This window comes from Stenella coeruleoalba (genome assembly GCF_951394435.1).
Source record: "Stenella coeruleoalba genome assembly, chromosome: 2".
NCBI lineage: Eukaryota > Metazoa > Chordata > Mammalia > Artiodactyla > Delphinidae > Stenella > Stenella coeruleoalba.
The window spans coordinates 16,057,947-16,130,035 of record NC_137147.1 but is presented as its reverse complement, the minus strand read 5'-3'; the positions used below and the strand labels follow the sequence as shown (position 1 = coordinate 16,130,035).

The following is a 72,089-nucleotide window of genomic DNA, read 5'->3' as shown; positions in this document are numbered from 1 at the left end:
ATCTAACAAAGTAGTGTTATTATCCTTATTTTAGAAAAAATGAAGTTCAGGGATTTTAAGCATTTGGTACATTTTAATACACGTGACATCTCCAACATATGTACATGCTCTCAGCCACAATATACTACTCCTCTGGGAAAGACTGATGTCACTTACCCATCGAAGATGCAGATTATTTTTCTTACTCTGTGCCAAAGCTATGCAGACATAATAAACCATATTGGATACCTAGAAATTGGGAAAATCCTCCATTTCCTTTAAATATGACCTAGGCTTTCCAAAATTTTATGAATAACAAGACTTATCTGTAGGGAGGTGGAAACTGGGTCTGCCTAGGGCTTCACAAACTGATGGAAATCTCCTTGTTACTTTATTATCACATAGGGAAAGTTTATATTGCTCAGCATTCCTGTTTCTACTTTCCTTACCAACCTGATTGAGGCTCATTGAATTAGACATACTGGCTTGCAAGCTTTTTAAAAAAGAAGCTCATTTACAGGAAGGCAGGGGCTAAAATAAAGGATATAGTATAGGCTTTTCTTCAAACCTTTCTACCTCTCTTCTACCCAGGGATAAAGACTTCACTCTGATATGGATTTGTAAGCATATGGAACCCTCTGAAGTAGAAATAGTGAATGTGATGGAATGAGTCCCTTCTGCCTTTGGCTACGAATGATTCACCAGTTATTTACCTTAGGAAAGCAGAGAATAAAAGGGACAAGATTCTGTCGCTTTAGAAGACTCAATTTTTCTAACTCTAGGCTATTTGACACAGAAGAGGATTGGATGGTGTTTCTCTTAGTGTATACTCCCCGAAATGGAAGACAGTGATATTGTTCTGTTCTAAATTTACTTACGTTTCTGTTGTGTTTTAAATTATCTCCTTTTAAATGTTTTTGTTCTATTCCAAGTTTTCTTTACAAATTCTCCTTTATACTCTAATACATTCTTTGGCTGATATGTAAATGGTGGACATAATAATTAGTACAAGATATTGCAGAGCATGTATTAGGCTAGTTTCAATAACAATTCCTAAAAGAAGTTTATACATAAGTTGTCTTATAAGTTCACATAACCTAAGACTACAGTGTAGAAAATAATACCATCATGAGGTTGTACCATGGGTGTAAGCAACAGATGATGACCCTGACTTCTAAAATTATTTTATCTCAAGAGATTTAGTCAATTCATCTCAACCAATGTATATTAAACACTGACTAAAAACTGAGAAGTGTTTCTGGAAGTCTGGGAGCCATTGGTGAAAAATATGTCTGTCCAACTGCCGGGAAGGCCATAGTGCATGCTATGCCAGCTACAGCCTGTGGAGGATAAATAGGCACATTCTTAACTAATTATGTGTCTAGAACCTGAAATCTCCAAGAGCATTCTTAAAGTTCTAGAATTCCAAGCTGAGATATTTAGAAGCACTACAACATCTTAATTTTGCAAATGTATCATTTTTCAGAGAAACTTAGTATGACCTTTCACTACTCATCTTTAAAGGATTCCTTGCACTCAAATAAATTGTCTATTTTGACAAGCACAATAGCCTAGTCAAAAAGTTATTAACACTCAGTAACCTTATGCCTACAGAAAAAGTGAACATCCAAATTTAATGGCACATAAAAATTATGAAAACAGTGTTTGCTTAACAGGTCACAACATCACTTTCTTCTTGGAACCAATTTAGAATATGACTTAAAGAACATAAAATCTACTTGAAAATAGTTTTTTCTTACTTTTCTTGTAAGATGTTATTTTTGAGTATATTTTTATTTTATTTTTATTATTTCCCAGTTTTGTTTTTAAGTCTGCTAGATTGAAGTATGATTAAGATATTGAACCAAATAGAGTATGAGTTGGTCCTTGGTTGAGAAAAGACTGAAGATAGTATTTAGGAAATTTTTAATATTTATTGTAATTTTCTGCTGAATTAACTTGCAAACTATCTTTAAAATCTCAGGATGATATGATGACTCTATCTCTCTATTTATCTTCTATCTATCTATCATCTATCTATATTTATCTATCTATCATCTATCTATCTATCTATCTATAGATCTATCTATCTATCATCTTTCTATCTATCATCTATCTATCTATCTATCTATCTATCTATCTATCTACCTCTTGCAAACATTTAAGTTTAATCTGGTTCTCATTGCCAGTTTGAAATATTATTGACTCTTTTTCTGAAAAATGGTGCAGATACTGAGATGGGAAAGCAACAAGAGAAATGTAATTTTTTTTTTTTTTTAGACTTTGTTAGCAGTATAAAGTCTCCTGCTAAAATCTTGCCTGGAGGCAGTCTCAGTCACAGTACTTCAGGAACTACATAATTGCTGTCAAAGAAGTTTAGCCTATTTCAACCAAAACTAAGTCAGGTTTCAAAGTCATACTATGGAAAAAAAAAGTGGGAGAACTTAGCTTATTCTCACTGGATAAGTGATGAATCCATAATGATCTAACCTCAGATTAAAACGTTGCACCTGAGTTGATGAACATTTATTCAAGCAACATCTCGCACATAAAGTTATAGATCCACAAAAAAGAGAACACAACCTTGAAATGAGGACTTTAGTCAGTTAAACAAAAATAAATAGTAAATTCTCCACTCCAAAACCCTGTGAATGGGAAGGGGAGATGTTGAGGTGAGAGCTCTTAAGATAGGATTTATAGAGCAAATAGGGAGATTAAGGGAAGAATAACTTTTGGAAGCTGTAGCAGCAGTATTAGGAATAACTTTTTGGTTAATCCTTGGAGATTATAACTTACATGCATCTGTCCACAACACCTGCCTAACTGGACAGTTACCTTTACTGAGGAGAACCTACCTTATATGACAGTGAACTTCCAAGCTTCCATGTAATCTTTTGTATCAAGAACATGCTTGCTAGTGTGTATTTATTGATGAATGGGCTTAGCTTTAAATGTATCAAAAGACAACATTTAGCATTCATATGTGTGTGAAATTTCTAATAATACGTGCATTAAGATGCTTCATGAGGATCATTCTAATAAAATATTTGATTAGCTGTGTAAAAGTGCTATATTCTCCTGTATTGCTTCATTTGAACCCACTATTGCCTTGTAAAGTAGGCAAGGTAGATATTTTTCATTCTGTTACACAGAAGGGAAAAATATTGAGATTTGAGGTCTTAAATAACTACCCCAGTTTACATAGCTAGTAAAGGGATAATGAGTAGCTTTGTAATGGAAGAGAAAGTAGACAACTGCACACTGGTTATCAGTCTCTAAGTAGTGGGTTTACTGCTGGAAATCTACAGGACACCTGGTCTTCATAAAACTGATGAAGGAAGTCCTTAGAGAGCTGATTTTAGTATACAGATAAAACAAGCAATTTCAGGGTTTTATCTTCATTCATTCAGTTGGTCATTTATTTACTTTCAATAGTACAGTAAATTATAGTGGAATTACCATCCAAGCCTAAAACTGGAATATTCCCAATCACATATTGTGCTCTTTCTGTATCTCACACCCTCATGTTATCACCTTTCCTAAAAGTCACAACTACATTGAATTTTGTGTGATATATAAACATATATATCATACATTTATATATATGTGTATTTCAATATGTATTTACCATACACATGTGCATATACACACATAAATCAAAACTGAGTACAATTTTATAAAAATAAAATTAATTTGCTTTTCTTTAGTTTGTTTTTAAATTCTATATTATTCCAAATTTTGCTACTACAATTTTTCACTTTTTGTTTAGTCACAGTTCATTTATTTTCACTGCTGTATAATATTCCATTGTGGGGATATGTCACATTTTTTAGTTTTCCCATTGAAAGTATTTTAGTTATTCATTGTCTATTATGAATAGAAATGTTTTGAACATTTCTGGGAATAAATCTATGCACATAAGCTAAAATTCATCTTGAGTGTATACTTAGCTCTGGACTTGGCAAGTCACAAGTCATGTGAATATTCAACTTTATAAGACAATGCTAATTTATTTTCTGAAGCTGCTGTACTTATTTACACTTTGACCAACAATGTGTAGCACAGCACTTTGACACTGGATATTATCAGGCTTCTTAGCTCTTTCTAATCAAATGATTGTAGAAAGGTTTCCATTATGTCCTTAATGTACATTGTCCTGGTTAGTAGTGAGATTGATATCTAGTTATATAGTTATTAAATACATGTTCAAGTCTACTACTGTTGACATTTCCTTTATTGATATGTTGTAATCCTTTGTTGATTAAATGTGCTGCAATTATTTTTCTAGGTTTTTAGGTTATCCTTTCACATTTTTAAAGGTGCCTTTTGATGAACTGAACTATTTAATTTTAATTTAGTCATTGTAGGTATGGCCCAGACTTTGTGTTTGCTTAAGAGATCTTTCTATATCTTGAGGTGAGAAAGATATTCATCTATTATTTTTATAATTTCAAATTTTTCTTTAGGTATTTAAAAGTTTAATACATCTGGATCTTGGTTTTGTGCATAACATTAGCTAGAGATTTGATTTTTAACATAGGCATAATACATTTTTCATCTACATTTGTTGAACAACACATTCTTTCCTCAATAATTTGCTATGTTATCTCTTTATATATATAATTCTTACTATGAGTCTGCTTCTGAGTTCTCCATTCTATTCAATTGGTCAATGTTTCCTTCCCTGTGTAAACACCATATCATCGTAATTACTGATACTTTGTCATATGTCTTTGCATCTTCCCCTCCTAAATGGGCTTTTTCAAAAATATCTTTGATCTTCTTCCCAATTTGCACGTCTGTACACATTTTCTAAAACATTATTTTACTGTGAAATACGACACACAGAAGAGTGCATAAAATATAAATGAGCAGCTGCATAAAATACTATAATGCTAACACTAAGAAATGGAACATGGCCTTCTCCCCAGAAGTCCCTCATATACCTCGTATCAATTACAATCTCCTTCTTTTCCTTGAACGTAAACAGTCTGCTATTTTCATTGATAATCACTTACCTGCTGTGCTTTATATTTGTATTATCTGAGGATGCACACCTTACCAATACAGATTAATTTTGATTGTTTTTACGTATTGTATCAGTGGAAAAATACAGTAAGTATTATTTTCCATCTTGCTTCTTTTGAACAAATTTATGTTTTGAAAATTCATCCATGTTGTGACATACCTGTATTGTTCATTCATTTTTATTTCTAAATAGTATTCCATGGCATGAATATATACCACACAATTAATTTATCTTATGGAAATGTGAGTTGTTTCCAGTTCGAAACTATTAAGAATAAAAGCAAAAATAAACAAGTGGGACCCAATGAAACTTAAAATCATTTGCACAGCAAAGGAAACCATAAACAAGATGAAAAGACAACACTCAAGATGGGAGAAAGTATTTGCAAATGAATCAACGGACAAAAGATTAATCTCCAAAATATATAAACAGCTCATGTAGCTCAATATCAAAAAAACAAACAACCCAATCAAAAAATGGGTGGAAGACCTAAATAGACATTTCTCTGAAGAAGACATATGGATGACCAAGAGGCACATGAAAAGATGCTAGATATCACTAATTATTGGAGAAATGCAAATCAAAACCACAATGAGGTGTCACCTCACACCAGTCAGAATGGCCATCATCAAAAAATCTACAAACAATCAATGCTGGAGAGGATGTGGAGAAAAGGGAACCCTCTTGCACTGTTGGTGGGGATGTAAATTGATACAGCCACCATGGAGAACAGTATGGAGGTTCCTTAAAAAACTAAAAATAGAATTACCATATGACCCAGCATTCCCACTACTGGGCATATACCATGAGAAAACCATAATTCAAAAAAAGTCATGTACCACAATGTTCATTGCAACACTGTTTACAATATCCAGGTCATGCAAGCAACCTAAATGCCCATCAACAGATGAATGGATAAAGAAGATGTGGTACATATATACAATGGAATATTACTCAACCATAAAAAGGAAAGAAGTTGGGTCATTTGTAGAGACGTGGATGGACCTAGAGACTGTCATACAGAGTGAAGTAAGTCAGAAAAAGAAAAACAAATGCCGTATATTAACCCAAATATGTGGAATCTGGAAAAATCTCACAGATGAACCTGTTTGCAAGGCAGAAATATAGACACAGACATAGAGAACAAACTTATGGATACCAAGGGGGGAAAGGGGAGGTGGGACGAATTGGGAGATTGCGATTAACATATATACACTAACATGTATAAAATAGATAACTAATGAGAACCTGCTGTATAATACAGGGAACTCCACTTCACTGTACAGTAGAAACTAACACAACATTGTAAAACAACTATACCCCAATTAAAAAAAAAGAATTGCATCTCTATGGATTATTGTAAATATCTTCTTGGATACACACACATATTTCTCTAAAGTAATGCTGAAACTGAAATTTTTGGGTCTTAAGGGATACGTAACTCAAAGTTTAATAGATAAATGCTGAACTGAAGACCAATTTGAACATCCGTACGAAGTATATGAAAGTTCTTGCTACAGTATATTTTCACCAACATCTGATAGTCAACTTTTTGTTTTGTTTTTGTTAATGTTTTGCTATTCTAGTGGATGGGTAGTGGTAGATCATGATTTAAATTTGCATTTTTGTGATTACTAATAATATTGAGTTATTTCCATATGATTATACGATTATTGGTCATATATTATTCCCATTGTAAATGTCCACTTTTTATCCTATTTGATCTCTCTTTAGCTTATTGAGTTTAAATTTTTTTTAATGTTTTAGATATCATTTTTCTGGTTAAATTTATAGTAAACGTCTTCTTTAACTGTACTGTTTGCCTTTCTTTTTTTTTTTTTTTTTTGATTCTCTTAATGGTGGTCTCTTTCTCCCACCTCTGCCTGCTGTCCTTTTTATTACACAAACAAGAGCTCTAAATATATAGTCAAATTCATTAATTTTTTTCCTTTGTGATTGGTGCATTTTTGTACTGTTTATATAATCTTTCCCTATCCCAAAACATGAAGAGATTTTTCTGTATTACACTCTAAAGTTGTACATAGTTTTTATATTATATATTTGGTGCTTTTTTATAATTGGATGTGTAATCTACATGGAATTGATTTTGGGGGTTAGGTGTAAGGTTGTGGTCAATATTCTTTACCATCCCTGACTCTGGATACCAATTTGTTCCCAAATGTTGACTGAAAAAACTGCTTTCTCTCTGTTATTCTGAAATGTCATCTTTCCCTCAAATAAGTGTCAAAGTTGGCTTGGTTCTATTTGTATCTTATGTCTTTTGTTTGTGTGTATATGTTTACCCTTGTGCAATAATCTACTAGTTGAATTATTTCAACTAGTAGATTGAAATAATCTACCAGAGGACAGATTTTAAAAGTCGTCTTACCATGTTTTTTTATCTTCTAGAGCATCTCAGCTACTAGCTCTTTGCATTTCCATATAATATTTTAAGTGACTTGTCACTTTTACACATACACACACATACACCTATATATGACTAATGGATTTTCATTACAACTGCATTAAAACTATGAACATCTGGGGGAAATATGAATCTCTACATTGTTTATTCTTTTACTCCATGAATATAGTATAGTTGTTTTATTAATTATTCCTAGTATTTTTGATAGTCTCCTATGTAGTGATCTTTGAATCACTTTATAGCAATTTAATTTTACATATAAATAGTCTAAAGATTTATTCCTAGACACTTTTAATTTGAAAAGCTATTCATTGTAAATGATATTTTTTAAATTTTATATTTGGTTTGTGTCACAAATTTATAAATAAAGGAGATTTTTTGGAATAATGAATTCATATTAATAGTTTAATAAATATATCCTCTGTTGATTTTGATTAGGATTATATTAAATCTTTATAGCAAAGAGGTGTGAATTTTTTTTTAAAATTTTTACACGTATCTTACATAGTTTGTATAGATTTTGGTCCAAAAATGTTATACTTTTGTAAATGTTGAAATTGATCTCTTTTTACAAATTTCATTCTTCATTTTTTTGTGGATGGAGTATGGATATGTGATTGACTTTTGTATGTTAAGCTTAAATCCATGCAGATTTATAGACTTATGGCTAAGATATATATAAAATATCCTTGTATTTCTAAGATAGGACAAATGTGTTTTTTATTCTCTGTTGAGTTTGAGCTGCCTGTATTTTTAGTTTTTATTTTTATTGCCTCGATCTTAAATGTGAAGAAATAGGACCTTAAATTTGTCCTTCTTATACTATTCCTCATTGAATGGGTATTAAAGTATATTACTCACATAAAATGAACTGGAAAACACTCCATCTTTTTCTCTTCTCAAAGAATTTTTATGTTTATTTATTCAACCTCATTTATTAATTTATCTGTGCTACGTGGGATGATTTTTACAACTTCTCCAATTTCTGAGGTTACTTGTGATTTCCATTTCTTCTTGAGTTGGTCTTAGCAAGATATAAGCATTCCATTTTATTGGCAGAAAATTTGAGAGAATTCTCTCCTGCTTCTAAAAATATCTGTATTATCTGCTGTGACAGCCCCTTATAATTCATAATACTTGGCTTTTGTGTGTGTGTGTGTGTGTCTTTTTTTTGCTCAACTGTGTTAGGGCATTGCCTATTTTACTAGGCATTTCCAAAACCCATTTTTTTGACTATGGATTCTTTGTTTCTTGCTTGATTTTGCTTTTATTTTTATTTTCTTCTTTGTACTAATTATTCTGTTGTTACTTTTCTAACTTTTTAAACTGAAAAACCAATTTGTATTTTTCCCCTCTCTTTTTTTTAACTTTTTATTTTATATCGGAGTATAATTGATTAACAATGTTGTGACAGTTTCTGGTGTACAGCAAAGTGATTCAGTTACACATATACATGTATCTATTCTTTTTCAAATTCTTTTCCCACATAATATTGAGCAGAGTTACCTGTGCTATACAGTAGGTCCTTATTCCCCCTCTTATTTTCTCATGTAAACATTTAAGACTGAAAATTGCTCTCAGGTACACCTTTAGCTATACCCTTTCAGTTTTGATATGTACTTAATTTCCACATATTAAAATAAAAGTTCCATTGGTTTCTTTCTTGGACCCATGCATTATTTATTAACGTCATTTCCAAGTTACAAAGATGGATAGATAGATAGATAGATAGATAGATAGGTAGATAGATAGATTTTTTTTAATTTTTTTATTTAAATTAATTGCATTGAGGTCAGATAAAATTCATTAAAATTTCTTGAGAATTGCTTTATATCCTAGTTCGTAGTCAATGTAAGTAAATGTTCAATGTTCCTGTATCTGTCAGCTTTTGTTATAATAACAAATATTCCTCTTTTCCGTGGTTTTCCACAACAACAGCAAAACCTTTTTCTCTTAACTCACATTACACGAGAGCTGAGCATCAGCTCCAATTGTGTTCAATTCTACTGGGCTCCTCTGATCTCCACATGTCTTCTCTTTCCAGTACCTGTGGTGAAGGAGGAGCACCTGCTTGGGACATACTGTCCTCATGGCAAATAATAGAAACATTTGAGACTAAACATACCACACAAGCAAATTATTACTCCTTCTCAGCTGTATTGTACCTGATTTGCTCACACTCTCTTGGACAGAGCAAGTCATTGACTAGTTCTGACATTGAGGCAGGCGTACACATTCAGTCTATCTGGAGACATGACACAGTTGGGAATAATGATACTCTAACAGGTAAGGGATCATATAATTGGAAATAATGGTAAAATCTGCCATAATGTTTGAAAAGAGTGTTTGTTCTAGTTTTTCTTTGCAGAATTGGTATATGCCCATTAGACCATGCTTTCTCATTGTGTTGTTAAATCTCTGTGCATTATTGATCTGTCTGATTGATGTAGAAATAACTGAGAGAAGTTTACCAGGAAGATAAAATGCATATACTTGTTAAAATATCCTCATATGTATGAAACAAAAATTACTAGATCTATTGAAGAATTACATAAATCCAGCATCACAATGGGACATTGTGAAACACTTTATCTCTGGCTAAAAAGGGAAAATCTTGCCTGTTCAATTACTTGTTTGAGAAGTTTATTTTTGGGTAAATTTCTGCAAGTAGTTTTTTGCTTTTCTTAAGACAAAATAATGGAAGAATAAAGAGAATATGTAATTTCCGAACCTACTTCTATATAGTTTAGTTCTCCAGACTATTGAAAATCTTGCCTGTTCAATTACTTGTTTGAGCAGTTTATTTTTGGGTAAATTTCTGCAAGTAGTTTTTTGCTTTTCTTAAGACAAAATAATGGAAGAATAAAGAGAATATGTAATTTCTGAACCTACTTCTATATAGTTTAGTTCTCCAGACTATTTTCAGTGAAGTGGTTTGAAAGAGAAAAGACAAGTTACTTAAGTTCCAAAAAAGATTTAAGTTTTTACATTTAGAGGGGATTAATGAGTCTTAGATTGTTAAAATAGATTTTAATTTACATTATTATTTTGTCACTTGTGGCTCAGTTGCATACAAATATGTAGAGTCTCTTCCAACGGCCAAAATTCAATTATGCATGTGAGCCAAAAGTAAATATAAGGGAGTTAAGAGAGACTTAGCTTTTGCCTGTGATAAGACTCAAAGTTCAGGTTATATGAGTGATAAGTTTGAATGTCAAGTAAAAGATGACCTGTAAATTGACAAAAAAAATAGTTTATTGGAAAGATTGGTGTTTCCTACACAAATTGCATCAATAGATGGTTTCTAGTTAAAGGAAAAAATGCTACTGTTAGTAACAGCTGATATGTATATAGCAAGGCAATGCTATCCCAAAATAATTTTTTTTTAAAAATTAGGAATTCTGTGTGTGAATGTGTATGTATGTGTGTTTATAATTTTGTCAATTTAGATAAACTATTCTGTGGTCCAATTGTAATTTTTTATAAATACCTATCAGAATTTTTCAGCCAGATTCTCCAAAATGTTTTAATTTTGATAGATTTTGCTAAAATGTGCAGCTTCAGCATTTGGAACATGACAAGTCATAGACAAAGATGAGACTTTGTCTTTCTCCAATGAACTTTACAGTTTCTCTGTTGATAAGGTTCAAATTAGACTAGGAAAGAAGTAATTCCTTGAGTCCTTTATAAACCATGGCATACCACCTTGAACAATGTGGAAAAATAATGGGTTTCAATTTACAGAAAATTTCAGTCCACATACTGTCTCCCCAGGCATGAACACAGGAGCTTCCCTGTATCAATCAGAATATTTTGCACTCAGTCACATCCTGAACTATACAACAAGACAAATGACTCCAAACAAGTCCACTACACTGTTCTTTAATTCATTCTGGGTATTGCCTAGATATTGTCTTCCCACAAATTATCTATTGACAATAAAACTATGCTCAGCCTCCCAGTTATTCTACTTAAGCAAGAATATTTTTATTCATTCATTCATTCAGTAAGTTGTACTGTGAACACCTAATGCCTGCCAGGGACTATGTTGGGCCCCTGAGATACATCCTGTGACACAAGGTGTAAAACAGTCACCATACCTGTTCTTGTGGAGATCTTTGAGTATGTTTTATCTCCTTTGAGAGTTTAGGGGGAAGAGTTAATTCCACCCTAAATTCCACTGCATGGTATACTATAATGCAAGACTTTATAAAGAAATACCTAATGGCTGAGGGCTAGTGTTTCTATTTGACTTCCTCTATCAAAAAGGGGTGATCTATGGAAAAATTGGAGAGATTTTGGACACTGGCCAAAGGTTGCTTCACACGATTGTACTAGCACTGTTTTCTTTTTATTCTTACCTCAGAATTCAACAGCTCTTGCAGGAGTCAGTTAGTCATTAGCCTTATCCCAATCCATCTTTCACTGGTTCCTGGTACAGAACTTCATGACATGCCACTTCATGACATCATTCCTCACATAAAGAACTTACAGTTGCCACCTCTGCCATTGTTTCTCAACTTAAATTCAGGACCCTTTCACCTGTCCTTCCCCCAATCTCTTCTAATCAGGCAGTTTGTCACTCAGCAATGTCATCACTTTGCTACAGCCAGCTAAAGCTCTTCTCACGCTCTTGCATCATCCCATGAACTTTTGACTTTCTATGAGCTCACTTCAATTCCAACAGAGCAAGTTTCTTTTTTCTTTTTTCTTTTTTTGACCAAATGAATCTCAGAAAACGTACAGTGCAATATCTCACTCTGTGGTCTTGGGAAAGCATAGGGCTTTTTTCTAGACTGGTTTTTCCTTCAAATCCAAACTGTTTTCCATGAAGAGAGATTCTGTTTTCAAAATCTGTTTGAACCAGTTTAGCTCTCCTCAGTTTGAAACTGAGATTTATATGGGAGTTGGGTATGAATGGTAGACCTGAGCTTAAAAAGTAGAGTTTTTTCCATAATTCAAAAAGGGACATGTATGACAACTTTCATTGCAGCACTATTTACAATAGCCAGGACATGGAACCAACCAAAATGTTCATCAACAGATGAAGGGATAAAGAAGGTGTGGTACATATATACAATGGACTATTACTCAGCCATAAAAAGAAACGAAATTGAGCTATTTGTAGCGAGGTGGATGGACGTAGCATCTGTCATACAGAGTGAAGTAAGTCAGAAACAGAAAAACAAATACCGTATGCTAACACATATATATGGAATCTAAAAAAAAAAAAAAGTGGTACTGATGAATCTAGGTGCAGGGCAGGAATAAAGAGATAGATATAGAAGGGCTTCCCTGGTGGCGCAGTGGTTGAGAGTCCACCTGCTGATGCAGGGGACACGGGTTCGTGCCCCGGTCCGGGAAGATCCCACATGCCGCGGAGCAGCTGGGCCCGTGAGCCATGGCCGCTGAGCCTGCGCGTCCGGAGCCTGTTGCTCCGCAAAGGGAGAGGCCACAACAGTGAGAGGCCCACATACCGCAAACAAACAAACAAACAACAAAAAAGAGATAGACATAGAAAATGGACTTGAGGACATGGGGTGAGAGGGCGAAGCTGGGGCGAAGTGAGTGGCATCGACATATATACACTACCAAATGTAAAATAGTTGGCTGGTGGGAAGCAGCAGCGTAGCACAGGGAGATGTGCTCTGTGCTTTGCGATAACCTAGAGGGGTGGGATAGGGAGGATGGGAGGGAGGCTCAAGAGGGAGGGGATAGTGGGACATGTGTATGCCTATGGTTGATTAGCTTTGTTGTGCAACAGAAATAATCACACTCCAATAAAGATCTATTAAAAATAAAAATAAAGAAATAAATAAAAAGTAGAGGTTTTCATAAGCAGTGGATCAATAGAAAATGCATTTGCGAAGGTTTGGATTTGTTTTCAAAAGCTGAGAAAGGTGAAAGCCCTGATTTATGAGCTAAGGATGAAGGGTGAATTATGGGCAGTAGGAAAGACAATGTGAGGCACTTTTTTTTTTTTTTCCAGATGACTCATCTCTAAAACCGGAGCAAAGAGAAACTTGTTCAGATCAAAATGAAGAGCTGCACTTGAGTTCAAAGAATGAAGTTCTCTCATACCCTTTCTAAATGTGTTACACAATATTTTCATTTTTAATGTGAGATTACAACCATGGATAGTGTGAATTACGGTGCTCAAGAGTGATATATAAATTACAGTTAGTTTCATTAAAATTGAAATAAACCCTTGTGTTTTATTGAAATTATTGAATTCAGCTGTTACATTATTGAAATGAGAGAGGACTTTACAAATAGAGATATCACTGCCAACACCTTATAAAAATCAATTAAGGAAAAGTTTTCCTTGCAGAAGTGATAATAATATTTAATAATAGAAATCCTTGCTTTTGAGAGTCTTAACAAGCATAGATAAACAATTATTGTGGCAACAAATGACCCTGCATTAAATCAATTAATGGTAAGCTCACTCTGATTTTTTTGATATACACTTGCTCTGAAAATATTAAGGATATGTATCCAGCAAGACCAACAATAATTCATTAGTTTTCATATTTCTGAATCAAAATGGAAAAGAAGAGTGTCCTTGATATTCAGGATTTTAGGATCTGATTATGCCAGAAAGAAGGTAGAATTAAGGAAAGCCCTTCCAAATTCTGTTTCCAGCAAAACTTTATTGGATTTGTTGAAGGAAAAAGAGAAGATTTCTCACTAGGTGAGGAAGAAGCAAAAAAACTCTTATTTCAAAGTACATTTTTCTAGGCTACAGGAAACACCTATGATGTAGTCCATCTAATCAGTAGAAGCACATGTATACTGTATAATCAATATTTATCCAGAGTGAAACAATATGGTTCTGGGAACCAACCATCCATCAGTCTCTGGTCTAGTTCTTAACAAAACTATCATGTGAACCCCCCTCCAACTAGTACCTCCCCCATGTGTGATAGGCCATCCCAGTTTAACGTGAAGTTGACCATAAAGGTGATGGACTGTTGATGTGCTGCTTCAAAAAGCATGTGGCATTTGTAGGAGGGAGGCAGTGTTTTCTCAGATTACACGTGGAGTGTATACTCTGTCCCTGCCAGGGTTATTAACAATTTTTTTTTCTGATTACAATTTCTAGAGAAGAGTACCAAAATATTTTTCTATACTATTGACACTGTGGTTAAATGTGATTCATCTAAGAGGAGAAAGGACACAGTCTTGGGCATCAGAACACCAGCAAGCAAGGTACTATAAGAGGCAGGAAGAATGCAGGATTTGAAGAGCTTGGTTCTGGCTTATACTGGTTATATAACCTCCAGAAACAGTTACTTCTTAGACCTCAGTTTTCTCATCTTTACAGTCAGGAAAATGAGAATCACTGTGCTTTAAATTCTTGAGAGTTCCTGTGAATCTGTGGATACACCTTGCATGTATGTTTAATTCTTTCTTTCAAGTTGTCAGAGTATCCCAAAATGGAAATGTTTTTCTGTGGCCCTAGTTGTTTCCTGAATTACTGCCAAGCAATAGGATTACATTCATGATAGCTTCACATCTTTTCCCCAAACCCTGGTTATTCTTGCCGTGGTCTCTGATTCACAAAGCTGTCTTTCCTTTCTCTCTGCTTCTTCTACTTCATTCTCCTCACTCTCCTGCTTGGTCTCTATTTCTGTTTTATTGAGTCCTATTGTTTTCTATTTAACAATATTTCCGTATAAAACAGAGCAACACAATTTAAACACTTAAAAAGAATGAAGACAATATCTTGGCCTCACATAGAATTATTTAGTTCAAAATTTGGAATCTTCATTCCCTCTCCTTGGTTTCTGGATCCCCTTTCTTTGCAAATCAACATCTCGGTATTCTGGGGACTGAATTTTTGACTGGTGTTCAGCTGTTGACTTACAACAGCTATGAAATGTTTCTCCCACCCTGTGTTCTTCTACAGGAGTTAAGTGACATCTGTTTGGCATCTCTTTCAATCTGGTTTAGTTGAGGTAACCATCTTCCCTGATTATATTTAAGGAAAGGAGAGATGAGACTGAAACAAGCTAAAAACTGTAAGAGTACTAAATTCTGTGTCTACACTAATTGCATAAATGTAATATAAGTCTCTTTGGATCAGAGAAGTTTGCAGTAGCAATGAGACCTGCCTCATATAGAAATGAAGACCTGTTCAAAAGCTAGGGTTTTTCACAGAATAGCTCTTATGTTTGTCTGAAATGACCAACTCCCAATTCAAAACATTGTTTATTTGATGTCCCTCTCTTATCAAAATTGTACACTCTTTTCAATAAATAACTTATTACCTTTTCCGTGGCATTTGAACGCCCAGAGTCCTGGCAAAAATACTTCAGGGAATCCAAAGTCCGTATCAATATATCCCTATGGTGACTGTTACTTTTCCAAAGCAAATAAGATCTCAGAATTTGGAATTATCATAAGATTGCATTAAAACTGAAAAGTATGCAGATACAACATATGAACAACATCCGATTTTGTAAACTCTACATAAAGCCCAACTTGACAGTTGAATACATGTGCTAAGTGTTATACTGAATATTGAGAATTATTCTTGTAATGCACTATTGGTTTCAAGGTTTATTTTTCTCTGAGTATTTCAGATCATAGTTATGTAAGCAAGGGCAATACTCTTACTGGCTGATCAGCCAGCACCTGGATGGTGTTAATCAGTCTCTAAAGATCAGTGCTGAGGCATGCACATGCATAAATCACATTTGATCAAACATAACAATTAGTACTAAGCCACATGGCTGAAGACTTAAAAGAAAAAGTATGAACTATAAAATTTGGGTAGCCAGATCAGAAGAAACTGAATACTCTTACACTTGTAATTTTTTTTTCTTAAATTTATTGTTTATTGCTGGGAGTGGAACCTACTTTAGAGCACAAATTTAAAAAAATAGACTCACAACATTTTTTAATCTTTACAAAATACTTAGTATATGTATATTTAGTGATATTCAAAAAGGGTTTTAAGAGCAGAATCTTGCTCTAAAGAGAATGTAATGCAGAAGACCATTCTAATTTACAAGTACAAGCTGGCGATACTATGGTGGAGATAAGCCAGTTCAGACAAAGATATAGATATTAACACGTACTCTCCAAGACTCGAAGAGACCTCAGGGACCCCTTCTTTTGGAGAATAATTAGGACTCTGTCCAGAGTAATTTTCTGACCATTGCATTTGAATTTTTTGATCTTAAAAACTATCCCAAGATCAAATGTTATGTTAGAGAGAGCAAAGCCAGTGACATGGGTATTTGCCCACTTTCTTTGGCCAGCAATACTGAGTTTTCCAAATCCTAAATATTTGCCCTTTTTTATGACACTACCTTTGCCTACAGGAGAAAATAGTAGCTACATGCTAATTAAATAGAGATCACTATAGAAAAGAGGTTAGTATAGATGATTGTTGAACAGTCAAATATAATTAATTTGGTATAATGTTTAGAGAAGCACCTACGAATGGTTTTGGACCTGGAAAATGCTGAAAATCAAGGTCATACAAGCAGCCCTATAAAAGAGTAGCCTTCTCTGGATTATTTCAAGTGGGGAAAGGTGATTTTCTGAGTTGAAAGATGTCAGAGTATGAATAAATATAAAATTTCTCTAACTTAAGAGTCTGATCGCTAAGAGCATTGGTCGATTTCATTGGTTTTATGCTTATTGTGAACTTTTCTGCTTGTCACTGGTGAAGCTACCCTTTATTGAGTAGCTATATGCCCATATAACTTCCAGTTAATGAGCATTTTAAGGCCATCAATTTGTGGGAAGAAAAAATCAGTATCTTTAATAGCTCACACTTATATAGAAAATTCAATATAAGGGGAGGGTTAAAAGACTTTATTTCAGTGTCTTTTTTTTTTTTTTTTTTGCTGTACACGGGCCTCTCACTGTTGTGGCCTCTCCCGTTGTGGAGCACAGGCTCCGGACGCGCAGGCTCAGCGGCCATGGCTCATGGGCCCAGCCGCTCCGCGGCATGTGGGATCTTCCCGGACGGTGGCACGAACCCGCGTCCCCTGCATCGGCTGACGGATTCTCAACCACTGCGCCACCAGGGAAGCCCCAATGTCTTTTTTGTTTTTTAATTGGTGTAGAATTTTGATTAAGAAGATAAAGAGAAAAAAAAATCAACCTTCCTGAGAGCTAGATAACCTAAAGACTTCATTATATGTTTTAGGGACCTTAACATCTTATTTAGAAGAAAAGGAAAAGTGAATATAGAGCTCTGGACCCTTCAGTTTTTGTCTCACAATGCTTATAACAACACTCACATGTGTTGTTATAAGTGAAACTAGCCAGAATGTTTAAGATTATGTCAACTCCTTAGTTGTAAAGTACTTGCTAAGGATCAAATAATTATATTTAAGTTTCTTCATTTGGCAAAATTATGTTAGTAAAAAATTTATTCAGTGGGTTAGAAAAAATTAAATTATTTAACACATATTAATAAAAACCCAGTTGTGCACCAGACACTTTGCCCATAGCTTGGAGACCAAGAAATTCCTCCAAGGTCCACTAGGATAGGGACAAACACCCCAAAATAATACACATGAATACTTCTGACTAAATTAAAAGAAATAATTGTGTGTCTTCCCCTTTGTTTTTCTTTCTATCTTATTTCAAGCAGAAGAGGCAGGTGACCCCTAGATCCTTGGAAGGGAAGCAAGTCTTCCCCTGATAGCCATATTCTCAGCAAGTGCCCCAAGTAGTGGTAGTACCTGAACAGGGAATACCTGTATGGCAGATGTAAAAAGACTGGACCTTATTTTCCCCAAATTTCTCCATGTCCTTAGCATGGTGCAGAAGAGGCTGGGAAGAGGGCTGTCACATAATGTGAGGAATCTTCCTAATGCTCTGTGCTATGTTGCATTCCAGGAATTTTCCAGAACTCTTGGGGCAAAAAGCTTCTAAAATGACAGTGCTTGAATTTCTCATCATCCTAAGAGAATGAATATTTAAGGTCAGAATTAAATTGCTATAAAGAAAAGCAAATGTGGTATATTTTTTATTCCTGAAACTTGGATGCAGAGCTATAAAACAGAAAAATTGCTTTTATTGGAAACTCTATGGAAAATAAAAATAAGCAAATGTGTCAACGAAGGAAGTTTCTCTGTGGAGGTGATGATTAACCTGAGAATTAGATGCAAGAAGAGTTATATGGAGAAAATTGTTCAGGCAACTATTAGATTTAAGGGGCTAAACTCATCACTTCTCCACCAATAAGGTGCCCTGTGGTCCCACATGAGTGATGTGATGGCATTACTTGCCAGTGTGTTGCCATTTTTAAAAGATAAAGACATACTTCTGTGCTGGACATACAGGACCCTTGAGGACTTGCCCCATCCTATCCTTCCATGCTCATGTATGGATGCTCTTCACTCACACTCTACATCTACACCGAAATGATGGCAGAAAATGTCCCCAGACAAGAAACACTCTTTCCCTTTTCCACACCTTTGCAAGCTAAGATTCTCTTTGCCTCAGATGCCTCATCAAATTCCTATCCATTCCCAACACTGAATAAAATATTCACTCTCCCTCAAATGGTGCCTTGAACTTCCCAAGGTAAACTGAGCTCTCAGCTACCCCACTGTGACATGGACTGCATTGCTTACCCGTTCGTTTGTTCTGTCACATTGACTGTAGATATCTGTGTTCTCTGACAGAAGGGATATCTTTGTATTGGCAGAATTTAAGCCAGAACCTGGCACTTTTCTGAAAATGATTGCATTTAATGGAAACCATTCTTACGAAAGCCAGAGACAGTGTTTACCACCTACAAATTACCTAGACACTGCCCAGCTTCTTATGAATTGTCCAACCTTTGCATCAGTAAGAACCTGGTCCTGACCCCAGGATATATACACCACTTTCTCACTGTCCTGAGAACAAGAGATGCTCTCTCCTCTCACAGTCTAGGGCTGTGCATCTTCTGTTTGTCATGATTTTTGCATGGGCACTTGCATCTTCTTCTTCTGCATGATCACACCAAACTTTCATTGGTCTGGCTTTGTATGGAGTAGTTTACACCCAGCGGCGTGCTGGAGCCTGCTCACACCAGCTCCCCAGAGCCATTTCTGACATCTTGTCCCAAATCCACATTCACTGACTCCACGTGAGTAGCTTGAATTCTGCCATTGTGGAATTATTACACCATGGAAACTGGCAAATGCTATTAAGGACACAGAAGCTGAGATGAGAGAGAGAGAGAGAGAGCCCGCAAAAGAGAGAAAAAGAATGAGAGGGAGAGTTTTAAACTAAGGCTCACAAAGGTTAGAAAACTTGCTCAAGACCATGAAATGACAGAGCCAGAATTTAACCACAGGCGTGTTTATTACCTTAACGTCATGCAGACTTTCTCTCATCTCTCAACTAGATACCCTATACATTTCCTATTTCCCAGCCCCCTTAACTTTGAGTTGACAAACCGCCCAAACTTGAATAACGCTAATTTGCCAAAGGTATATGCAGAGTCAGGGCTGAAGCCCAAATGTTTTACTAAACAGATCAGAAGGTAGAAGGAATTATTAAGAAATATTGCTTTGGTGATCCTTTGTCCGTAACCTCTGACCAGATGGTGAGTCATCACTCGGTAATAATCAGATATGCTACCTGAAGCAACACTGCAGCAATGTGTCTTTAGCTCAGTATTTTGTCCTCCTTCCCCATGAAGCTGGATGGCCTCCAAGGGCTGGTAGGTGCCAAAAAATGGGTGGGAGTTTCTTACCTCTAAACCCAGGATTTGCTTGACTATGAACCACACTTGGGGCATACAGGTATGTAGAAATACAAAGTGTTGTAGAGTATAAACTGAGTCTCATTCTTATATACCTTTTGACAGAAGAGAGTGTATGTATTTAATTGACTCTATTATACAATTCATTTATCTTGAAAATTGACCTGAAACAGTACCACTCTGGATGTGCCCTAAAGCCCCCATGGCATTCATCAGAGCAGAGTGGCAGGAGAACCTGAGTGCATGAAACCTTAAATCTTCTAGCAGCTTCTTTTTTAAAGCCCACTAAGCTCTCTGTTTGCTTCTAAATCAAGCCTTAAAACAATGACTTAAGGCAGGTGTCAGTGAAATGCTTTGCACTTTTTGTTTGTTTGTTTTGTTTTGTTTTTTTGTGGTACGTGGGCCTCTCACTGTTGTGGCCTCTCCCGTTGCGGAGCACAGGCTCCGGACGCACAGGCTCAGCGGCCGTGGCTCACGGGCCCAGCCTCTCCGCGGCATGTGGGATCTTCCCGGACGGTGGCACGAGCCCGCGTCCCCTGCATCGGCACGCGGACTCTCAACCACTGCACCACCAGTGAAGCCCTGCTTTGCACTTTTAAATGTAAGAAGGTAGAGGCTCTGAGGTAAGTGGGCTTCTGATGCACTTATGAGTCAGTAAAATTAGCCAGGAAAACAGATGGATTTCCTCTGCTAACCCCAGCAGAAACCTCTTTCTACCACGAGGAATGAGGATTTTATTGCAGCCACTCAGAGGGACAGATTTGCAAAAGCAAGACAGATGCCATCTTCTAAGTTTCTGGTACTTTCCTCAAACATCAAATTTGAAAATTTCCCAAAGTTGTTCAAAGAAAAATAAAAGAAAAAAGATAAACTTTTTCATCTGGGGAAGTTAAGTGGGTATCGTAATGCTAAAACATTAGCACCGTAATCTTTCTCTGGGATGACCATGATTGAGTAAAGGTCCTTCCTTAACCAAGAGATAGTAAGAGAATTTCCTCTCATGCTGCTCCAGAAATTGAGATCCTGTCTCTCTACTTCTCCATGGGGACTTAGAAAGTATCTCCATGTATTTTAAATGAGAAAAAAATACAAATACTCTGCAAATCCTTTCTCATTTCACGTCAATATCCACCCCTCCCATCATCCCGTGTTGACAGGACCAATTTGCTGAAGGAGGGTTTAACATGACAAACACCCTTTCATCAGCTTAAAAATTGAGGCAAGTCAATATTTACATCATGTCGCTGATCTGTAAAGTGCATATCCTGTTTTCTGTCCTAATAAATAGCTGTCACTCTTGCCTGCATCAGAGCTTAGCTGAGAGGGGGTTTGCATGCTCAGTGGCCCTTGCGTTATGGGAACAATCTAATATTTCAGGTCTCTCCTGTAGCAGCAGGTCAATTTCTTTCTCTCGCTCCTTCATATTGGTTTCCAATGACAGACCTTATAAAATCTTTTAGGTCTGCTTAAAGAAAAAAATCCATAAGCATGATGGGTTTATCTTTCACCAGAAATGCATGAAATCTAATACTTGATGAGCGAGGATAAGCAGGATCTGTGTTATCTATTTTGCAATGCAATGTTCAGGACATATTTTTAGCCTAAAACACTGGATGAACTTACCATATTTCTAGTGCTTACCAGTGAAAAGGAATCATACTAAATTGGGAAAATGAAATGCTTTCATCCTTTCCCAGAGAGTTCATGACACTTGCACACTTGTCCACAATCCTTCCATCCATAAATGCTATCACTAGCTCTTGGATAAGTTTAAGTGGGGTTTACTCAGGGCACAGTTATCCCAGTGGACCCACACTGATCACAGAGGAATCTCAAGATGTTTTTTTATTTTTTTAATTTACTTTGGTTGCTATTGTTGTTGGTTCAGGAACACAGAGGAGTCAAGAACAGAAATGAGTACTCTTTTTGGACCATTTGCTTCTCAGACTGCAGAAGGCCGACCTCAGAAGAGCTTGGTAAGTACATTAAAAAAATAAGCAAATGGGACATAAAGAGAGATAATTTGAGAAAATAGAGATGTTCTGAAATACTTGAAGGGATGTTTATTTTTAAACTGTTTATTAAGAAATCTGGGATTAAGAATAAATGAGGGTAAGAATTCTATCCCCGAATTCACACAGCATCTCTGAAGGCAAAATAAGAAAGTGCGACACCAAAGCAGATGTTCCTTTCCTGTATTTCGTTGCCTCCCTCAGGCTATGCCGTAAAGATGTGAACTATGAACACTCAATGGACATGATCCTTCAGAGGCTAGAGGGGAATTTGGCCACAGTGCTGTAGATGGAGATGTGACCCCTGCCCCAAGCTTGTGTGGGGTGGGTGGGGGGAAGAGCCAGACCAGGTTCCAGCTTGATCTCTTCTATTTCAAAAATTTGATGATGTCTTGCTTCTAAGGTGTCACCTTAATTCACTGACAAAACACAATGACATAATTTACCTGGGCTATTTGGCTCAAAGATGTTTAAATCTCATTTTATGATTATTAAGGCCAGATAAGTGCAAGCTTTTTAGAATTGACAGGTACAAATAAAACAGGACTAAATAGAGTATAAGAAATAGTCAGCCCTTGATATCCTCTGAAATCCATCTCTGAGCTCAGTACCCCAAGCTGAAGTACAACCAGGGAACATTTCCATGTGCATTGTGACTCAGCTCTTGCTATGGATTTAATGTCAACAGATATTTTTGAGTTACAAATGACACTGAAAGTCACTTCTTATGCCTTATCAGTAACAGTGACCAAACAACCAAGGTGAAAAGAGAAATTCTACAAATAGATTCGCAGAAGTTAAATCCTCAAATGTAAGTGGGAAAATGTCCAAACTGTCAATTTTAAAGGCCACGTTAGTAATTATGTAGATACACAGTCAATAATTAATTAGGCTATTGATTGATTATCAACCAGGTCAATTTCAGTCCTTGACCCCATATTTTTCTAAGTATTTTCTCTTGTAAAATAAGACAATGTTTGTTTTGTTTTTTTCTCTCCATGATCCCAGGATGCTAGTGAGATTTTTTTTTAAAATATCTTTCCACTGTTAATGGCTGCTTTGTTTTGTTTTATCTTGGCACAGTGTATTAGCCATTATGTGATGAGTTTTTATTATTATAGTTTCTAAAATATGAGAGGAAATGAGGTAAATGATTAATGGCAGAGTAACTTAAATCAAGATGGAATTATAGGGAGCCATTGAAAAATAGATGGGAAATACAGCTTCCCAAATGGAATTTGGTCCAGCTCCAAGGGTAACAGTCTTATCAAAGGTGCCACACGGTTTTATTCATGATCCCAAGCAGAGGGGGATCTCGGTATTCAATCTTAGCAACTGCACAACACCTTGCAGCGACAGGAAGCTTCTCAGCCCTGGCACGTGATCCATCCTGTCTCAGAGGGAAGCTCTCTTTGCTCCAGGGCTAGCATCATTTTTATACATCAACTACTCTTTATTTATAAAGCTGGAGTTCAGCTTACTTCTACTTTGGAGATCTTCTTAGAGGTCAGCTATATGCGCTTCAAATGAGGATAGTTTTGTTTGGCTTTTTAAGGTTGCAAAATAAAGAGCTTGGTGGATTGATGCTGGTCACAGGACCAGAAGATCTAAATTCTCGTTCTGTTCTGGGATCACATTTACAGCATGAACGTAGGCTATTTCTTCATTTAACATGCAACCCACTCTGCACTCAGGGTTTATTGCATTGTTATGAAGAGAAGTTTGAAAATGTGCATGATTGATTCCAGATGAAAGAGAGCTAACCCAATCAACTAGATAGATAGAGCTCATAGCTTATTGTCTCACATTCTTCAATATCAGAAATTTTAAAATACTAAACAGTTGCATTATTTCACTTCCAAGATTACAAGTGAATATTGTCTTCTATGTCACTTGGTAGCCTAACCCATTCCAGCTAACAGAGAGCCAATATATAAATACCTTATTTTTTCCTCCAGTGCTCACTGACCCTATTGTCACCATATAACAATAACGAATACCATCATTTTTAACTAAAGGCACTAGTAATTAAGGGAACAATTGTTTGATGTTCTATACACACACATTTCCTTGAATCCTCTGAAGAACAATATGAGGTAGGTTTTATTATTGTCACCATTTTTACAAATGTTGAAACTGAAGTCCCGGGTTAGTGCCTTGTCCAAGTGGCTCACCTGGGACTTGAATCCCACATTTCATTTGAAGTTATATTGCTTTCAGGAAAAGGTTTTGGGGGTTCTCACTAAAAATACATTTCGGAAAGCCTCACAAGTCCCTTTAGCTAAGAAGTCCCAAAGCAGCTCAAAGAATTTTACAAGAACTAAGCTGCTGATTCTGTTACCTCAGCTTGCCACCAAGATGAAATCTTGCAGAGGAAAAGCTAAAGATAGAATAGTATTTTTCTACCCTACCCTTCTTGCCTACCTACTCCCCACTCGTTCATACTGATCTTTAAGCAGCAAAACAAATGGAATCAAGCTGGATGTTCTTTCCTAAGAGAAATTCTTCAGGCCAGAGAGAAAGATAACATAGATGAACCATGTGCCCTGGAGGCAAGTTCAATAGAGAGGAGAGATTAAGTTAAAGCCTAACAAGGACATAAACACGTTTGCCAAGCAGCATACACAGATAAACAAGGAGGCATAGAAAGAACCAAATGATAGACTAGCTTCTCTAGAATTAAACTAGAATGTTCTAATCATCTCTGTGAGAAGAGATTACATTTCCAATTAGTTTTTTTCATTCGTATACACTTTTAAAGAAATAACTTTGCAGCACTGAGTACCTTCTTATTGTACAAAAAGTTGTGTATTCTTTTCATAGTCTGAACTCTCATCAGTTCATGGACAGTTTACACGATATCACCTTTTAGCCTCACTTCACTGTATATTGTCTGAATTTCTCATAAGGGAAAACTCCAGCTCAGAATTAGATTGCCCTCTAGAGAAAGGCTGACTAGACTTAGCTGTGTGCATGCAGCAGATGACTTATTTTTTCAATAAAACCCTTGGTGTGGCTTGGTCATGATGTGTTACCGTCTCTCTAAAGAGCCCAAGGAGCCACAGAGATCATTTTCAAAGTGAGCCATCGAGTTTGCCGTGCTGTGCAACAGGGGAGCTCGACTTGTATGGTCGGAGAAGAAGGGAGAGGAGAAGAAGACGAGCTGACAGCTGTCACTCCACACCCCGTAAGGACACACTGTCTGGCCCTGAATATGAATCTCTGACAAAGAGGAAATTCAGCACTGGAGGGAGGACCCATAATTGCCATAACTCACTGCTTCCTGCATGTTTATAGAACGGTGTTATTGTACAGGTTGTTAAATTGATACCTTAATTACATGCATTGTGGCCAAGTTATGGCTATCATGAGAGGCATAAATTTGGTCTTTCTGACGTGCTCCCAATGACAGCATTTTGTTAGGAGAGTCTTGAATACAATTTTGATGTTAAAAAGAGGATCTGCAATACAAAGATTTACTTCGCCAGTAAATAAATACTACAACTGTTCTCTACCCTGCTGCTGATGGATGTGATTTTTAAAAAGGGTGAAGTATAATCAGATGGCAGATTCTGAAGGAAATATATGTTGCAGAATTTTTAAATGAGTATCTCTCTCTTGGCTAATTTAATAGCTCATTCGGATTTATAGTCAGTATAGCAAAGGTAGATTCAATTAGGACTTCTGAAAATCCAATTATATATATATAAATTCTATCAAATAAGCAAGATGTTGGTCTTTGGAGTAAATGGTTCTCTTATTGTTTTTCTACCAAATACTTCTAACAACTGATTGGCTTGTGTTAAACCACAACTGATTTGCCTGACAATTTTATTATTCTCAGCATCTACCATCAGTCTTACCTATCATAAATCTCCTCTGTCTGTATTGCAATTTTCAAGCTACTGTTCTTAAACACGCATACACACAGGACTGTAGGCAACTACGTATGATATAAATAAAGTACATTAGATCTTCTCCTAGTTTACATTAAGCTATTAAAAAATAAGTACAAGCACTTAAGGTGCATATCACTATTAGTTTACCATTCCAAAATTATCTTAATCTCAGTGCTGCATTATATGAGAGCAAGAGCTTAAATGTGGAAGCCCAGAGAGAACTAGTAAAATTTCTTTAGGTAAGAAATATTTAGGACACTCTCATTAAGACCTACATGGAAATGTCTTAAATATTTCCCTTCATAAACTAGTCCATATTATATACTAACAGAACTGAAAACATAACAAGGTGTTCCTTACCTGAACTTTGAAGCTATTAAAATAGGTAACTAAAAATATTTTTGGAAGAATAAACCAGAAAATTATATTGGTCGGGCAAACTAAATGACAGGGACTGGGGTGGGGAAGAGACTTTTCTTTGCATACCCTGTTATACCTATAAATTTTAATTCATGTGAATGCATCATCTGGCTATAAACTAAGCATTTTAAACTGTTATTGGCAACATTTACAATATTTTTAGACTTATAAACTCTATCTTGGTAGGGATGAGATGTATTGAAGTTGTAATTATTCATTATATTTTAAAAGCTCATCTTTGGTTGCTATCTTAGCAGAAATATAGAAAGACTATTCTTTATTTGAAAAGAAACAGAACCCTCAATTAGTGGAGAGGATAGATATAATGTCCAACGTGATGGTCACCAACTATACATATGTATTTTTTGAACATTTGAAATGTGGCTAGTCTGAATTAAGATATACTGAAAGTAATAAAATATATACTGGATTTAGGGAATTCCCTGGTGGTCCAGTGGTTAGGACTCTGTGCTTTCACTGCCAAGGTCCTGGGTTCAATCCCTGGTCTGGGATGTAAGATCCAGCAAGCTGTGTGGCATGACCAAAAAAAACAAAAGAAAACAATATATATATATACATATTTCAAGGATTTCAAGGACTTAGTACAAAAATAAAGAATGCAAAATATCATATTAATAATGTATTTATTAATTACATAGTGAAATGATACTATTTTAATATATTAGATTAAATAATACATTACTAAAATTAATGTCATATGTTTCCTTTTACTTTTTAAAGTGTCTACTAGAATACTAAAAATTACACATATGGTTTCCATTCATGATTCTCTTTATTTTTCTAAAGTGCTGTTCTAGACAAATGGGTGGCAAATACAACCTACAGCCTGTTTTTGTAAATAAAGCTGTACTGGGACATAGCCACATCCATTTATTTACATACTGTAGATGACTGTGTTTGCACTGCAATGGCAGAGTCCAGTAGTTGAGACATATGGCCTGCAAAGCCTAGAATATTTATTATCTAGCTCTTTCCAGAAAATATTTGTGGATCATGTAAACTATAAGCTTCTAAAGGTAACATTATATGCAAATAGTTTAGTGTGCACACTTATTGTTTCTTAAATGGCTTGAAAAATGCAAAACATACAGAAAAGATATAATAGGGGTAAGACTGTGTTACATAATGAAAGTCCTCTTCAAAAATTACTTTCATTTTCTAATATTGCAGTGGGAATCTGATATAGATGAGCCACAAAATGTTGGATGGGTGAGTAAATATTCTATAACTTCCATTTCAAAGTTCTTTGAAGAATTAAGGTTAATGAAACATTAAAATATCATCTAAAAATATCACTCCTGCTATATTCCAAAGGACTATTTAACAAAGCATTTCATAGAATACTAGTCCCAACCATTGTTAATGTTTTATTCAAACATATTACATGATTTTAAAAGTTTGTTTTTCAAGTTTGTTTAACAATGTTTAGTGAGTTTACTATAGTGTTTTTCAGAACATTTACTGTATTGATGTGTATTATAACTATCAAGGAAGATAAACTTGTACAGCTTCTGTTCCAAAATCATTTGACAACAGAATCTTTTTTTTTTTTTTTTTTTGCAGTGACTGTCATGAGACATGTATATATACTACACAATGGTACCTATGATGGTCACTTTTATATGTCAACTTGGCTGGGCCACAGTGCCCAGATATTCGATCAAACATTATTCTGGATGTTTCTGTGAGGCAGGTTTTTTTGGTGATATTAACATTTAAATCAGTAGACTTTTAATAAAGCAGACTGTTTTCTACAAGGCGGAAGGGGCTCATCCAGTCAGTCAAAGGCCTAATAGAATCAAGACTGACTGCCTCTGAGCAAGAAGGAATTCTGCCAACAAATGTCCTTCAGACATGAACTACAGTATTGGCTGTCCCCTGTGTCTTCAGCCTGACAGCCTACCCTGCAGATTTTGGACTTGCCAGCCTCCGTAATTGCATGAACCAGTTTCTTAAAATTAATCTATCTCTATGTCTCTCTGGCTCTGCTTTTGTCTCTGTCTCTCTCCCTCTCTCTCTCTCTCTCTCTCTCTCTCTCTCTCTCTCTCTCTCTCTCTCTCTCTATATATATATATATATATATATATATATTTGTTGACCCAACCTACAAGTAACTGTTCACATCACAGCAGAGAAAGAAAATGCTCTCTTACACTAGGAAGATATATCTAGTTTCTCCAACCTCATATAAGAATGTCAATCTTATCTTGATTACTATCCAGTACCTTTGAGGAAGGGAAGAATATTAAGATTTTTGAAAAAGAAAATGTCTAAAAGACATTCTATCTACTCAGAACTCCATATCTAAATAAATATATATCAATAACAGTGAAGAGTCTGAAGTTTTACCCTATTTTCAAACTAACAAGTTAATCTGTCTCAGTTTCATGGATTCAGGCAGAAGATATGAGACTCCAGGGTCAGAGACAAAGGACTTTTTCCTCAAAGCAATGGCAGTAGCCAGAGTCCCCACATTTTCTTCCACTGGTTCCCTGAGCTTCGATTCTCACAAAGGGACAAGAAAAGGAACAGGTGGCACTTGAAGTGGGTTGATAGAAGAGAAGAACTCAGAGCTTAAGGACCATAATCTTGTATAGTGGGCATAAGACTGCCCTCCCTTTGTTCTGAAGGGAAACACTATATCTTCCAATACTCTTTGCTATATATTATATATACTTCCTTGAGCAAATTGCTAGAATGAATTCATTCAATACCTTTGCTCACAAGATATGCTGAAATGGTGGATACTCATGGATTATTCATCTCAACAAAAAGCAAGTAAATAAATAAATAATTATATACATACCTATATAAAGCACATTTGATTTTATCCTCTTGTCAACTCAAAATAACAGAAAGCTACACAGAGAGCTCCACCTCAATGGCTTGGTTATTCTTCTGAAATATATTCACTAAGTTATATTGCAGTGTTATTTATTTTTACAGTAGTTTGATCCAAGGACCGGTCATCTAAAGATCACCTCTGCTTGCTCTATAAAGCTACTTCAAACATAATGTTAATTCTGTGTTTCAATGCCTCTTGTATAAGAACCCACTGTTTAAATCCTTTTTTTAATATGGTATCAAGGAAAAGCTTCTCTCATGGATGACTATAATGCTTTCCTTAGCAAAGGATACCTCTGAGGATGCTCTTACACCTTCTCTACTATAAAGTGTATCCTTTTGTCTGACATGATGTCATGTGTCATCCCATGACAATGGATTCTAAGTTCTTGAATAGTGAGTGATGATGGCAGAGGCCCCAAGGGCAGGAAAGACAAACCAACAATTATAATATGTATTTATTTCAGTGAGAATGAACCGCTGTCCCTTCAGAATGGAAGAAGCACAATGCAGTCAACTTACCAGCAAGTAATCAGTTGGTCTCCCCAAAATGGTATCATACCAGTGGCTTGACACTGTTAGCAAGTTGGCCATTCAGAGGCTGAAACAGCTAGATAAGCCATTGTAAGTCAGAATTCCATGCTGTTGGTCCTCTGTCCCTTCTATCAAGGCCATTTTTTTAATGTGCTCATTGTGCCAGATCTGGGAAAGCTGATGAGAAGTTTGTTGACATTAATTGACCAGTCGTATTTGCACTTGGTTGTTTTAGTGTCTTTATGCTCTCTGGTAGCATCAATATGTGATGCAAGGACCTTCACTCTTGTCCACTCCCGTATGTCTACCCACATGCCTGAATCTCACCCCTTTCCCCCAATCTTCCAATCTTTGTCTATACATAAAGCCTTTATCTACCAACACTCCTTCTAATACCATAGGGCCTGCCAGATTGTATGGCCTAAGCAGTGGGGTTGCTTGCACCATAGGGTAGACTTGCAGTAGGTCTATCCTCTTCAAGATCCCATGCAAAGACTCACACAGTATATGAGCTAGACCACTCTGTCCTTAGGTGTGGAGTATGCTGCCTCCAGAACCCCAAGAAGTCCCCCCAGGAGTTTTGTTTACTTCTTCATGGTAGGATGTGAAAAATGAAAAGGTAGTATTGTTGTTTGTGTTTTTTTGTTTTTGTTTTGTTTTGTTTTTACTTTGGAAAGGCTGTCCTAGCATGCCTCTGACCACTGAGCCCCTAAAATTTTTATGAACATGGAAGACCCTTGCGTATTTTCTTCCCAAGGAGCCTGGAGAGTTAAAATCTTTGGGTGTATGTCCATGCAGATGTCCTCAAGTGTCAGGGTACCAGGTTTTCAGGTTTTATTTTCAAATAGGGCCCTAAGCTTCTTGTAACATATTTGTCTTATTTGGGCATTTAATTCTTCTGAAGTTCAACCACTTTGACTAATAAATATTAGGCTTGATCCTTGATTTTTCTTCTGCTAGAAGAAATGAGGCCTTTTCTGTATGCATTCTAAATCTGTTCTGCACATGACTTTCAAGTTCTATGTTATTCCCTCAGCTCTCCATTTATCTTTATGTAGAGCAGCAATGGTGCACAGTAATAACCATCTAATGTCTTATCCTTATAGCTACTCTTTTCTTCATCCACCTCAACTGCCTGATATTTTATGTCCAGCAGCACATTCCCTTCTACTTATATATCCTCTCAACTCCCACAGGTCAGTATTTACCAAATGGAAGGCCACTTTATGCCAGTGACAACCTGTGCTCCACCTACCAGCCATGATGGGTTTTTCATTGCTAGCTGAGCTGTAAATGGCTTAGCTCAAAACCCCATTTTGTCTCCTGCTGACTTGGACCACCCTCGATATCCTATGTTGTATGTTAAGTTCTCTAGCAGCAGTTGAAATGGAGTCTAATGTGTAAGATGTTAATTATGGATCAACACCTGTGGAAAGAACAGGGAAGAAGAAAGATGGGGCAGAGGAAAAATTTAAACTCCAATGCAGGGTGACATAGTTCAGGGTAACCTCAGTGAATCTAGTAGGCAGCTCTAGAATAAGACGTTATAACTCTGCTTGGCTCAACTGTGGACTGTCACTATAGTGGAAGGATGTGAGCTGGAGCAAGGCAACTCTCAGAACCTGAGGCAGACCCTGAAATTGCTGAGAACTGGAAGATGGCTGTTGACCACATACTCTACAGTGGGGTATCAAGTCCTTCCCTGTAGGGGCACTAGGAGGACGTCTTTGTGCCTGCTACAGCAAACATCCATCTAGAACACACACACACACACACACAGAGAAAGTAAACTTCAAGAACTAACAACTTAATTCATAAGGAACCTAGAATGTTTAACTTGCCTCACAGTCTCTCTTTGGGCTCTAGCACATTGACTTTGACTTTCAAAATTTGAGATTTTAAATGACTGTCTTTCACTACCTGTGAGACTGAGGAAGAATCATCAAAGTGATTAGGTTTTTGGCTGGAGACATGAATAAAGTTGTCCAAGTGGATGGATGTCACCCTGCCACTATTAGCCAACATGACAGTGATAGCTAACTGCCTCCAGGGCATCTACTCAATTGTTTCTTTTACCATGGAACTAGCCTGGCCAGAGTCCTACTCACGCCCTTCTCCAGCAGGCATGAAATGCTCCCTGATTCTTATTATAAAAAGCAGATTGTTTCTAACAGAATAGTCTAACCAGCTTACTAATTGTCATACATTTGCAAAAATTCCAAATGTGATTCTCTCAAAATTCAGAATCACATGTATTGATGCTTCTGAGTCCCAGAAAACAATTTTAGGCATTGAAGAGAAATTAGGAATGAGAAAAAAGGTAATTTTACCCTTCACTGCATGCAGCTCAGAGGGTTAAGTCTCCGATATAACTAAAGATTTTGTGACTCTTTCTTCTCAGGTCTACTAAAAATAATTATAATACACACAATTTATTAAGTGGACTATGTGCCAGGCATTTTATACACTTTATTTCAAAAATAACCCTATGAAGTGTATACAGACACTGAGTCTTCGCCCCGATAAGGGAATTGTCCAGGGCCCCATGAGAGGCACATACTGTTAGAGCTCTGCCAGACAGCTAGCCAGATAACATCCTTGCATTTGGAGTAGAAAGTGAAGCTCATTAAGATTAAACAGTATCGATAAAGATGTTAAAAAAAAAAGATTAAACAGGATGTCCATATTCATTTTAAAATGTTAATCCTTACAGCGATCCTTTACTTTGGGTGGGAAAACATTTTATCCCCACCTTGTAGATGAGGAATTTAAGGTTCATAAGAGCAAAATGGCTTGCAGAAGATAATGTGTTTAGTCATCTGAAGATATAAAAATTAAATCCAAATGTGTATGTTGCCTTCTTTTTCTTTCTCTTTTTTTCCAAAAAGGCAGTACAAATCATGCATAAGAAAATATTATATATAAGCTTCTAAGAAAACCAGTAAGTCCAAATTGCATATTACCAAACTATCCAAACAATCTTCCACAAATAATGAATTTTGTTTGAGGAAATTAAAACACGGTTTATTGGAAAGGGCATTCAGCTGAGCATTAATGCCTGAATTCCAAGCATGGTTTCTCTCCCAGATTCGAGTACAACTGAACTGTTGCTGCTACTACTGCTACTGCTGTTGCAAATGTCAGTAATGACTCACAGAGCTGCCCCCTTGTAGCAGGCGCTCAGCTCCACACTTCTCATACATGGCCATATACTCCTCTCTAAAGCACCGTGAGTTGGGTGTCATCATCTCCATTTTCTAGATAACGAAATGGAATTCTAGAGAAGTTAATTGCTCAAAGCCAAAGAATATTGCTAGTCATTAAAAAGCTTACACTTTGAAATCATAACCATGGATTTTTTTATACCAGCTCATCCACTTACAAGCTTTGTAAATTCGGAAAAGTTACTTAACCTTCCTGGTCTCAGTTTTAATGATAGAATTTGGATCAGACAGTCCCTAAGGATCCATCCAACTCTGAGAGTCTCTGTTTTTGGTTTTGTTTTTAATTTAGGTGGGCCCTCTGTGTTACTGGGCTCCTATGGGACCTCCAGCAATTTGATTGCAACTCACTTCATCGGGGGGTGCTTGGAAATTAATTTCAATGCCAGCAAGTTTCATGCTCCATGAATGGCATCCCTTCTCTCTGAGTTACCCACAAAGAGCCTAGGGGTAATTTGAATTAACCTAACTGTCCAGGAGTATACGGTGATGTGAAGGTGGTAATGTTTTTCTGGGTGGGGGACACAGAGATGGAATGGTGTTAATTCTCACACATATTTGGTCATTATCTCCCAAGTTCCATCTGTCGCGTGCATCCGTTCTTGTATCTCCATGAGCTCAATATTATTTTCCCTTTTTTATTAGCTTTAAGCTTCATTTTCTGTTAAATGACCAGCAGGAAGCTCTGAAAGGGAACCAAGAAGCCAAAGAAAAGACACAAAAAATTCATTTGATATCAATAATCATTTTGTGAATTATTTCCTGTTTCTGATAAGACCCATAAAATCATTTAGAAATTACAAGGCTTAGACCGTCATTCAACTTTTGATTATTAACATGCAGCACCTTGAGTTTGGTGAACTGTGTGGAAGTGGATTTTGGGCCCTTGTAATCTCTCATAATGGAATGGAATTGCATGCATGTTTTAGAAATAAACTAAAAGATAGGAAGATCTTTCAAAAATATATTGCATTCCAAAATTCTAAAGCGATTTCCAAAGCAAATTCTTGGTATACAGAAGAAGGTTTGGGATTTCATGTCAGAGTTAGGTTTGAATGCCAGCTCTAACACTCATTGATGTGTAGACCTTTGGTAAATTATTCAATCTCTCTGGGCCTCTTCAGTGACATCAGAATAACAATATTTACATTAAAAGGTTTTCATGAGGATTAAAGGGGATAACATTTATAAAGTATCTCATATAGAATATGACAAAATGAGGGTCCTAAAAATTGTTGATTTCCTTCATTATTTCCTTCATTCCTTCATAAAGAGACAAGTAAAATCTAATTTCTGATGCCTTATTTCCTAGTGAATGAGAACTGAAGGGTAATATTTATGTTGGAGAGAAGAATACGCTTGAATGACCTTGAGAAAAAGGGAGCTTAGCTTCCTTTCCATTTAGAATTGCCGTGCAGGAATTACAGGACAGATTCATTCGAAATAAGAACTTTCATACCTGAACCACTGCCCAGAAATTATGGCAGCACTCCTGGGAAGTTTTGAAAACACTTTGAACTTACTTTCTAAAGTTGCTTTGCATTCTGTACTGCTGGGCCCCGCTGCACATCCATGACTTGGCTGGAGCTGATGCTGGCTGTGCCAGCATATTTTCAAACTGATCAAGTCATAGAGCCTTGAAAATTTCATGAGATTCTGTTTTTGTGAGATTTCCAAGTTTATACCAAGCTTTACAGATTCCAAAGGGATGCAGAATCCAGAAAAAAAATAAAGTCTACCAACTCTAAGATACAACAGTTGACATGCTTAATTCAGGTTGAATTAGGGGCTGATTGGAAGTGTGACTTCTTATTTCCCCTTTAGTGGAGAAAATCTCGTATTGTTTTACAGGATTACCTTTTAAATTTAACAATAGTGGAAAGTTCCTAGAAACTGGAACAGAATAATGCCTGGCAACACTAATAATGATTTAGAATCAAGTCCTCTACTGAATCAAACTAGGTATGTGTTCTACTGGATTAACCATAAATTTACTTGCTTTCATGATTTTTTAACGAAGTACTAATCAGGACATACAGACGCGGTAATTTTTTTTTTTTTTTTTAGCAATTATCAGATATCTGTTAAATGAGGCAGTATTTCTTATTTTCTTTGATTTTCCATTGTTTTAATGTTGAATACAACATATTCAACCACCAATAATAATACAGTTTCATCAGTCACTTCTGGAAAAATCTTGTCTATTCAACAACACTGATTATGTAACAGCTAATCCATTTCTTACTTTTTAATCAAGCATATAATATCAATCAAAGTTTCTTCACAACATGAGACATCCAATGTGGCACATTGATCTGATCGAATTCTAGGTAAAAGGAAAGAAACATGGTGATTTACTTAACCTAGAGTAAAAATATTATAGAAAAATGTTCAGTTTCTGTCATATTTCTAAAAACATTGAAAGCAAAAAATTCACTTGACTCTCTGCTGGTTTATAATGAGGGTTTCCAGGCTGGGAACCATTATTTCATTCATTTATTCATCCATTCATTCACTCAGAAAACAATTTTCATCATGCATTATATACTAGGTGCCAGATAGAGATGCAGTGTATCCTTTATTTGAAGTCTTTACTAACATAGATTCAGATGGAATTGTTGAAGAATGAATCTTATAAATATGCAAAGAAATGGGTTCACTTGTCATGAAAATAAGGTATTCTTCATATAGCCAATGTTTGACACTGATTTTTCAGTTTTATATCCTTATCCTATGTGGGAAAAATGTTTGCTTTTTCAAAACAACATTTGAGACTATCTGAAAATAGATTAAAAATATTAGTATGGGTCAGTGTGGTCTTACATAAAATGAAAACATGTATATAACAATATGACAAAAGACACCTCTTTTGCTGAGCTTGTATTTGCCACTATCACTTTGTCAATTGTTATGATGGATATGCTGTCCTATAAAATTCTTCTCATTAAACAACAAAGGGGGTACCAAATGGGCAATATGTCTAGAAGGTTAAATACAGAGTTGTTCTTCCATTAGATGGTAGGAAGACGTTGACCCTCTTCCACTGACATTGATTAGTTGATCACATCCAGCCTTAAGGATATGGGATATAAGACTTTAGCTTCCACAATTAATAGAATGATCTTATGAGAAGAAGGCAAGATTGGCTTGATCAATTATTAGCTTTATGACTTTGGCCGAAGTCATTTCATCTTTATGTCTCAGAGACCTTATCTGGAAAATGGGGAAAATACACATATCCCTTCTTTCCAGACTCAGACTCTGAGCATCAGAAATGTTATCATGTGACTATTAACCAGTCAAGGGTTGATTTGAAAAATAACAAAAGGATCCCCTTTCCAGCCTGTGAGAAAGGGCAGAATAAGTGGAAAGATGACAGAAACTTTGTTAATCAGGATGAATAACACCAGGCGTTGATACAGGAAATCCTGAAAGCTCAGGAACTTAACACAATATAATTGTATGGCACACACCTGACACAACCCAAAGCAGCCTATAGATTTGGAGGAAGAGAGGTCTTTTTTCCTAAATGACATTGGTGGCCCTTGGAACCACAGAAACCTGTAATGGATTCTCTGCATTTGGCTAGCCAGAAAGTGAAAAGAGAGATTAAGCCTAAAAATCTCATGGGGAGTTTGGGGCCAGGCCGGGAAGGGGTATGTAACCATTTTGCCCACTTTCTACTGTCTAGAGCTAATCCTGAACACCCCTCTGTCAAGATATAAGCGTTCTTGGATATGTACGCTTTCAGTGTCCCCATTAAATAGTGGGAAAAAATAATCATGGATACATAGCATCAAATCACTTACAAAAGTCTCCTGAAAGGATGAAACTTTCTAATGGTGTCCAGAAATATTTCTGAAGATAAAAGAATTATATACAGAGTTTAAAGTCTAAACCATGGATCAAAGAAGTTATTCTCATTCTACGAACTCTGGATACCTAGATGTTAATTATGATAGCAACAGGAATCTTCCAGTTATTATGTAAGGAAAGAATGTGCTTGCTAATTAAAATGAAAAAACAAAAAAGCACAGGATAGCTAAATATCAAGCATCTAATTAAACAGGCAATTTAATATCATTTGAAAATTACTGCTTTTCTTGCATGCTTAGTTATATTTGTCTTTGATTAATGCAAAATTAGAGGGTTACTTATATTTTTCTTATACACATTTGTTTGGTTGACACGATCTTTCAAATGGAGAATCCCTTGAAGACAGTACTAAAGAAACTTGTAAAGTGGTAGTGAATGATCATCCTAGATATAATCATTAGACTAAATATATATTGTAGGAAATCAAATTTGAATTAAGCAAGATATCTTTTGTGGGTGACCCTTCACCATTTATTCTAGCCATGATCCTCAAAGGTTGATTGAAATTGTTTAGTGGATCTTCAGTATTGACTGAATCAGTCAGGGAATCAACAGAAACAAGCATGTCTTTAATCACCATGACCTAAACACTGACCCTTTCTTCAAAGGTAGAAAAGTAAATGAACTCAACTGGTGACGAAAATGAAGCACTGCAGTTCTTCACCAATTTCATTGGTCATTTTATCCAGTTATGATGAAATCCAAGTTTTCATTTCATATAAGAGAAAACAGAGCTCATACAAGAAAAGTGACTTCCTGGTTAAAAGAAAAAATGATTTCTAATCTTCTAGCCCAAGTTCTTTCCATACTGCATGAAACATGTATAAGCCTCAAGAATCTGTTCATCATTCATTGACCAATGCAATGTCTAAATCCAGACCTAGATAGGTCATGATTCTTATCACTCTTTCAGAGCTATAAATAGATAAGAAAAATAACTCAAGGAATGAAGTAAGAAGTCAAAGGAAGTGGGCTCAAGGAGAGTTATTTTTTATCACAATACAAACTTATTTTACTTCTTCTTCCTTAAAAATTTATTCTTTAGTCAAGTGGGACAAATATATCCCTGTTCTTTTTTCATGCTAGCATACGTTTTATTTTGGAAATGGAAGTAGGTCAAGAGCTCCCTCTAAGGCAGAAGTTGAAAAGCAGTGGCTCTGTGACCATTAGATATGCTTTCCATTATTTTTATTTTTTGCCCACATTCAAATTAGTTGCCAAAGTTTAAAAACTAGGAGGTTTCACAGAAAAACAAACCAACCAACCTGAATTTCTGGCTTCTTTTGAGAAATGGGATGATCTAACAACTCCACTAAAACATTTCTGAAGCAGAGTGGTAGGTACAATGTTTATATGGAACTTGCCCTCTCCAAGTCACCTGAGGTTCCACCACTCCCTAATTATTTACCTAACTTTGGAGTACAGGCACTTTCTTCCATCTTGTCTAATGTCTAATGTGTCACTTTCTCAGTCTCTGGAGGCTTATGATTTGGCAACTTCTGTCTAAGACAGTGCAGTGGGCCATCAAGACAGATCTGAGGATTGAAAACTTGATGTTTTACTTTCCATCTGTGTGGCTTCATGAAAGTAAATTTAACTCCCAGTGACTTCATCTGTAAAATACATTATTAATCCTATTTTATAATGTTGTATCTCCGATTTTGTAACAATATGTGAAGAAATTTGCATGTATCCTGATTCACAGGAGATGCTCTGTAAGTAAACTCCATTCCCTTTCCAAAATTTCCTTATTTCGATCAGTAAATATTCCAAGAGAATTTATTAAGTTGCTGCAATTTTCAAAGTGCTTAGCAGTGCTTTAGCAATGATTCTTTTCTAATTGATAGCATTCATCAGATTCATGTAAGTTCAAAAATTATTATAATAATAATAGTCAACATGTATCCAGTAAATGTAGTGTACCAGAGGCTTTTTTAAACACAGAAACATTTTTAAATGTTAAATGATGTACTTTTTATGTTAGTAAAAAAAATATGGCACATCTGTGATATCCCTGATATTCTCGCATTGAATAAAACATGGGGCAGTGGGTTTAGTCAATTTAAAGTTTACTTGAAAAAATCTCATAAATAAAAGTATGACAGACCTGCATTTGGATATAATCAAAGTATGATGATTATCATCTAATAGATAATCATTCAAAAATACCAGTTTAGCAGGTTGATATCTGACTAGTCTACTATCACATTTAGAGCTCAAATTTTTAACCTCAACAGGCACTGAAAGAAAAAGGTGTTGCATACCCAATACTTAGTCACTAATGGCCAAGCTGTCAGTATTTTAGCTTCTCTGCTGTAAATGTATTTCTCTCATGGCCTTTCTTTGTCAGTGCTTATTTATACTGAGAACATCACCTGCACAACACACCTGTTTCTTCCAGGAGACAGGTGGCTTAAAAAGGTAAATGGGCCTAGATCCCATGACATTTTGTTTAACAAGAAATAATGCAAAACAAAATCTCTTAAGGCTCATGAAGTCTTGCTAATAGGGCAGATGTCCTCTGTGCAGATCCTTGGGAACTAAAATGCAAATATTGATGTGCTAATATCACTAGACCTTAGTTTCATTGATTGCTTCTATCTTCATTATCCTCTATTATTCCCCATAAAAAATCCATTTTTAGTTAAGAAATCTGATGCACGTAATACAACTGATATCAAAGGTTTAATGGGCTTGCCATCAATAAATTGAATTAAATCTCTGCTTAACAGTAATGATTCTTCAGACGGGGCAATAGATAATAAGACCATGGCAATAGAACATTCAGTGGATGATTCTTACACAATGAAACTTAACATTATGGCTAATTGGTCATTGCTACCTATTCTTTTAGATGTATTGGTTATGTCTTCTCATAAATATCTCAATTCTAGCTCACTTGCTTCAAGAGAAAGTCTTTATTGGCAGTATGACACATCATTAAATTATACAATAGGGGCTTCCCTGGTGGCGCAGTGGTTGAGAATCTGCCTGCCAATTCAGGGACACGGATTCAAACCCTGGTCTGGGAAGATCCCACATGCCACGGAGCAACTAGGCCTGTGAGCCACAACTACTGAGCCTACGCGTCTGGAGCCTGTGCCCTGCAACAAGAGGCTGCGACAGTGAAAGGCCTGAGCACCATGATGAAGAGTGGCCCCTGCTAGCCACAACTAGAGAAAGCCCTGGCACAGAAACAAAGACCCAACACAGCCAAAAATAAATAAATAAATAAATTAAAAAATGCTTTGCTGAAACCCAAAAAAAAACCCAAACTATAAAATAGGGCAACATCTTTCAACTTAGGCAATGCTAAAGAACATATCGTGCCAAATTGTCTAATAAAAAAGCTGTACCCAAGTTCCCACTCAGTAACACTCATACAAGAAACAAGTTGTGACTATGAAAATATCAACTTTCTTGTCTTTTGCCAATCTTAATCCCAAGCATTTTTCTTTTACGTTTTGCTTTTGTTTTCCCTTAATTTTCCAGTGGTCTCTGAAATTATGTCCCAGTAAAGCTATGACTTTCTCTTCATTGTATGGTTTAATAATAACATATAACTTGTTTTCATGTTGGAAAAACTAGCAGGAAAGAATAACTGGAAGGAGAAATTGAGCAATGATATGTAAGTTTGCTGCCATCTATAGGCTGGCAGTAAATTCCCTGGCAAAATGAACCTTGAGGACTAGACTCACCCACACTGTTTATACAGGACTCAGGTGTTTCCTGACAATTAAGAATCCTGGGAATTTTAGGAGAAGGTCTGGTCAATATCACTTTGCTTAATTTCTCCTTATGTAATACTTGGTTTGAAGACATGTGAGTCAAACGTGAAAGAAGTCAAAATTACAAGCTTAAAGTAATATTAGGATAGGCAATTCTTTAAAATGTATATGTTTTCTGTTTAGTTGACTATCAGCAAATTTTTTTAAGCAAGAATAAAATTTAAATATTAAGGTAAATTTATATTTGTCACTTGAAATAAATTTGGAAGTCATATATCATTTACCATTTGATATCTTATCTTTTCTAGCCAGTAATTAAATTATCTTCTTTAACTTTATATACAATCTTTTTTCCTAAAAATCTGAATCATGCTTAGTATTTACAACTACTAAGTAAGGGAAGAATATTCAAAACACTCCTCTGAAATATGTACATGTATTTATTCCCAGATTTTTATTGGGCCTTAAATACCCAATCCAGATTTTGACAAGATCTCTGATCTATACAGGTACTTGCAAAATATTCTTCCTTCCTCAGTCTTCTACCTCTGGATTTAAAAGCCATTGTGGGACCCTGTGCAGAGTGCCCCAGGGGTGATGCCCGGAGGAAAAGCAGCCAACTCGGTCACGGCCCAGATAGAATTTCTTGAAATGTGCAAAATGCAAGACTTGGACAGGGCAGTGCTACAGGCTCTGCTAGAGGTTTGCCAAGGGGACCAGCAGCAGTTGTCACCACAGGTGGCTTCCAAATACATCCCAGAGGAAAGACAGAAATCAATTGCTAATCATTCTATTTCATCCCTGCTGTTAACACATGTCTGAAAGTCTCTCCTAGTACTGTCTTAACTGCCTTGGGTTAGAAATGCATTGTTCAAGGCTTACCTCCTTAGCTAGATTGTCGACTATGACTTAACAATAGTGGCTTTGTGCCCTTACTGTTGGACTTACAATGTTTTGAGCCTATTAGAAACAATAAATGGTTATTAGAAACAATAAATGATTGAAAAGACTGAGAAGCTGAAAACTGCCCCTGTGAATTAAAATCTAGAACACCTACATTACTCATGTTAAGGATTAGAAATGGGTTCTCTCCAACCATCTCCAGCAAAGTAGAAAGTGTATCAATCCTTGCCAATTAAGAGGCTGTATCTGCCTAATCCTCCTTATTTTTGTCTATACACATCTTTTTTAAGTTTTTTCCCCAGGCATTTAGAGCTTGCCTTACACCTATGAGATTATAGTAAAAATGGTTATTTTTTAATTAATTAATTTTTTTTTTTTTTTTTTTTTTTTTTTTGCAGTACACGGGCCTATCACTGTTGTGGCCTCTCCCGTTGCGGAGCACAGGCTCCAGACGCGCAGGCTCAGCGGCCATGGCTCACGGGCCCAGCCGCTCCGCGGTATGTGGTATCTTCCCGGTCCAGGGCACGAACCCGTGTTCCCTGTATCGGCAGGCGGACTCTCAACCACTGCGCCACCAGGGAAGCCTGGAGCTAATGTTTTTTAAAATGTTCTTTAAAATGTGTTCACGTATGTGAAAGAAATGTGTAAACTATAAATGCCTATAAACACGTAGAGATCAATCAGTATTATCGCTACCAAATTAATACTGGAAATCAGTGCAGTGATGAGAGCCACTCACCTTCCAGAGCAAGCTACATACCCCCTTTCCAAGAGTCTTCCTTGACTCCTTTAGCCTAAGTCACGATTTCTGGCACTGAAATTGTCTTTAGTATTCCCTGATTTGCTTCAAATATATCAGTTTTCCCTAACTTGCTCATTGAAATCAAGAATTTTTTTTCTAAGAAAGGACTTCTATCATGTCATGTCCATATACACTATAGTTAATGGGGAGCTTGGTACAAAAAAGGGGTAAACATATAAGTATAATCATACAAGGAATCTTTGCTATGTATCAATTCCCTCTCCTGCACCAATTCAAAATAATCTTGCTCTACCTTTACTCGAATCATGGCTGCAGGAACCAATTTCTCCTAAGCTTCCAATGGCTTCTCTTCTGGCAGGTATAACCTCTGCCTGAGATCAATGAAGTAGTTTTTACTTGCTGCCCTGGGGCTTCCTCTCTTATACCTTGGCAGCTAAAGGGTGTGTGGGGTGGCGAGGGGGGATGGAGGTCAATGTCCATGGGGCAGATAAGTGTTTCCCCCTTATGTTTCTAAGGGAATGTTTGAGTGATAATAATGTGTCATTGTAGGTTCATCAATTGTAATAAATGTACCACTCTGGTAGGGACTACTGATAGGGACAAGGGTATGCATGTGTGGGAGCATTGAGCATATGGCAAATCTTTGTACTTCTTTTTCAATTTTGATATGAATTTAAGACTTCTTTTAAAAATTAAGTCTTAATAAAGAAAAAGAAAAGAAACATTTAAGTCAGCCATCAGCCACTGCAAACCCCTCTACCACCACTATCACCAAAGAGAGAATTCACACTGCTCCTCAGAAACCATGAGCAGCAACCCCAAAGTCATCACGATAGGAAATGGCGAGTCTGGACTTGAACCCAGGTATTTTTTTTAAACTAATGGCACCAAATTCGACTGTATAGCAGACATCCTGTAGGTGAGGATAAAAAGATTCCTTCCTTCTTTAATACTCCTTTTATTCTGATTCCTAGACCCTTGAGAAAAGAACAAAATGAAGACAAGCCTAAAGGCATCTTGAACTCAACCAATCTTCCAAACAATCAGGTTTCTAAGTTATTTCCCTTTATAAGAAATTTTAGCCACTAGTGTTTTTGTCCCCTTAACAATGATTAGTGTATTATAAGTAAAATTTGTGAGGCTTGCTTAGGGACCAAAACTTTAATGAATTTGGTGCCAAGCCTAAAATCACTGGATCTAAAACTGCATGAGAATTAGAGGCCCACAGAATAAAAATGGCAGAGAAGAACAATAGTCATCCATTGGTTTGGGTTATCTATCATGTAAAATAAAACTTGTTTATTTTAATAGATATATGTATTCAACCATGACTAATATTTCCTAGTGCATTTAATGAAGTCTTGACCCAATTAACTAGTAAGACATCATATAATAGTTAGGGTTACAATCTGGTATTAAAAAATTTACATCAAAATTTCCATGGCTTACCTCAATAGAAGTTTATTTCTCTAATACACCTGTGCAGGTATCCTTGGTCATGGGGGGATGTCCTCCAAGTGATACTTTGAGGATGCAAGTTCTTTCCATTCTGCGCCTTCTTCTCAGTTGACTGGGGCCTCAATATTCTTTGCATCCCCCAGAGGAAGGACAAGCAATAGGGAGAAAACATATCTAGCTCATTAGATACATTAGCACGAAAAATGAAACATATCACCCTCTCTCATATTCCACACATAAGAATTAAACACTTGGCCCCACCTCAATGCAAGGCAGTCTGGGAAACGTTCTGTTAACATGGCCACTTTCCAGCCAAAATAGGAGCACAAATTTTGATGTATAACTGTCTTTGTCACAAATCTCAAGCTAATCCTTCAGCTGGGATGGTGATTTTTTATTTCAGTGATACATATCCCATAAGAGTAAAAAACAACCAAGAAGAAAATATGAAAAATGCACATTGTAATCATTTTAGGACTGGGAAGCTATCTTCATCTTGGACAAATAATTTGAATTTACATAGAGGATCTTGTCCTTTTTGATGACAGGAATTTTCTTTCCTTCCGAAAATGATTTCTCTTGAATAATAGAGACTAGGTGTTAATGGTTGCATAAGAGTAGAGTACCTGGAAAAATTTGTTGCCATGACAATGTAATTCACATTATTAATAACTTTTATTTACTTCCTCTTTTTCCAAACAGGTGAAATTTAAGAAAAGCTTAAAATAACTTCAAAATGCCTGAAAACTAGGAGATTTTCATTAGGATCATAAATAGTCATCTTTCTACCACTTGAAAATGATTATAAATAAAGGAAATAAATGTTCTCCATAGTCAGCTTAGATGTACACTGATTTTATTTGAGACAAAATACCCTGCTCTTTACCTTGAGCAATGTGCTCATGCAGGTACATGAAATAGCAGTTCATGTTCAGTTTGCTCTCTGTATACCATATATATTAAGTGTGCACATTTTATGTGTGATTTTGAACAAGGAGGGATAAAGTAAAATAAAATAGCAATAATGGCAGTGTTTAGAACACTGAAAGTGGGTACAATTTAACCCAGAATATTGGGAGAATGGCTATTAATTTCAAGTTCGTTAGCATAATAAAATATTCCTATATATACATAGTTCCCGTTTACTAAATTGCATTATTCCTGTCCTAATTTGTGACTCCAGAATGCTAAGGGGATTACAGTCCTTACTACTTACTGCAAAAAGAAGAGAAAAAAGGTAAAAAATTAGATTTTTCAATAATATACTAATGCTCCCAGACCATGAAGTTTCATTTTGCCACCTACCTTCTCCCTCCATATTTAATCTCCAGCTTCCTTTTCCACAGGATATTAAAATCTGTATTTTTTTTTCTTTTCTTTCATTCAGAAGAATAGGAAGAGAGAAAGGGCCATACTCCTCACCATTGTCTCTCTCATTTCCAGTTTTGCTTTCTTTACTGCGTGGACCTGTTGGAGGGAATTATGTGATAGAAGGGCATTCTCAAAGCTGTGAGATACTAGTCCTTCCTAACGTTAACAGGTAGTATAGGGAAAATTTCTTCTTCCACATGTCTAGGATTTAGCACTATAAGCAAATTAAATAGTTTTGTTTCTCTCTATTTTCTTAACTGTAAGATTTCCAGTAGCTTGCAATTACAAATATGCCTTCTGACCATCAAAGAAGTGGAATACTTTGGGGTTTCCCAAAGTTATTTGTAACGGAACCCTTCTTTCCAGACATCTTACAAGATTAATACTGAGTTGAATGTTCTCTGGGAAACACCAAATCACAGTCTCACACAGACTCTCAGGGACCCATTAAATCTTTTCTCTATTATTGCCTAATTTGAGCCATATTTCAAATATTATGCTGTTCTCTACCCCACTTCCTTTTACGCATGGCTCCAATATTTGTTTCAATGACTTCTTTCATACAAAACCAGCTAAAACACACTTTGCCCTGTATAGAAAGCTATCTTTGCTAGGGTAGGAGAGCAGAAAACATGATTCACTAAGTTTTTGGTTTCAGTATGGCTCCTTTGCTTCATTGACTATGAATTTGAAAGGCAAGACATTATCCTTCCAATAGAAGCTGCACTGTAGTAAGACTAATAGCTCTCTGATATTCAGCCCAACACCAGGGAAGAAAGCACATTACATAGCAAATGGAAAATGGTCCCTTTCTGAAACCTATTATTTTAACAGTTACTTTTTGAGATCAACTTAGACCTACAGGAGAGTTTTCAAAGTAGTATAGAGAACTTCATATAGTCCACACTCAGCTCCTCTTATGTTAGCATCTTACATAACCATAGAACTTTAATCAAAGCTAAGACATTAACTTGGGACAATACTATTAATTAAAGTACAGAACTCATTAGAATTCTACCAATTTTTCCTTATGTCTTCTTTTTGTTCCAGGATCCAATCCAACATTGTATTGAGTTGTCACATCCCCTGTAATCTGTGCCCAATCTTTGGTCTTTCCTTGTCTTTCATGACCTTGACACTTTTGTGAAATGTTCCTGGATTTGGGTTTGTCTGATGTTTTCTCATAATTTGCTTGAGATTATGCATTATTGAAAAGGATACTGCAGAAGTGCTATGCCCTTTTTCAGTGCATGACAGGAAGGAGTTAACAATGTTGATATATACTAGCGATGATCTTAACTTTGATTACTTTGTTAAAATGATGTGTGCTGGGATTCTCCACTGTAAACTTTTCTTTTTTCTTTATAATTACTAAATTTTGGATAAGGTACTTTGAGAACATGCAAATATTCTTTTTTCTGCTTAAATTTTCGTACTCATTTCAGCATCCATTTGTGGTTCTTGTCTTTGGAAATTACTACTGTGGCATTCTAACGGTGATTTTCTAACATCTTTAACCTTTCCATAGTTATTCATTGAAATTCTCCAGTAAGGAAGATTTGTTGCTTTTCCTTCATTTATTTATTCAGTTATAAATTTATATCAATATGAATTTGTAGTTACTTAATTCTTTAGGTTATAATCCAATACTATAGTTATTTATGGTATTGCTCAAGTTATTCCAAGCAGAAGCTTTTAATAAGCACTAATTAAAAGCAATTACATCATCTTTACAGAGTGTTTTAGAGCTCTGCATGTTTAATGGGACAAGTTCTGTGACATGGGTGGTAGGGATGGAAATGATTTGTTCTGGAAGCCCTCCTTCCGCTTTGGCTGAATTGTGTGCAGACTACAGACACTTACGTACATTGTCGTTGTGTTCCACGTTCTCTCCTGCCCCTGTTGATCTGTGGCACCAGGTGAACCGACCTCTGGCAAAAGTCATTCTCAACCATTGCTACTGTATGTGCATTATAAGCACTTGACGTAGACCTTGGTCATTGTTGAATGTCGGTCATCTAGTAGACCCATGAAAGAGTTTCTTTTCTGGATGCCACCATTGTCCTTTCTGCACTTATATGCTCTACCTGGCAAATTAAATGGACATGCTTATAAGGACAAATAGCCTTTACTTGCTCATTCCAGATGCCTTCTCTTATTCATCAAAGAGAAGTACTGTCTCATTTAAACCATAAAGACTTTACCTTGAGCATCAAGTAATTGTGTAGGCCAAAACATGCACTTCCATTTAATGTTATATCTGGCTGTCATCAATGCAATCACACATTTAGCTAATCCAGCCTTTAGAGAGGGGATGGTTTTGAGAATTGCTTTAAGTCTAAAGAGCAAGAATCAGTTTCTTCTTTCTTTTCTTTGTATTATTTGTTTCATAAAATTGTTCATCCCTTTAAATAGAAGAAATACAAAAAGGCATCTCTCAGGAAATCTGAGTAACTTTATCAAAAGAGCAGGTTGACAAAAGAGGCCTTGCTCTACTGGAGCAGGAACAACTATATATGCAGGGCTCTGCTCTTAGCACTTTACATGTATAATTGATATAATCTCCCAACAACTTATGATACATAGGCTATTATTGCACCCAGTTTACAGATGAGAAAACAGAGACCCAAAAGTTAAGCAAATCACCCTTGCTCAGACAGTCATGGGTGGTGGGCATAGCTTTGAGTTCAAGGGTTTGGCTCCAGAGACTACATCTTAATCATTGACCACATAATAAATCTCAGTTCTAAAATTTTACCAGTTGTGCAACCTTGGGCAAATTTCTTTTCTGAACCTATTTTATTTGTGAAATTAAGGAAATGTCTGTTTTCAGGATTCTACCAAGGATTCAGTGATGTATATGAAGGGGTTAGTCCAGGAACTACCACAATGTTGACACCCAATGAATAGTATATCTTTCAGATTCTGCACTCTTAACCAGTAACATACCTCCTAATCATTAATATATGCCATTTGGTTTTATTTTCTTGCATTTCTTTGGCTTCTCCCTCATCCCAGTAAAGCCCTCACTTACTAAGCTTAGTGATAACTGTTATTATATTAAGTAGGAAAAGGGAGAGAGAAAAAGGAGGAGAAAAACTCATTTTTATGTAGTATTTGCCAAATGTCTGTTGAGTGAATATTTATAGACATATTCAATGTATATCTATATGTATTTAATCTTTATAAAATCCCTAAGAGTTAGATACTATTATTATTGCATATTTATAGAAAAGGCAACTGAGACCCACAAAAGGCAAGTAATCTATGAATTTGTTGCACACTATCTATTAAGTAGCAGAACTGGGCTTTGAACCAAAAAAGTCCAGTTCCAAAGTCTGTGCTACTAACCACGAAAAGATACCAAATATATTATTTGGTCATCTTAGCCTGAACTTTGTATAATCAGTCACCTGAGACATAAGAGCATCCTCTATGACCATTATGGATTATAGGTTATAAGAATGTCTTAGTCAATGACACTCCCTTTTGGCAATTTAGTGTCAGTTGGTTTACTCATTTTTTCCCTTCATTTAATATTTACTGAGATTCTGCCCTGTGTCAGGGTCTGTGCCAAATGCTAGGGGAGGGAAAGATGGAGAGAATGCAGAAATAAGTAAGAAAAGATCTTGGTCTTCAAGAGGAAAGACTAAGACTTTTTTTCAATGGTTCCAACGGCTGCTACTGAATAGATGCTTTGAGAAGTTTATCGAGAATCCTGGAAGGAAGCACCTTACCATGAAGTAGGAAGTAGGTAAGGCTTCGTGGAGAAGGCAAGATGTCATCTGAGTATTAAAAGCTGCACAGAGAATAATTCCACCTGTGTTGCAAGTGAGGACAACTCACTCATGGTGTATTAAGGGGACTGTGGGAAGTTAGAAGCACCTCCAATTAAAAGTACTTGGTGAGGGCTTCCCTGGTGGCGCAGTGGTTGAGGGTCCGCCTGCAGGGGACACGGGTTTGTGCCCCGGTCCGGGAAGATCCCACATGCCGCGGAGCGGCTGGGCCCGTGAGTCATGGCCACTGGGCCTGCGCGTCCGGAGCCTGTGCTCCGCAATGGGAGAGGCCACAACAGTGAGAGGCCCACGTACCACAAAAAATAAATAATATAAGTACTTGGTGAAGGAAGGTGATGGAAGTGAGAAGGTAGAACACAGGGAAATAAAGTTAGAGAAACAAGCAGGTTTCAGCAGATCTTGAAGAGCCATATACCAGAATGGAGTTTTGTTTTCTCTGGTGAACAGGAGCCATTGCTGGTTGAAGAAAAGATACTCAACAGAAACAGGCCTGGACCAGGTATCAATACACATATGTTTTGTCCCAGGCTTGGCCAAAACCAGGCTCTGTGATGCTGGATGGAGCAGTATTCCTTTCTGGGCTTCAGTTACTCATTTGCAAAGTGAAGACCTAGCCTCCCATTATTTCTAGGATCCCTTCCAGCTCTAAAATCGTATCTATTTCCATAATTATCCACTTGCGGTCTTTGTATAGGAAGTGGTCTGAAACACATGGGAGAATAAAAAGCACCACTGATCCCAACCAAAGATGCCAGGAACTTTCAGAGGTAATTGGTAGCATCCGTCATAGAGCATCAACATTTACTGCTCGGGGGCTGGGGTTCTGCTGCTGTTGCTGCACAGACTGGAACACCTCGGTTCTACCTAAGATTTATCCTTTGCATTTCTACAAATTGTTATTCTAATGCCTGTGGGGATCAAGTTTCATAACTGCAACCCACTCTATCAGAGGGCTATTTGGCCCATGGTACCTTCATTCTTGAAGTAAAATGTTTTATTTTGCACTCAAGTTTCTTATGGGAGGAGGGAAAGATAGTGGCTCTGTGTTTGGATGCCTAACACAGTTTTTATAGCTGGAGAGGAAAAGAAAAACCTGTCACACTTTGTGTATATATTTGTTTAGCAGTTATATCCATTTCTTCTCTGAAATACCCTTTTGCAATATATATGATCACCAAATATTTGTTTTTCAGTCAGCAAATATTTAATGAAGCATTTTGGAGAACATTTACAATTAAACACACACGCACACACACATACACACACATATACAGAGTTTAAGGGCCAGATATAAAGCTTCCTCTTTCCCAGGGAAAATAACTTAGCTGAAATATATCCCCTACCTGTAGTTCCCGTGCTGGATGCTTTTTTCTCCAAAGTCGTGTATTAGTAGGCCTCTGTGAAATGAAAATGCGTGTCAGACTTCCTCTGTTCCCTTCAATTTCTGTTCTTCTGGTGGAAAAATATGCCAGAAAATGAGAAAATATTAGAGAATGCCAAGAAAATTTTCTTCCTGTTCAATTCCTGTGAGTTTAAGAGCAATCATTAAGGAGCAATCATCTGGCTTCCCTCCTTGGGACACCAGATTCGCAGAGCAGAAGTCAAAGGTGAGCTTATATGAGCAGGCAGTTCTGGGTATCAAGGCCTCAGCCCCCAGCATTCTGGCTTAGCTACCCTGATCATCTCTTCGGGGAAAGCACAAGGACTCTGATATCGCCTCTCCTATTTCACTCACAAAGCACATTAGAATGTTTTCTGGTTATTCTACTGTTTCCATAACTTTGGTCATTTTTTTTAATGTCCTAGTTTTCTCCTTAGTCCTATGTGTGACTTCCTACCCTGTAAGTGATGGAGACCTATATCCACAAAGTTTTTCAGCCAATCACTGTACACTTTCTTTATTCCTTTTATCCTGTTGTGGAGTCCTTTCCATTTGTACTTAATCTTTTCTTCTTGATCTCACTTCCAGACCACCCTTTTAAGGTGATAGGAGCTTCATAAATTCATTATCAAAGTTCCAGATTAATTTAGCTGTGTGGCTACAAGGCTAATATTTACACCGCGGCTGGTTATTGGGTAAAGGAAGGCCAACTTTTTGTTTGTTTTGCTTCATCTCAGTATTGCTTTTCTCCAGTAAGTTCTGGTAAAGGGAAGGTAGAATAATAGTAAAATGACAAACTCCCAAAAATCATCCTTGCACAAATGACACAAAGATATTGCCTAAACTACATTCCTTTGAGAATATTCCTTTTATTCCCCGGACAGCATGGAAGACCTAGTGAACATTTATTCGTATTTCGAGTCAAAGCCAAAGCATTCCGCTTGCATGACTTGGCCAGGGTGCTGTGCCGGCCTTTCACATGGGAGGCCTCAGCACTCTGTATGCACCAGAATGACTGCTGGTTCACACTGCATGGACTTTAGGTGTTTCCCTGTCTCTTTCCCAGACTGAGGATGACTACCTCCAGAGCCAGTATTGTTCTTTATGCCAATTTCCATACAAAGCATAGGGCATGTTATTTGACATCTAGAAAACACTCAAAAGATACTGACTTGCTGCATAAATAAGTCAAAAAAAGTGATAGCTGGATTGATGATCAAAATTGAGCAATATGAATTTTCTCAGTTCCAAAGAAGAAACTTAGCTACATTCAATTTGATTACTTGTGCCTTGTGTTTCACTCTTCTTTTGTAAAGGGCCAGTAATGAGCTCCAAAACATATCATTTTTTTTTCTCCCCAAGCAGAGAAAGGCCACTGAAATGAGTCCCTGAATGACTATCAAACCCGGGCTGCCCTCAGGATGCTGATTCACAGGGAATTCCATCATCACCCATCCCATTTCTGTGTGTGTGTGTGGGTGTGTGTGTGTGTGTGTGTAGGGGGCGTATCTCTTTTAGCACATCTAAATCAGGTCTTTTTTTCCTGTACAATTTCAGGAAACAAAGAGAAAATATCTTGCTTAAATCTAACTTTGAAATTCCCTCTTCTCTTTTTGGTAGGAACCCATTCCCAGCAGACGTGAGCCTTTGTGTGTGGTCAAAACATATGCAACTATTCCTGACAACTAGATAGCTGGGTAAACAGGAGGAGAAGAGCAGCCAAATTTCTGCGTGGGAAGAAAGGGCCTGGGACCGTCTATCTTATCCCCTTTCCCTTCGCTTGTCCAGACTCTGACTACGGCTCTCTAACAGGCACGTTCCCATGTCAGTTTCTAAAAATCTCCTAGGAGCTTCTTAACAAGGCGAATCAGCAGGCACTTCTCTCAGACTGACATCTACATTTTTAATAAGCATTCAAGTCATTCAGAAACAGGTAGTCCTGTTCATACTTGGAGCAACTCTGTTCTTTAATGCACCAAGGGTAAAATCATCTGTTCTCTTTGGCTTCAAAATCTCCACTCAACCTTTCGGGCACTTCACTCAGGGCCACACCTCTTCAGAGCTCTTTACCCTTTCATTCATCCTTCACCTTCACCTTTTAAAGCCTTTTTGCTTCCTATTCTCCATTCCCAGACTCCTAACCTATATCCCTCGTGGTCCCAGATTCTGGAAAAACATCACCTAACTCTTCATTGCAAAAGTAAGATGTCTAACTTCTCTGGCATCTCAATGCTTTTTTGACTTTTTCTTTCTTATTCTTCCCCAGTAAGTCTCTTCCAGTTAATCCTAACTTTCCTCTCTTCTCCACTGGTCTCTTTAACAGAACTTGAGCATAACCCTCAGGGTTCCAAGAACACAGAGTTCATCAAGTTGGAATCTCCTCACTTTCCCTTTCCTCTCCCTCCAACACTTCAAATGCATTTGGGAAACAATGACTACTCTCTCATTATCTTAGGTATTCATTTGTATATGGGCTTTGAAAGATCTCTGAAAAAAGTTGTCTTTCACCTTTAAAAGCTGATTCCTTGACCTAGAGCTTAAAGAGCATCACTTTACATAAGGCACTCTTTACCCAAAGCCTCACTTTACATGAGGCTCTTTACATAAGACCTTCTCCTACATTTCAACTTTTCCTTTTCCACGCTATACTTTCTCTCACTCTTAAAAATATCCCACCCTTAATTTTTTTTTTTCTGCTGATCGTCAAAAATACACTTCCACTGATTTCCTTCCATTCAACACGAATTTTTTAAACTCTATACCTGCTCTCTTTACTTCTCCCATTCATTCCTTAATCCCCTGACCCAATCTCTCAGCCGCTACAGTGAAACTCCTTTTATTGAGGTCACCAAAAATAACTGAAATGTTAAATGAAAAAGTCTCATTGAAGACCTTATGCTATTTGAACATAATAGAATGAAACTTAGGTATCTTGAAATTCTCACCTCTCTTTGGCCTGTGACAAGACTGGATCTCCTTCTTCCTCTCTCACTATTCCTTCTTGTGGCAGAGATTGCTGGAACTCCATGATATCTACGGGAATCTCTTCTTCCTGCGCACACACTTAAATCACAATTGTCAGCCTTCCTGCAATTACATGTGGCCATGAGACTGAGTTCTGGCACTTGCATGTGAGGGAAAGGGGGGTGACCCACAAGAAGAAAGAAATATCTGATTGACTATGTCAAGCAGAGTCTCTCTATTGATTTACACTGGATTGTGTCGTGAGCAAGAAGTTAACACATTGTGTTAAGCCACTGATACTTTAAAAAACATTCAGCCTAACCTATTAATGCAATTCTTTATTCTTTCCTATGCACTCACTTTGTAAACTTGGATTTTCCTTGTGTTCTTGTTTCCAACTGTCTTCTCAGTATTTTTATATATTATCTTTGTAAAAATTTCTCTTTTCCTATGGTTCCAACCTCCCAGTCTAGCTCTGTCTAGCCCTACCTCTTTCATACTTGTGTTTACCTCTGGCCACTGAATTTCAACAACTGGATATTCTATAAATACCTCAAATTTGACATGACCAAACATAAAGACATTATCACCTCTGCCCACTGTACCTCCCCAAAAAATAAAAAAACAAAACAAAAGCAAATAAAAACTCAGGTGGATAGACTGAGGAATAGATACATGGACAGCTATAAAATAAAGCAAGCATAGAAAAGCATTAAATGGTGGTTGGTAATACAAATAACATGGGTTTCAATATTTTTGTATTTAAAAACAAAATAATTTCAAATATTTGAAAATTTTTATAACAAAATACTAGAAATTTTTGAAAAACAGAAATCATTTATTCTTAGTATTTGTGCATAATTGATCATAATAAGGTGATCAAACAATACCTCACTTTCCCTGACCAAGAGGATCAGTAAATGGCAGATCAGACTGTATTGTCTCCCTGTACTCTGCAGCAGCTCTTCTTCAAAATGTGCCCCAGGAAGTACACTACACTAGTTCTTGGGAGTCAAACAAATTTTTGTAATACCGTAGACTTCATATTTTAGAGACTCAAAATGCATTAAGATTCTCACAGCAGTCCTGAATTTTTTAATAGATTTTTTTTACCTCCCTCTCCCCATTTTCCAAATTTATTTGAACATGTAATCCAGTTATCATGTAATATCCATTAACATCTAGTGTATACTGTGGAAAGTGCCAATCTAAATTTAAAACTAACTTCTCACTATTCCCTGAACATGAAGTGTTTACTCCTACTGCTAATCCTGGACAGTGTTGATTCCTTTCCTTGGAACGTGCTTGCATTCATCTCTGCCCGGTTAATGCATTCATGTCTGTAATCAAGCCTTTAGATCTTGGTTCTGTCACTTCCTAACTTTGTAATTCTAGAATAATTATTTAAACATTCTGAGCTTCCTTTCTCATTTCTGAGAAAAATACATAATAATATATACCTGACTGGGTGATACTGAAGTTTAATAAGATAATATTCTTCAAAATGGCAAGCCTATAGTCAACAATAAATATGCTTCCATTTGCTTTTATTTCAGGGATGTGGTGTAGTGAAGTATAAATGAGATTAAAAGGCACACAGTGACTGTCCTAGTATGGGAAACACTTTTTAAAAGTGTATTTCCTTGGTGGTGGTTTATCTTTCCGTAACTAAATGTACCCATAGTCATACTCTCTTGCTAAACAAATCATAAAAGTTCAAAACACAAAGTCCTTCAGTGAGTGTGCATTTTTCTCCTAATATAATGCAAATCATTCATAAGGCTTATAAGGCCCTTTGTGATGTGACAGGAGGTTTACAGTTGTGCTGAAATGCTTTCCTAACCTGAGGGACCTAATACTCAGGTTAATGGTTTGAGCTAGAAATAGCCCCTTTTATTTGCTCCAAGGTGTCTGTGATGGATACTTTTATGTGTCAACCTGGCTGGGCTACAGGGTGCTGAGATATTTGGTAAAATATTATTCTAGGTGTTTCTGTGAGGGTGATTTTGTATGAGATTAACATTTAAATCAGTGGACTTTGAGTAAAGCAGATTACTCTTCACAATGTGAGTGAACCTCATCCAATCAGTTGAAGCCTTGAATAGATCAGAAAGACTGGCTTCTTCCTAGCAAGGGAGAATTCTCCAGCAGACTGCCTTTGGACTCCATTGTGATATCAATTCTTCCTGGTTATACAGAAGATTGCCTTCAGATTCAAGCTGGAACATTGGGTCCCCTGGGTCTCCCTCCTACCAACCTTCAGACTGGAACTGCAGCATATCACCTCTCCTAGGTTTCTAGCCCTCTGGGCTACTCTGCAAATTTGGACTTGACAGCCTCTATAATTGTATGAGCCAATTCCTCATAATAATCTTTCTGTACCTGTGTCTATATCTATATCTATACCTAAATCCTGTTGTTTTTGTTTCTCTGAAGACCTCTGAGTAATACAGTGGCATAAAAATTTTACCATTTTCTGTGATTTTCACTAAATGAAGAAATTCGGGAAACAAGGCTGGCTCTAGTTCTCAAATTCACTGTGGCATGCCTTCTTCCAGGTCTTTGGTTTCTGTTCTCTCTACCTGAAAATAGTTTTTGTTTTCCTAATTCCCTCGTGGCTATCTAACCTGTGCTCAGCCATCAGTTCTCATCTTTAGCACTGTTTCTTCTGGTAGGACTTCCCACTTGGCCCCTGTGCAGCCCCACAAAACTGCATTAGGTGCCTCTTCTATCAGCTCCCTAATGTCCTGTTCTTGGCTCTGTCCTGGTTATTACTCCAGGATTCTATAACTGCCCATTTACTGACCTACCTCCCCACTAGATCCCAAGACACTTGAGTGAATAAGTCACTTGATCTGCTTCATGTTATATCCCTAACACGTAGCTCAGTACCTACTTTATGACAGGTCCTCAAATGATATTTGTTAAATGAACAAATAAATAGAAAATATATCGACAGTTTCAAGAAGAAAAAAAGAGTTACAACTCAAAACAATCTAGAAACACTGCAACTCAAGAAAAATCAAGTGAAACAGAGTCCAGGACCAAAGCAGCAGCAAGACTTCTTGTTTCCCCGCAATGCAATTAAAATGGAGTAGGGTGTTTTCCTTATTTTAGCATGTGGAAGAAGGACCATTCACACAGATGAGCTTTCTTTGTACTTAACATAGTAATCAGCTTGGGAGTCCTTTTACAACAGAGTTCATAAATATTTTCTCTACAGGCTTATACATTATATATTTTAAGCCACATGGTCTTTGTTGCAACTACTCAACCCTGCATTATAGCACAAAATAATCCATAGACAATACATAAGCAAATGAGCTTGTGTGTGTTTCAATAAAACTTTATTTAAGAATACTGCTGATGGGTCATGTTTGACTCACAGACCATAGTTTGCCTACCCTCGTTCTGGATGAAAGTTTCTCAGCCCATGAATGGGATTAACTGTATTGTTTCCCCATAAGCCATTATCATCAATCCCAAAACAGTTTCTATAATCACTATTTTCAGGGGGCCTGAAAAACTACTTGGTATTACTCTTCATTGTCACACTAGAGCACGTTGCAAGCAGTAAATTTCATTTGGATGATTCTTCCTTGAAGACACACAAAACCAAACTCTTTCCTGCACACACAGTAACTCTTAGAGAAAGCAAACCAGTGAACTGACAAACTTTACATTGGTACCACAGCTGGAATCTTAGACCTGGACCTTCTCTGACTGACTTCACCATGAGACACAAGAAGAAGTTCTCTTCATAAGAAAATAAGTGTGAGGTAAAACTGTCCCACAACACTGGGATCCCTCAGTGTGATAAAGGATATAAAAAGGATCTGGCAGTTAGGAGAGAGATTTATTTGGAGAGAACTATCTTTGTGTTGTGAGCATTCCCCCTTCACAACAAAGGGGAGACTTGCTACTTTCTAACCCCAAGTCAAGTGAGTGAGTGAGTGTGTGTGTGTGTGTGTGTGTGTGTGTGTGTGTGTGTGTGTGTTGGGAGGAAGAGGAGAATTCAAAAGGAACACTCAGAAAGCTCCAAAAATTATTTCCTACATTGAGTAGACACAGAGGTCATAGTGCAGGTACAATAAGAAAGCTACATCACACTGTGGACCTGGTTTTGCTTGGAAACTCAGTGATGTCCAGATTCATGAGTTGGAGACCATCCCAGGGGACTGCTGTTGTCCTGGGACTCCTGCCCCTTTGACAGAATATACCACCTCAAATATGCCACTTTGGATATTATTTTGAGCCGAAAGCAACTGAAAAACTGCAGATGCAGGAAGTTTCTCTGTTCTCTCCCCCTCTACCTGAAAGCAAGGCATACATTTCCCATGAGACATGTGCCTTCCCTGTATCTGGAAGAGAAAAACATCCTTAACACCAGAGATGGGGTGTGGTTGCTGAGATGAGTCTTTACAAAAAAATCTTGCCAAAATAACTTTCATTTTCCATTACTTTCCCTCACATATTTTCTATAAACTTTTCTATAATTTACCACCCCTAGCCCAAAGCCCCCTTTTCCTTTGTCTTATCGTGTCACCACAATTTATCGCTCTTTGTCAAAATGATATATAAGCCCTTGGATCTAACCGCTTCTTTGAGGTTTTTACTTCTTCCCAAGAAGTCCCTTGTGCCACATAAAAATATTAACATGAATAAAATTTGTCGGTTTTTTCTCCTGTTAATGTGTCTTTTGTCCATTTAATTCAAAAACCCCAGTCATAGAATCTAAGAGGGTAGAGGAAAAGTCCTTCTCTCATACACTGTCAAGGCATAAGAGCCAAAGTTCACTTGAAGTCAGATGAAGGTCCCACCCCTGAGAACGCTGGTATGGAACCCTCTTTAGATCTTGTCCACAGACTCCTTGAGCAGCTGATGGAGAAGCAGTGGAAAGCAGCTGCATGTATACCACAGAAGTTCAAGACTGACAAAGGGAGCAACCAAAGATTCCATGCAGTTGCTATGAGAGAAGGTGACCAACACCATTACTAATCTACACGACCCAGAGAGGATGAAACATGGCTAGGTAAGCTGGGCACCCTTACATTCCTCCACTGACCCCTCAACATATACACACACGTAGAGAGACCTTGACAGGGGTAAAGGGCAACTAGCAAGAAAGGCAGGAGTGAGCCTAATAAAGAAGACAGAGGTTCCATCTGTGCTCTCTTACTCAGACTGAATCAGTTCTGAAAGATGGAAATATTTAACCCTATGTCAAGTTTAAGCTTAAATTCTTATACTTTACTATACAGGCTAAGTACTGCTTTGAGACTCTATCTATGACTTAAAGTGTTGACAGGACCTAAGAATAATGAGACAAAGTCATGGGATCTGCTGGAGTTGGTATTCTGGAAAGGGGGAAGACTGCCTCCATCAAATGCCTGAATAAAGTTTCAGAGGAAGTAGAAGAGAAGAAAAACCGGCTTTTGATCATGATCTCTGTATTATTTCTTACAATTACACACTTTTTTGGAGAAAAAGATAATTGTCAAATAGACTAATTTCTTTAACACCATGCTAATCAATGCGAGTTGAACGTCCACCTTTTGCCACCACTGTATTAGGCATCAGTGAGTATACAAAGAATTGTACATTAACCCCACCTTCAATCAGTTAATGATAAAGCAGAGTCAGCTAAATAGTTAAGTAAAAAGTATCATAAGAAATGGTTCTTTCCTTCCAGTCCTGAAACTCTTCGAGGGTCAGGAACATGTGTTTTTCCAGCTCCAGCTAGATCATTGACTAGAAGCACTTAATAGGCAGTCAAGGAATATTTGAAAGATGAATAAATAAGTGTTATGTAATATAAGAGATTTTAAGATTATTTAAAATAGAAAGCAACAGCAATTCTGGAGTTCTACAGTACAGTTCCCTAAAAACAGATGTCTGATTTCGATGACATGTGAGTTTTACTTCTAACTTGTAGATAATGAGCCAAAGAAACCTTGGGATTTTTCATGATAAAAGCTCATATTAACAGACATTTACACAAAATTGGCCTTTTAACAGAGATTTTTTTTAAAAAAGTCCTAAAATATTATCTTTCTCATTTTGCTTTTTAAATAAAAGGGGTGATTATGAATTGCTTTTCATTAAGGAATTACCATTTATCTTATCACAATATTTACTCTATTTTCATATGTTTTATATTTTCTTATTGCTGAAGAAAGAGCTCAGAAACTCGATTGCATGAAAATAACTGTTGATTTTTACATTCAAACGACTGTATATTTCCTCTATACTTCTGATGGTTTTCCTAGCTTGATGTTAGAAGAACGTGCTAATGTCAAGGGTCATGGAGAAGTTCATTAGCTTGATGCTGCAATTCCTAGGTAAGATCTGACTGCATTTCAGTCCCAGACATCTTGCTGCTCCTTTACAAATGCATCACTACAGCTCCTAAAATTTAACTCAATTTGCCATCTTAGAAGAGGCCCTAGGAAAAGCACTCATCATAAAAAATAAAAAAGTGGACCCAGTAAAAAGAAAAAGAAAAACAGTCTTCCCCCAAACACCTCTTTGTAAGACAGAGTGAAAAATGTGAGTTCTGACCAGACTGCTTCTCCGAGGAAAGGGGGAAAATGTCTGAAGATAAACACACACACACACACACACACACACACACACACACACACACACACACATTTAGATGCAGCTGAAAAAACGAAGTCAGGTTTAGAAGGCCTGACTCCAAAGAAAATAGGTTTTTAAAACTTCTCTTGGGAATCTCTCATCCGTGCTCAGTGCTGAGCTATGTATCTCATGCACCCGCCTCTCTCTCAATTAACAGATGCCAGGCACAGGGCAACAGGGAAGAACTCCTGCTTCTGTCTCTTGAGAGTCCAAGATGGTGTGAACTTCAGATCCTGGCTGACCCAGGCCATCGCCACCAGTTGCTTTCCTAGTAAAAGAACACATTCATCCAGTAGTGTAGGGCTCTCTCATTAAGCAGGAATGCATTCTCAACTGGCCAATGCTTCTCTATTGATGACAGATTTAGAGGCACGTTTATGTACAATGGCAATTCTAAGGTATAATTAAACCTTAAAAACTTATTTTTGTGTAAGAAAGATGCACATACCTAATACTACAAAGAGGTATTAAAGACTTAATCTCTTACTTGGGATAGTTCTAAGTACTTTTCATCAGCTTGTTTAGTTCTCAATACAACTCTGAAATAGAGACTATTATTTCTTCATATTTTGGGGATGAGGGAGCAGAGAGATAAGAGAGTTCACATATGGCCAAGGTCATAAAGCTAGGAAGTGGTAGAGCCAACATTTAAACCCAAGTATTCTGGCTCCAGAATCCATCCTTTTATTGCCTATATTTAATATAATTAGTCACTAAATTAATGTTAGGCTCTTACACTTCATGGTAACAAGATTTAAAGACCTAATAGTCAATAACATAACTAGCATGCCCCACTTTATTTGTCTGGGGTGTAAATTAAATCACATATATTTTAATTGCCAAATAACATAATTCAATACTCCTACCAGGACACAGAATATTCCTTTTTCTCCACCAGGTCAGTTCCATTCCTTAAGATGTATATTCATACAATTCTGTCTTGATCAGGATTCCCCTTTGAGCAGAAATCAAGGGTTCTACTGGGGACTCAGTGCCACTAAAACCCCAATTAAGAGCTGATTTCTTCAGAACAAGACTCTCAGCTTGCCCGGTCATCACTGTGGAAGAAGCTGTGTGTCATAACTAAAGAACTTCGGCCAATGACAAGGACTTCACTGTGGAGGTACCTAGAGAGAACCAACTAGAACCAACTGGGGGTAGAATTGGAAAGTCCTCTATCATTGCCATGAGCATCACTGATGCATCAGGCTGGCCTTAGGCACAGTCCTGCTGTGCTCACACCTCTGCTGGAGCCTCTGTCTGTCAGGCAGTAGAATAATAAGAAGGAGAAGGCTCTGTCCCATGCTTCTGCTCCCTTTACTATGGTACTTTATTTAAAATTTATATTCACTAACAGTAATGACAAAGTGTATCCATAATACCAAATGGCTGGGTTAAGAGAATCAACAATTCCTCATGATTATCAGGCCTGGATGTACAGCTTGGGTCAACAATTCAAGTGACTCAGTCATTTGCTATTAAGTTCTCTTGTGAGAAAGTGCCATGGAAATCAGTGTCTTTTATTGCCCATCGAATTCACTTAAGTCTATGTCAATCTTGAGATAGGCTCTGTTAATCATAAAGCTCAAAGAGGAAAGAATTGGTACTCTGCAACCTTTTTGTCTGGGGAGGTTCCCTGAGTCCCAGGCAGTTAATCCTGCCTTTCCCAATATCCTTGGATTTCTGCATAACAAGGCATTAGAGGGGAAATGTTGTCAAAGCACACATACTATCTTTTGACACCAATCTTCTCTACAGCCCTAAATAATTACCTTAGGGGACACTGATTATTTTTTAGAATATAGTGAGGGTTTTGAATTTTGCTTTAAAAAGCAAATAATAAATAACAGCAATGGCGAATGGGGTAAAATGATTTAGGATCCACTGTTAGGTGAAGAAAGAAACAGGTGGCTATACTGATAAGCCGGGTTTAGACATATTGAACAGTAAACTTTAGTAATTAATGCTTTGACTTTATTTAGTTTTCCCAATGAGTGTAAAACGATTTCAAAATGTACATTGTCTTATATAGATCACTCCATGCCACCCTCTGCCCTTCTTACCCTTCTCAAGGAAGAAGGATGTTGTTTGTTTTAGATCAATACTTAGACTCTTAGACTGAAAAAGAACTTGAGACCTTACCTGATATTTCCCTTCTGAAATCTAAGACTCAGTTGTTGTGACCTGTGTTCTGTGCCCAGATGGTACAGGAAAAATTAGGGTGAGAATCCAGTTCTTTGGAATAAGTACACAGGGTTCTCTTATACACAGACACCTGCTGATTCAGTTGCATCAATTTAATTTGTACTGATGATGTGATTCTAAGTGGACTACAAGGAAAGCTCCAGTTGTTAGTGATGACAACTTTCTCTAGCTGGGTTGTGGCTTGCGAAGTGTGATGCTGTCAGGAGGTCAGGATGTTCATGGAACATGAAGTCACATTTTATTATGACTCACAAAAGACAACTTGTATGGAAACAGTAACTAAAGTGCCTGATAGCAAATATGATTTATTCATGTTACACTATTCATACACTTTATTTCATATTAAGCTCCTATCCTTATGAAGTCAGGAGACTTACTCTGATTCTCTTAAGTAGAGACAAGAGACTAGCCTTCTTATGACCATGGTGTAACATGGTAGTTATAATTTGAACAAAGTGATTTGGTTTCCAATCCCAGTTCTACCTCTTGAACAAGTTACACAACCAGCTAGAGCTCCAAGTTCTACAATTGGGATAAGGAATAATAAAATGTTACTGGTTTATTATGAAGATTAGAGAGTCTGGCACACAGTAGAAGTAGACTGCTATTATCAAAATCTCCATTTCAGACCTCTGGGGTTTCCAGTCTCACATATAGAGCTTAGAAGTCATTCTCCTGCCTTCACAGCAAGAAAAACGCTGAACACACTGAAAATCAACAGCTCTTCTTAAGTCCATCAGAGAATTGAGGTCACAGGGCAAACTGCTACCTTGAAAATTAGAGACAGAAAACCACAGCTTATAAGGAGAAGCCCACAGCCCTAGCCAATATTCTTAGGAAAAATTTAAACTATAATTGAAGAATTGCTATGTGTTCAATGTATATTATTGTGAGAATTAAGAACTCCAATGGGATGCAGTGCTGAGGCAGGGCACACTTGTGAGTTTCACCTCTAAGCATGCTAACAAATTCTCATTGTGGAGAAAACCCTCATTCTTCTAGTAAGAAAGAGAGGAAAAATAACCGTTTTGAAATATACCCAGAGCTTTCTATTCTTCTCAACTAGAACTGCCCTCAAGGGAACCAATTTTACCAGAGCTTAACCAAACTGGGATTTTTACCAAAGCTTAACAAACATGGGGGAAAAAATATTTAACTCCAGGCCCGTTTAACCTTCCATAGTGGAGGAAGGAAAGATCTAACTCCAGCCCCCTCTAGTCTTCAGCATGGAGAAAGACAATTACCCAACTCAGGCTCACTGAAAGACTGAAAACTAATCGTTAAGAATGTAGAATGCTTCCTCTTCCCTAAAATCTTATACCACATCAATAGGGATCCTGTATAACAACAGGGGATTAGAGCTAAAAGAGATGCAAGCCTCAGATCCTATTTAAGAAATCTCTAGGAAAACCCCAAAACAAAAAGAGAAACAAAAACAAGGACAGTAGAGGAAATTTTAGCTTCTGACACCACAGCTACAGCAAAGAGTAAACACAGAAAACTCCTAGCCCGATAAACATAAAACCTCACACTAAAGGTATATCTAACTACTCTCCATTTCAGGATTAAACTTAGTATACCATTTAGTATACTCTTTCTTCTACCCATATACAGTTGGTTGAATAGTGTCCCCTCAAAATCCATGTCCATTCAGAACCTCAAAATGTGACCTTATTTGGAATAGTCTGTGTTGATATAATTAGTTAAAATAAAGTCACACTTTAGGGTGGGCCTTAAATCCAATGACTGGTGTCCTCTCAAAGTGAGGAAAGAGAGGCTGAGACATACTCAGAGACAGAGAAATACACAGGGAAGAAGGCCATGTGACTATGAAGGCTGAGATCAGTCTATAAGCCAAGAAACACCAAGGGTTGTCGAGAGTCCCCAGAAGTTAGGAAGAAGCAAGGCAGGATTTTTCCCTAGACCCTTCAGAGAGAGCAAGATCCTGCTGAGAACTTGATTTTGAACTTCTAGACTTCAGAACTGTGAGAGAATTCATTTCTGTTGTTTTAAGCCACCCAGACTGAGGAGTTTGTTACCACATCCCCAGGAAACTAATACAGTAATAAACCATCCAATTAAAAATGTCAGTATAATAATACTAATACAATTGCTCAAACTCAGAATGAGCTTTCCATGGGTGGAAATGTGGATTCAGGAGATGCCTGGAAGAACTTGGAAATCCTCGTTCATATACATTACTTATTCAATACATTTTTAGTCCCCATTCATGTACATTACTTATTCAATACATTTTTAGTAAGTATTGTAGAGAAGATTTCTTAAAGTTTTATTTATAATGTCCATAATTTGGAGAATAACATAGAATTAGAAAAAAATGTAAGATTTGGAGAATTTCCCAGTGGAGGTCAGCAGAGATGGGGAGATAAAGGAGAAGAAAAAGTCATAGGGACGGGACTAGGTTTTGGCTCACTTCTTGAACATGATTTGATTAAAAGCATGCAAAAAAAAGAAAAAAATAATGCCAATTAGGGTGACCCAGTTTGAAGAATGGTTCAATTATAATATTGTTAAAAATTCTGACTCCTTAAACAATGTAAAGGAATTGAACCCAAAATAGACATTCCTCCAACTGAGTTTTAGGAGGAATTATACCAGTTAAAAATTACCTCTACCCTTTTGATAGCCTTGGAAAAGAAACCTTACTGAATAGATGTGGGAGGTGGAAGACAGAAACATTAGTTCCTATCAAGTGGTTGGGATACCATATTGCTTACCTTGTTTGTAAAAATGATACATTGACTTTCGGTTAACTTCCACAATAACAGCAAGGCAAGCTACCAGAAATGGGGGCTCATGGCAGCTAAACTGTGGTCTGAGAGATGTCATTAATAATGCATCTTGACCAGACACATCTATCCTAAGCAAGGATAAGTTGGGAGCATATTGTTTCTTCCTAGATGTACAAGAATCTATAGTCAGCTAACACCAATTTCATCTTTACCTTGATCATGACACCCACTTTTTCTTCTGTGTCCATTTTTAACAGCATTCAATTTGGTCAAATCAAGAAATTTGGGGAGGTTTTAGAAAAGTTAGTCAATTTTCAAACCAGTGCAGAAAACATTCTGTAAGCAGAATTCGACAGGGTACCTGGCACAGGTATAGGCACTAGGAATTCAGAGATGAAAAAACCCAAAAATGTTCTAATTGAGTGAGTTTCCATGAACAGATGCTTTGCTTTATTTACACTGGAATACTCCTAAGGTGGACTGCATGGTGGGGTCATGGGCAGAATGTCCCCATGTAGATTCATAGTCCCTAAGGAGAAGGACACTAAGATTGTTTCCACTATCTCCAGGAGCCTCTTTTCTCCACTAGTGTTTATGGGGATCCAAATTTGGTTCACTATGTCACTCTGTGCCCTCCAAGTCTGTAATAGTGTCTTTAGAGTTAGACAGACCTAGGCTATATTAAACATGATACTATAGTCCAGTGGTTAAAACTGGGCTCTAAACTTGACTGTCTAAATTTAAATTCTGGTCCAGTCACTATCAGCTTTGAAACCCTGGGCATGTTACTGATGTTACCAGTCATTCATTCCCTCATTGGAAAATAAGAAGACTAACAGTGCCTTTCTCAGAGTTATTGGGAAGATTAATGCATCTACATATAAAAGATGCTTAAGACAGTGTTTGTCTCAAAATAAGCACTCAATAATGTAAATTATCATGGTGGTGAAGAAGGAGATGATGACGATAGTTTCTTATAAGCTGAGTCATTAAGATAAGTCATTAAACTCTTTCAGACTCAGCTCCTTTAGCTGTAAAATTGAAGATAACACCTTTTACTCTAAAAGACTGTCTTTAGGATACCATGAAACACAATATGTGAAAGCTTTATGAAATACAAATGGCTATGCAAAAGAAAAATTGCTATTATATCAAGTTTTTCCTCCCCCTTGGTCTGTGAACCCATCTGACAATCTGGAGCCAGGAACCTTCTTTGAAGGTGAGCATCTGCTATTCATTTTCAGCTGAATGCTATGAAGAGGCCCAAGACTGCCAGGTCTCCTGATTTTTCAAGAGAAAATGCAAATACACACTTTTGTACATCTCTCTCCCACTTCCATCCCTGCAGTTTTAAATGTTGGTAACTAAGCCAGATTGGGTAGCAGCAAAACAAATTTTGGTACTGTCAACAGCCCACAGAATTCTGGTATCCATCTCTGTTTAAAATAAGTTGGTACTGGGTCCATAATCAGATACACAGCCGGTACTTCTCTTATGTATCATATGTGAAAAAGGTACAAATAGAAGGCAGGTATAAGATTCTAGTTCCTGAGTCAAGAGATCACATGGGATGCAACTCTGTATACCTGAGGGCCAAAACATATAATCCCGGGTACACAGTAGTCACTAATAAATATTGATTGAAAGTATCATAAAATTCTATCTGTACACAATAATATCAGAAATATCTGAATTAAAGAATAGCAACTGAAAACATATCGGGGACTAGGAACAACTAAAATATTCTAAAACATTTCCTGACTTCTCTTTGTTTTTTCCTTTATTCATTCACTGAAAATAACACTTACTAGCCATTTACCAGGTGCCAGTTGATGTGCTAAAAACTATTTTACTAAGTTGTATTCAGCAAGTACAAGAGAAAGCAAAATGGCTGGTGGGGTTAAAAAGGAGAGAGCTGGAAAAACTTAGATGGTGTAGGGCCTTGCAGAAGTTCAAAGAACTTTCTTGTTTTCTCTAGACAATGTGGGAAGCCACTGGAAAGTTTTGAGCAAAGGAGTGACCTGATTAGACGTGTTTTAAGAGAGGCAGACTGGCTTTTTTGTTGAGAATAGACCAAGGGTGAAAGCAGAGCTCACAGGTAAGATGGTTTGCAGTAATACATGCAAAAGATGATGGAGACTTGGGCCAAGGTGGTCACAGTGGAAGTGGTGAGACATTGATGTGGTTTTGAATTTTTCCTTAAAGTGTAGCTAGTAGCATTTGTTCCTAAATTAAAAGTGGAGAGTGAGAGAAGGGAAAGATTCAAGGAAGCCAAGATTTCTTAACCTGAGTAGCTGAAGAGCTAGAGTTCCCATTTACTGAGATAGAAAGGACTTCAGGAAAAGCAAGTTTAAGGGGTGAAATCAGTTTCAACATGTAAATTCGATATGCCTATTTGTTATCCCAGTGGTGATGTCAAGTAGGTAATTGGATATATGAGTCTGAAGTTCAAGTAAAAGGTCTAAGCTATAGATATTAATTTGAGAGTTATCATCATATAGATGCCATTTAAAGCCATGAAGCTGGATGACATCACCAGGCAGTGAGTATAGAGGCAAAGAGAAGAGATTCAAGCATGAGTCCTGTCTCTCCTCCCCCACCATGTTGTTTCATGTTAATTCTTATGCTACAGTACAATGGCAATAAATAAGCAGTTTATACTTCGCAGTCTTTTGTGATTCTGAAGATAATATTTTAATGTTTTAAGATGTAAGCAATTTGGTGACACAGTGTTCCTTCATCTAAAGCAAATGTTACAAGACTAAGGCATATGGAGAAAAGATGAAGTAAGTTTGCTTATTTTAGAATAAATTTATTTTCTTGTCTCCCTGGACACACAAATAGAGAACTGGGAGTAATATTTTTCCTAACCATTTTTAAGCTCTGAAGCTATAAGCCATTAACATTGTACTTGAATATAAAGTGAATGCTTTCTGAGTTATAGTGGTCTTTTAAGAACTAAGGAGAAAATTATGGCAGTTTTCCAAGTGTCTTTAATCTTCCTGTCACAAAAGTATGTTAGACCTGGATCTTGAATATAACTCTCACACAGAAAAATTAAATCTCACTACCAGTAAGTTAAAAGCTAGGCCCTTGTTTTGTGTTAATTTTAATCAAATTATTAGCACAATAGCAAAGTTGCCTGAATGAACTTTATTCCATCTTGTTTCATCTCTCTGGATGACTATAGAGAAAATAATTAAATTTCTTATGGAAATTAGCAATTTTCCATAGCATACAAAGGGATGGAGTATTGCCTTCTAGTCCTTAAGCCAGCACATTTGACATTCTGTTTGGCCTTTTCCTAATTTTTATTTGTAATGAGAATGAACGATTTTAATGAATACTCACAAAGCAGTAAAAATACGAAATGTGAAATCAAAGATACAAAGCTAACCAAACTACAAAAACCGTGCTTAGCATGTTAAAAATGAAAGGCATTCCTAAACTCGAAAATTTAACATGGAAGATTTTATGTGATTTGATCAAAACTAACTGAGCAGTATCTCATTACTATATAATACCCAGAACATCGAGTAAGGAGGAGAAAAATCTATGGCTCTATCCACTCCCCTTCAATCACCTTCGTGGAATAAATGTGATTCTCAATCCACTTGACAAAACCACCTAGATGGAAAATGGTGTTGATCAGAAATGTTCCCTAAATCATGGATGGAGTTAAAATTTCCTACAGGAAGGTAATGAGAGAGAGGTGGAGAGCTAAAAAGGTGAGGTCTTTATAGGTACTGCAATGGGGATCATTTGAAATATGGTGACTAAGTCTATTTTAAAGTTAGAAATACTTTAACTTCTAGCCCTAGGAACTCACGGGAACCAGAGTGTTTACACTGGGTGTACACACCATCCCTCATTTCCTTTTCGAACCCGCCACTGCCAAGGTCGGGTGGGGGGAGGTGCTCCTGTCAACAAAGCCATCTTTTCATTTCTTGAGCTTTCAGTAGGGAAAGAGCAGGGTTGGGTGTGAGATGTGGCTTGTCAGTCCCACCTCACCTCCCCCAAAACAGAATAAAAATAGTTACTTTGTTTATATTTCATTAGCGTCATACTCCCTTTTACTCACACTTAATCAAGGTCCTTTTGGGACTCAGGAATGAAGAAGAGTTTAAAAGTTGCCGTTCTGTGTGTGATGTGCTCTGAACCCTGAGTTAACAGGGCCTGTTGATTTATGGGAACTGTATTAAGTCAACACTGGTGTGTTGGGGACCTCCTGGCTCTCCTACTGACCAATACTGTGATTTGCAGGTTTATTACCATTTCTGTGTACATCAGGAGCTTATTTCTTTTAGCACTTTCTTTTCAAAGACAGGCATTTTTTAAATCCATTTTTCACTGTGAATGTGATTCAGATCCTCTTCTGTGACTTTTCTCATAAGAGAATGTTTAGTTATTTTTCAACCATGTGGTTCCAGAGTAAAACACAATAATAATCCTTTTCTTAGGGAAGCTCATCTGTGTATTGCCAGAAGGTCCCTTGCGATGGTCAGGCTGAAATTTCTTCATTTTCTTACCATAGTAAAAAGAGCATATGGTTTGAGCTTGTACAAATCTGCGTTCAAATCCCACCTGTGTCACCTTCTTATATGGTCTGTTATTTCAATTCCTGAAGCTTCAGTGTCTTCATCGTAAAAAAGGAATAAGTAAATCTATGGGGAGAGTTGGGATGAGGGTTAGATTTGATGACGTGTAAAGCAAGCTTGCACAAGTATTGGCATATAAGTGCTCTCTTCCAGAATCCTGGTTTCATTCCTTCCAATGGTGCTTCATTGATCATACCATATACATCATGCCTATGAACAAATACTTAATGGAAAATGAGCTAGGCCAATAATAGAGCTAGTTATGCTAAGGACTATACTAAAGATTTTATATAGCTCCTCTCTTTTATTACTAGAAAATCCCACCAAAACAATATAAGCCGCCTCACATTCAGAACAGAAAATGGAGGCAGAGGATGTTTAAATAACTTGCCAAATTCATAAAGCTGGACAGTAGGTATGTCTTTGAAGATCTTATAGTTAAACACAGAGCAACTCTGCACACTTGCCAGCTACACCCATGTGTAGCACTAGGTGCCGTGCATTCGTGAAGGGTTTAATTCTAGTCTTCACTGTCCTGAAACATGACCCCAACTGCATTGTGCTTAACTTCTATTCACTTTGGCAGTATCTATAATGAAGGTGCAACTGGATCATGAATTTATAAAAATTGAGACTATCCAGTGATTCCCAACTCCAGTTTCAAGACAGACTTGTGTTAGGTTAAGTCGTGAGGTATGACTAAATTGCTAATTCCCAGCAATACTAAGAATTCTATTTGTTGACATTCATTTTCTCTAAAAACATAATAGTGAATTTTAGCAGAATCTCATTCAGTGTGTTCCCATATGCATTCTTGGGTGGGATAAGAAGTAGGGGAGATGACAGCCTGTGTTCTTCCTCTGGACCCTCAGTCCTCATGGGCAAAGTTGATAACCCTGGCCCCCCATGGAAAACATCAGCCCTCTTCTTGCTACTGAAGAAAATAAGTTTGAAAACTACAGTCTGTGGTATAAACTGAAGGGAAGGGTTTTCTCTGTTCTCCTGTTGATCCCCTGCCTCAGATGTCTATTGAGTCACAAATGTTTCTTGGAAGAAACCTAAGAGTATCTTGAAAATAAGGTGTGATAGAATTCCCTCTAAGCCTCTATGATAGTTAATTTTATGTGTCAACTTGACTAGAATTATACCACTGGCTTTCCTGGGTCTCCAGCTTACAGATTGCAGGTCATGGGACTTCTCCACCTCCATAATTGCATGAGCAAATTTCTTATAATAAATCTCATTCTGTATATATATCTTACTAGTTCTTTTTCTCTGGGGAACTGTGACTAATACATCCTCAATACATTATAATAAGACTGAGTGAGAAGGACACTGAAAGAAAAAAAAAAGAAAATATATATATATACTGATACTCTTCTATTTCAATTATTTTATCAATTTCCATCCCCCCCCAAACAGATCTCTGGTTTTCTGTATAAGAATAAATGGAACATCTATCCAATGATGACCAACTGGGGTGAAATTCCCACTGTGAATGTCCCCAGAAGGCTTTAAGGAGTGGGTAGTATGCTCTAAACTGGGTTTCTTTTCTTCTCCAAACACATACTCTGACATGTTCCTAGGGAAAAACCTTCTGGTATATCACCAAATAAATTGCTTTCCCTTTGCATGGCACTGGCTAGTTTGTTGCCTACCCCTGCCCATGAGTGTTTGTCAGGCTTGCCACAAGGAGGCAAACACAGAGTGACAGGGCAAGCAGAAGTGGCACAGGGCAGATTCCATAAATTTCTGGTTGGCTTTATGTTTTTTAAAAAAAATCATCACCTAACTTTCAATAATGTTTTTAAAATGAGTTTTAATGATGTTAGTAAACATATTTATATGCATTCAGAACTAAAATAAGGTGAAAGTTGCAAGACACAAAATGAATAAACATCATGTTTGCTTTTTTTTTTTTTAGCAGCTGAAGTTTCTAAATATCTTCCTCTACAGAGGTCAAGTGACCAAAATTTAGAATCTCGGAGAGGAACAGACACATAATCACACTGATGACTTTAATGAGGAAAATCATCGGCTAGGCAATGACATAGGGAACACTTAACAAGATCAGACTTTCCTCGACATTCTGCAACCTTCCCTAAATAAAATTATTATGTCATGTTCAATTCATCTGTCATTCCTCACACTTTTAAGTACTTGAGACAGGATCACATTGTTTTCCTCCTGCCAAATCAGTTTTTGGATTGACCTCTTCCAATTTGCATGCAGATTCATCTGATTGTAAGTGAAACGGTGGCCTCAGATCCCTGGTGCTGCCCTGATACTTAATCCACCCCTACATTTTACTCATACTTTTTGATCTTTCTAGATATCTTGCTCTTCAGATGTGAAGGCACCAGCATCTTGAAATTCTTCCAGATAATATCATGTGAGCTGATCAGTGGTTTTGTCTCAGTAGGTTCAGAGAAAAATTATTTTAAAATGCACTGAGGGTAGATCCCAGGTCTGGCCACAGACTGAGTGGGAATTAAAACTTGAGTCTTGTGGTTGGAAAGGTGTATCTCTAAAGCAGCTT

General features: G+C 36.9%; 1 long non-coding RNA gene across 1 annotated transcript; it reads right to left on the bottom strand.

The window, feature by feature from the left end:
* Window positions 1–34,573: 34,573 nt before the first annotated feature.
* On the bottom strand, window positions 34,574–45,544 carry LOC307182199. Its single transcript, XR_013827149.1, has 3 exons — window positions 45,145–45,544; window positions 43,831–43,967; window positions 34,574–35,437 (listed from the first exon to the last, which is right to left on the bottom strand). It is a non-coding gene; the product is annotated as an uncharacterized lncRNA (long non-coding RNA).
* Window positions 45,545–72,089: the final 26,545 nt, after the last annotated feature.